The following is a 71,873-nucleotide window of genomic DNA, read 5'->3' as shown; positions in this document are numbered from 1 at the left end:
AAGTGAGAGAAAATCCCCCCAAACTGACTAAAATGAATTCTTAGGGCTCTCTCATGCTAATAGCAGCACCTACCACCCTCCAAAAAGCAATCTGGGGTGGATGGCTTCTCATACCGTGTTTCCCCGAAAATAAGCCCGGGTCTTATATTAATTTTGGTAACAAAAGACACAGTGGGGCTTATTTTTGGGGTAGGTCTTACCATGTAATGTGCTGTCTTCTCTCCCCCTCTCTCGACCTGCCTGTTAGGAATCCCCAGTGTGAACTTAGTTAAAATGCTTGTAAAATCTTGTAATCCACTCTATTACAGTATTATATAATGTACAATGTGTGTATTTCTGTAATATAATTGTGCCAAATACCTTCATTATAGCACCGCTCTGCGCTTTTGTAACCTGCTGGAGCTGTCTTCCCTGCATTTATGTTACAGAAACGCACACATTGTACATTGTGTACTACTGTAATAGAGTGGGTTATAGGATTTTAAACTAGGGCTTATTTACGGGGTAGAGCTTATATTGCAGACGTCCTGGAAAAGTACGCTAGGTCTTATTTTAGGGGTAGGTTTTATTTTCAGGGAAACAGGGTAGGTCAGTATAGGAGCAGAAGACTTTCAGGAGACAATCCCAGCTACTCCTTAAAGTGGAGTTCCACCCAAAAATGGAACTTCCGCTTTTCGGAAACCCTCCCCCCCTCCGGTGTCACATTTGGCACCTTTCAGGGTGGAGGGGGGTGGGGGGGGGTGCAGATACCTGTCTAAGGCAGGTATTTACACCCACTTCCAGGAATAGACTCCTTTGGGAGTGACGCCACTTCCTGTCCCCCCGGCTGTTTCCTGGGAAACACACTGGTCCCAGGAGAGTGCGGGGACCAGTGAGGATGGGCCGAGCCTCTCGCTCATGTGCAGTAGGGAAAAGGGCAGTGAAGCCGCAACGCTTCACTTCCTGATTCCCTCACCGAGGATGGCGGCGGGGGCAGCCGAGAGACAAGCGATTGCTCAGGTGCCGACATCGCGGGCGCGCTGGACAGGTAAGTGCCCATTTTTTAAAAGTCAGCAGCTGTAGTATTTGTAGCTGCTGGTTTTAAAAAAAAAAAAAAGATTCGAGTGGACCTCCATATTAAAGTGGAGTTCCACTTGTTTTTTTGTTTGTTAACTACTTCAGACCCAGGCGTATGTAAAAAGACGGCCTCCAGGTGGCTCTATAAATCTGGGAGGATGTTTTTTGACGTCCTTGCGTCCTCCGGCCACTGGGGGGCGTGCGCACCCGGCGCGTCCCCGAGATGCCGATGCGCGTGCCTGGCGGCCGCAATGTCCGCCAGGTAACCGCGATCGGCAATGACAGAGCAGGGACGTGGAGCTCTGTGTGTAAACACAGAGCTCGACATCCTGTCAGGGAGAGGAGACAGATGCCATGTCCCTTGTTACATAGGGACACAGCATTGGTCACCTCCCCCAGTCAGTCCCCTCCACACACAGTAAGAATCCCTCCCAGGATACACATTTAACCCCTTCCCTACCAGTCACATTTATACAGTAATCAATGCATTTTTATAGCACTGTTCGCTGTATTAATGTGAATGGTCCCAAAAATGTGTCAAAAAAAAAAATAATAAAAAAAAAATGTCAGAATTCTATCCCCTATTTTGTAGCCAAACCAATCACTATACGCTTATTGCGTTTTTTTTTTTTTTACCAAAAATATGTAGAATACGTATCGGCCTAAACTGAGAAAAAAAATTGTTAAAAAAAATAATAAAAATAAATGGGATATTTATTATAGCAAAAAGTAAAAAATATTGGGCTGGATTCAAGAAGCAATTGCGCCTGTGTAACCATAGTTACACAGGCGCAATTGCTTACTTGCCCCGGCGTAACGAATGCTCCTGATTCAGGAACCTCGTTACGCCGACTGCAGCCTAAGATATGCGCGGCATAAGGCTCTTATGCCCGCATATCTTAGGCTGCATTCTTGCGATGGCCGCTAGGTGGCGTTCCCGTTGTGCTCAGCGTATAGTATGCAAATTGCATACTAACGCCGCTTCACAACGTTGCGCGAGCCCTGCGTACGCAGTTTACGTCGTTTCCGTACGGCGTCTTTCGTGTAAGGCTGCCCCTGCTATTAGCAGGGGCAGCCAATGTTACGTATACCCGTCGTTCACGCGTCGCAAAATTTGAATTTTACGTAGTTTGCGTAAGTGATTCGTGAATGGCGCTGGACGCCATTCACGTTCACTTTGAAGCAAATGACGTCCTTGCGACGTCATTTGCCGCAATGCACGTCGGGAAAGTTTCCCGACGGAGCATGCGCTCTACGATCGCCGCGGGAACGTGCCTAATTTAAATGATTCCCGCCCCCTACGGGATCATTTAAATTGCGCGCGCTTATGACGGGCAATTTTAAAGAGCGCACACGCAATTTACGGAGCTACTGCTCGGTGAATCGCGGGTAGCGCAGTAAATTTGCGGGGGTGCAGGGCAAAAACGTTGCCCTGCGCCTCCGCAAAAAAAGCGCAAAGGTACCTGAATCCAGCCCACTGTGTTTTTTTTTCAAAATTGGAGCTATTTTTTTGTTTATAGCGAAAAAAATAAAAACAGCAGAGGTGATCAAATACCATAAAAAGAAAGCTCTATTTGTGGGGAAAAAAAAGACGTCAATTTTGTTTGGGAGGCAGGTCGCACGACCGCGCAATTTTAATTTAAAGCGACGCAGTGCTGAAAGCTGAAATTTCGCCTGGGCAGGAAGGGGGTATATGTGCCCAGTAAGCAAGTGGTTAAATGTCAGCAGCTACAAAAAGTGTATGGTCTGACATTTAATAAACAGACACTTGTATCCGTGGATACAAAACAAAGATACGCCGGAGCAAACTAGAAGTTACGCGGCGTATCAATAGATACGCCAGCGTAAACGCTTCGTGGATCTGGCCCAAGATCTGCGTGATCTCCCCTGTCAGAACGGAGATCTGCCTTGTTTACACAGGCAGATCCCCGTTCTGTCACTTCGGTTGAACGATCGCGGGTGGCCGGCGGACATCGAGTCTGACCTGCTGATTGCCTCCCCCACAAAATTTAGTTCACAAGCCGACGTACACCTACGGCAATTCGTAGGAACGAGCCAACCTGTCGCAGTATGACAGCGGCTGGTTGGCAAGCGGTTAGTAACAGTGTTGCCAACCTACCAGATTGAAATTTACTGGCACGACACCCTAAATGTACTGCCGCAGCCACGTTTTTACTGGCATTTCACAAAAGTTACTAAATTAAATTTTTAGGTGCAAATTTCAGTATTTAGGCTACAAACAAGTACGCTAGGCAAATAGCAATGTGATTTAAGGTAGATATTAAGGTAAAAAAACATATGTTTGTTATTTTCGATATAATAAGGGCAAATTATTTAGTCACATCACCCCCTGCCTCCATCCCCCTCGGCAGTGCCACGATCTCCCCCTGCCTCCAATCTCCCCCAGGCCCCCTGCCCCTAATCACCTCCATCGTCCCCTGCCTCCATCCACCTCTGCGGTGCCACCAACAACCCCTGTCTCCATCCCCACCCTCTGTGATGCCACCATCCCCCTCTGCGGTGCCACCAACACCCTCTGCCTCCAATCACCCCCTGCCACTAACACCCCCTGCCTCCAATCACCCCCTGCCACTAACACCCCCTGCCACTAACACCCCCTGCCTCCAATCACCCCCTGCCACTAACACCCCCTGCCACTAACACCCCCTGCCTCCAATCTCCATCTGCCTCCAATCACCCCCTGCCTCCAATCACCCCCTGCCTCCATCGTCCCCTGCCTCCATCCCCCTCTGCGGTGCCACCAACAACCCCTGTCTCCATCCCCCACCCTCTGCGGTGCCACCATCCCCCTCTGCGGTGCCACCAACACCCCCTGCCTCCAATCACTCCCTGCCACTAACACCCCCTGCCTCCAATCTCCCCCTGCCTCCAATCTCCCCCTGCCTCCATTGCCTCCTGCCTCCATCCCCCTCTGCGGTGCCACCACAGCCACCATCACCCCCTGCCTCCAATCTCCATGCGCAGTTTCAAGCCGGACCGATCTCGGCTATTTTTACTGGCACATTTCCGCAACCACAGATATTTTTGAACGGGGGAAAAAAGTGCCCGTTTTTACGAACTGTCCGTAAAAATATGAACGGTTGGCAACACTGGTTAGTAATAGCCGGGCATAGTTTATTATGGCTTTTTTCTGCTTAGGGATCGCTCCGTAGTTTCAGTTCACTTTCTGGGAGGACTGATTGCTAACAAGTCTGGTATCGTCATCACATGACGCTCTGATCGGGGAGTTTCAGCACACACAAAACTTCATGACATCGCTATCATGTGACATGGAAAGTCAGGCCTGGCTGGTGACTCACATAGAAAGAGGAAGTGTGATGACAACCTCATGGAGTGAGGCCCGGGGACTTGCAGGTCACATGTAGTGGTTAATGGTTAGTTAGAGTACAGAGTTTGGGCTGAATTCACGTAGATTCACATAGATCCACGCATTTTTACGGCGGCGTAGCGTATCGTATTTACGCTACGCCGTCGTAAGTCAGAGAGGCAAGTGCTGTATTCACAAAGCACTTGCCTCCTAAGTTATGGCGGCGTAGCGTAAATGGAGCCGGCGTAATCGTGCCTAATTCAAATGAGGATGAGGGGGCGTGTTTTATGTAAATTATTGGTGACCCGACGCGATTGACGTTTTTTACGAACGCCGCATGCGCCGTCCGTGTACATATCCCAGTGTGCATTGCTCCAAAGTATGCTGCAAGGACGTATTGGTTTCGACGTGAACGTAAATTACGTCCAGCCCTATTCGCGGACAACTTACGCAAACGACATAAAATTTTCAAATTTTGACGCGTGAACGACGGCCATACTTAACATTGGCTACGCCACCTAGGGGGCAGCTATATCTTTACGCGGCGTATCTCGTACGGAAACGGCGTATATTTACTGCGACAGGCAAGCGTACGTTCGTGAATCGGCGTATCTAGTCATTTACATATTCTACGCCGAAACCAACGGAAGCGCCACCTAGCGGCCAGCGGAAAAATTGCACCCGAAGATACGACGGCGCAGGCCGTCGTATCTTAGCCAGGTTTAAGTGTATCTCAGTTTGAGCATACACTTAAACTTACGACAGGCTTAGATTCCGAGCTACGTCGGCGTATCTACTGATACGCCGGCATATCTCTTTGTGAATTCGGCCCTTAAAGTAAAACTAAAGACAAAATGGGGGGAGATGGCAATGTTTTGGATGGGGGAGATGGATTAGAATACCTGTCAGTTTTTATTGCTGTCTGTGCCCCCTTTAGGGATATTGATAGATATGCGTACTGCCGAAAAATTCGTTTTATGCCGCGTACACACGATCGTTTTTCGGGTTCTAAAAAATGACGTTTTTTTAAGGGTCTAGAAAAAATGTTTTTTTCAACCCGATCATTAAAACGGCCTTGCCTACACACGACCGTGAAAAAATGCTCTAGCAAAACGCGGTGACATACTATACTATAAAAGGGAAGTTCCATGCGGATGGCGCCACCCTTGGGGCTTCTTTAGCTGATTTCCGGTTAGTAAAAGACGATTCGCGCTTTTCTGTCTGTTACAGCGTGATGAATGTGCTTACTCCATTATGAACGGTAGTTTTACCAGAACGAGCGCTCCCGTCTCATAACTTGCTTCTGAGCATGCGTGGGTTTTTCATGCAGCTGGGGCCCCTGGGAAGTGCCCAGGTGTGCCCTCTCATTAAAGACAGCCCTGCAGGAGGCATCTATATCCTTATAGATCAGCACTATGGCAGTAGTTTGGAAAGGATGAGAATGAGTTTACATCCACTTTAAGCCCTGGACCATTTGGCTGGCCAAAAACCAGGCCACTTTTTGCGATTCGGCACTGCGTCGCTATAACTTACAGTCGTGCAAAGTGGCTCCCAAACAAAATTGACGTCTTTTTTTCCCACAAAAAGAGCTTTCTTTTGGTGGTATTTGATCACCTCTGCGGTTTTATGGCATTTTTATTAATAATTTTTTTTACTAGTAATGGTGGCGATCAGCGATTTTTTTCGTGACTGCAACATTGTGGCGGACACATCGGAAACTTTTGACACCATTTTGGGACCATTGTCATTTTTACAGCGAACAGTGCTCTAAAAATGCACCGATTACTGTAAAAATGACACTAATGTAGGGGGCGCTGAAGGGATTAAGACCCCTTTCACACTGGGGCGTTTTTCGGGCATTTTTCTGGCGTTTTTCAGGTGCTTTGGTGTTAAGAAAAAGCCTGTAAAGCGCCTGAAAGAAGCCTTATCTGCAATCCCAATGTGAAAGCCCGAGTGCTTTCAGAGCCCTTTTACACTGCCAGCGCCCGAAAAACGCTGGTAAAGCGCCGCTAAGACACACTGGGGCATTTTTCAGGCGCTTTGGCATTAAAAAAAGCTCCCTCAATGGGAAGGGGGCTTTAGGAGTGGTGTATTCAACGCTCCTAAAGCACTGCAAAGAAGCTGCTGGCAGGACTTCTTTTGACACCCTGCCAGTGCAGCGCCTTAGTGTGAAAGCACTCGGGCTTTCACATTGGGATTGCAGATGCAGCTTCTTTCAGGTTTTTTTTTTAACGCTAAGACCCCTTTCACACTGGGGCATTTTTCAGGCGCTTTAGTGTGAAAGCACTCAGGCTTTCACATTGGGATTGCAGATACAGCTTCTTTCAGGTGCTTTACTGGTGCTTTTTTTAACCCTAACGCACCTGAAAAACACCCCAGTGTGAAAGGGGTCTAAGTGTGTCCTAGGGGGTGAGTCTAACTGTTAGGGGGCGTGGCTATGAGTGACACGTCACTGATCGCTGCTCCCGATGAGCATTCGATCAGTAACATGTCACTAGGAAGAACGGGGAGATGTTGTGTTTACACGGACATCTCCTCGTTCTTCAGCTCTGTGACACGATCGCGGGACACCGGCGAACATCAAGTCCGCGGGTCCCGCAGGCACGGAGCTCGCGACAGGGTCCACACCGCCGGCGGCGCACACGCGTCCACACAGCAGCAAATTAAAGGGGACGTACCTAAACGCCCATTTGCCCAGCCGTGCCATTCTGTCTACGTAAATGATTGTGTGGCGGTCCTTAAGCAGTTAAAGGAGAACTTCATTCTGAGACCCCTTTCACACTGCCAGCGACCGAAAAACGTCGGTAAAGCGCCACTAAAACTAGCGGTGCTTTACCAGCATTTTTAACCAGCGATTTTAACCCCTGCCAACTGCTGAATAAAGGGTTAAAAGTGCCCACAAAGCTCCGCTGCCGAGGCGCTTTGCAGGGGCTTCCCATTGATTTTAATGGGAAGGAGCGCTTTAGAAGCGTTGTATACACCGCTCCTAAAGTGCCTCAAAGAAGCTGCTTGCAGAACTTTTTGTTGACGTCCTGCCAGCGCCCCAGTGTGAAAGCACTCAGGCTTTCACACTGGGATTGCAGATGAGGCTTTTTTTCCAGGCGCTTTACATGCGCCATTTTAAGCGCTAAAGCACCTGAAAAACGCCTCCAGTGTGAAAGGGGTCTAAAAGGGAAGTTCCGCTTTTACACCTCCTTCCCTCTCCTCTCCCACTTTTGGAGGTTTGCCTTATGTAACGGAATGACCCGTGACACCCAGAGACTTTTGAAGGATGGGGGGTACTCCTGTGCCAGCGTCACTAATGACTCTTTAGTATAGGGTCACCCTGTGCCCATTTTGGGCATAGGGTGACTGATAAATAATAATTCATGTTTTGCAGGATATCTTGGAATATTACAAGTTGTTAAAGTCTGACTCCAAATGGAGTATTTTCATTCAATGGGGGGGACACATGCTTTTGAGGTGTTAATTGCGTCTGCTCCTAGACATTCCATTGTGTTATGCTAATACTGTTTTGTGTCCATTGTGCTAATTAGGTCTGCTCCTAAGACCTTTCATTATGTATGCTAATAACACTGGGCCGGATTCAAGAAGCAACTGCGCCTGTGTAACCATAGGTTACACAGCGCAATTGCTTACTTGCCCCGGCGTAACGAGTGCTCCTGATTCAGGAACCTCGTTACGCCGACTGCAGCCTAAGATCTGCGCGGCATAAGGCTCTTATGCCCGCATATCTTAGGCTGCATTCTTGCGGTGGACGCTAGGTGGCGTTCACGTTGTGCTCAGTGTATAGTATGCAAATTGCATACTAACATCGAGCCCTGCGTACGCAATTTATGTCGTTTACGTACGGCGGTTTTCGCGCAAGGCTGCCCCTGCTATTAGCAGGGGCAGCCCATATTACGTATACCCGTCGTTCCCGCGTCGCGAAATTTGAATTTTACGTACTTTGCGTAAGTGAATCGTGAATGGCGCTAGACGCCATTCACGTTCACTTTGAAGCAAATGACGTCCTTGCAACGTCATTTGCCGCAATGCACGTCGGGAAAGTTTCCCGACGGAGCATGCGCTCTACGATCGGCGCGGGAACGCGCCTAATTTAAATGATTCCCGCCCCCTACGGGATCATTTAAATTGCGTGCTCTAGCGCCGGGCATTTTGCCGGCGTGCCCGCGCAATTCACGGAGCTTCTGCTCCGTGAATCAAGGGCAGCGGAGCAAATTTGCGGGGGCGCAGGGCAAAAACGTTGCCCTGCGCCTCCGTAAATAATGCGCAAATCTCTTTGAATCCGGCCCACTGTTTGTGTGAAAAGTATAAGATGATCAGGTGTGAATAGCTTATTGTCGGAGACAGAACGTCTGACATAGGAATGTGTATTATGCAGGTGAATCACTTATTATCGGAGTCCGGACGTCTGGGGAATAATTAACTCAACTGAAAATGTCATTGTCTAAGAGAAGGTGTATTGAAGCCCCCCCATTGTGTGATGTGTGGGTGGAGTGTGTCTTTGTCCCTGTGATAAACTGTAACATGCTTGTACTGTATATAAGAAAGCTAAGATACCATTAAAAGTATTCATTCATACATTTTGGAACCAGTAACAGAGCTGCGGGAGTCTCGTTATTCTGGGAAATGAGATGGATCGTGTCTGATGTCTGTCGGATAAGCTGTCGTGGGGCGATGGAATGGAATATCGTAAACGGTGGTGAACGTTACACCTTATTTTTTGGGAGCAGCTACCTAGTTTGAGCAGGTAACCACCTCCGCTCCAACCACCTGGGTGAAAGTTCTGCCCCCCGCCCCCATCCAACAACCTTCACAGGAACCAGAAGGCAGCGGGTCCATTCACAAAGAGCAGCATGACTTTCCCATGCGCAGTGGGAAAGTCGGCTGTGAAGCCGCAGGGACATGTCCTATTCCAGTGATGACGAACCTTGGCACCCCAGATGATTCGGAACTACATTTCCCATGATGCTCAGTTACACGGCAGAGTTCAACTCAACTGAGCATCATGGGAAATGTAGTTTCAAAACATCTGGGGTGCCAAGGTTCGTCATCACTGTCCTATTCCATTGGAATTTTTATAAAGATGAACTCCAGGTAAATATATAATAAAAAAACACAATTTAATGAAGATGCGTCTTTTAAAAATAATAAAATTCATGTGTACATACAACCAGCATAAGTACCTGAATCTGTTTTGCTATGAGCCACTGTCATGCCCTGCACAGCAGCACTCTGGGAGAAGGAGGGGCAGCACTTGGCTCTTGCTGCATGCACATGTGCTCACAGGGAACATGTTGACAGGAGGAGAGAGCAGAGTTCATGTTCTTATTCCTACATTGTCCAATCAACAAGCTGGACATGGGGATCTGACACCAATGTAATACAGAAAGTAGTAACTTTGCTGTCTGTCAGAGGTGTATAAATCATAACCATGGCCAGGCAGAATTACATATCCTTTGGCACATAAGCAGGGGCAGACTGACAACTCGTGGGGCCGGGAATGCCTGGAGGAGCACAATCCCCGCCCCCTGCTTGTGATTGGGGAAATCATAAATCCCGCCTCTTGTGTCCAATCACTGTGCTGTAATTCGTTACATCACAAGCTGATTTTTGGGAAGGGAAGGTGTCCCTGAATTGTAGTTTGGAAATGTGGTCACCCTAATACACACACTGTATACGCACACACACATACAGTATACACAGTATACACACACACATACAGTATACATACACAGTATACACACACACATACACATACATACAGTATACATACACACATACAGTATACGCATACACACATACAGTATACATACACAGTATACACATACAGTATACATACACAGTATACACACACACATACAGTATACATACACAGTATACACACACACATACAGTATACATACACAGTATACACACACACACACACATACATACAGTATACATACACACATACAGTATACATACACAGTATACACATACAGTATACATACACAGTATACACACACACACATACAGTATACATACACAGTATACACATACAGTATACATACACAGTATACGCACACACACATACAGTATACATACACAGTATACGCACACACACACATACAATATACATACACAGTATACGCACACACACATACAATATACATACATAGTATACGCACACATACATACACAGTATACGCATACATACACATACAGTATACACATACACATACAGTATACATACACAGTATACACACACAGTATACATACACAGTATACGCACACACACACAGTATGTATACACACACATACAGTATACGCATACACATACAGTATACATACACAGTATACACACACAGTATACATACACAGTATACGCACACACACAGTATGTATACACACACATACAGTATACGCATACACATACAGTATACATACACAGTATACGCACACACACACATACAGTATACACACACAGTATACGCACACACACACAGTATACACAAACAGTATATGCACACACACACAGTATACATACACAGTATATACACACACACACACAGTATACACACACACACACAGTATACACACACACACACACATACAGTATACACATACACACCGTATACATACACACAGAATACACAGTATACACACACACATACACACCGTATACATACACACAGAATACACACACACACATACACACCGCATACATACACACAGAATACACATACACACACTGAAGAGGTACTGGAGAGGCGGGGCAGCTATAATCTTGGTATTTTTTTAAAAACACAGATTTTTACATACTGTCCCTGGTCTTACTGAGGATGGCAACCCTGATGGGGCCCCCTAGTGGCATGGGGCCTTTGGGCAGTGCCCGAGAGCCTGAATGGTCAGTCCTCCCCTGCACATAAGACAGATCACATATATTCATTTGTGTATTTAGCCATGTGCCTTAGACATCTTGTTGTGTTGTAAAATGAGTCGATAAACCTTGCTGGTTTTCATGGTATTTCTTCTATGAATCCAAACTTGATCTATAATGGAGTTTATGGGAACTCATAAGAAAAGCAAGATTTAGAAGATTTATGAGCTGTGTTGGGTAATATACTGCTATAAGAAGTCCGATGTTTCTGTTCTCTCAGCCTAGTCACTCTGGGCTCTGTATATAGATAGGCACTGCCAGCATAGAACATGAAGGGTCCGTGGCATTCTGCAGCTCCGCCAGTGTCACAGTGGTGGTGGCCGTGTTGTCAGGACCGGAGGACGCATCTAAGCTTTCACTGGCAGCTCCGGCCCCTTCAACCACAATGGAAAGTACAGCGTCAGATTGCTGAAAGCTCTCTTCTCCTGGACCGGGGTCATCCAGGCGCTGCTGCCTTGTCTTCAGTTCTGTCAGCGTTGTCTCTTCCTCCGCAGCCGTCTCATCATCTTGTTTCCCTCGCCCTCTTTTCCTCTGAGCCTTTCTGACCTAATCACATTGTGTTACAATACAAAATTGTCATCACAGTACAAAGCAACACACCACTTTACAATACACAGAGTCAGCAATAAAGCGGAACTGAACTCAAAAAAGTGAAGATTTACTACGTCATTTAGAAATGTTAATTGTGTAAATGTTAAAAAGCGGTAGCCTAAAAAATGTACCTCGATTGATTTACTAAAACTGGAGAGTGCAAAATCTGGCGCAGCTCTACATAGAAACCAATCAGCTTCCATTTTTTTTGTTAACCCACTTCCGGACCGCCGCATACCGATATACGTTGGCACTTTGAACAGGGATATCTTTGTTATGGAAAAAATAAAAAAAATACCCTTAAAAGCGCTACCACATGGCATAGATACCCACAGTGTTCTATGGTAATAAGTACAAAAAAAACTTAAGTGCAGCTGTCAACCACTTGGAAGATGGACAAGGAAACAAACAAACAAAAATTGCAGCGCACAATAAGTAAATTGATAATGTCACTTTATAGTCTAAATAAGCATAAAAGATGACGATAGGCACAGACTGATATAAAATACAATTATATGGCAATGAATGACATAAATAAAAATTCATAATAAAATTACTGTCCACATAGAGTCCACAGAGATTGTCAAAATGATGGAATGATTAAAAGAAAGTTCCTGCTGTGGAAGGATGACAGGATGTACATCCAATCAGTAAGCAAACTGAGGTGAGGGGAAAGGTACAATTCCTCAACAAATGTACTCTCCCCGATCCAAACAGGACAGCTGTTGGCGGTCTGGAGATGAAATCCGATGGCTGTGGAGAGACACTACATGGCGGGAGATGGACAACAACGCCGTGGTATTGTGAGGATAGGATGTGTGGAAGGTAAAGGGGAGTCCAGATGGCTTAGGAACGTCAGTAGGGGATGGAGGGTGGAATCCCCCTCGCAGCCGCGATGTATAGCGGCGGGGAAGCCCAGACACGGCGCCGCTGGATGATGAGGCAGTCGCGTCAGCTGGGGCGATGGAGGGCGGGACACTCACAGTGTCACTGGAGGGAAGAGAGGATACGGTGTCCGGACACCGACCTCCTCCGATCATGTGACAGCAGCAGCCAGTCAGAACAGCGGACCACAGGAACTATTGAAGTATGCACGAGCGTCTCTGTAAATGTGACAGGACGCCAGTATGCAATAAAAAGACTTTTAGGAAACCTCTGCGGGCATCAGTGGACATCAAGGATGGTGGAGAAGAGCCGCAACTCACATGTTTCGCGTCCCTGATGCTTTGTCCACTGATGCCCGCAGAGGTTTCCTATAAGGGATAGGCCGCCTAAATGTAGAGCTATGCTCTAGTGGACTAACTATTGTTAAGTATGGCCGCCGTTCCCGCCGCAAGGTTCGAATTTTTTGCGTTGTTTGCGCAAGTCGTCCGCGAATCGGGATTTACGTCGTTTTCGTACGCATCGAAATCAATAGGCCCGTACGGCCTACTTAGCCGCAATGCGCACTGAGAAATGTAGTCGCCCGGCGCATGCGCAGTGTAAAAAACATCAAAAAACGTGAGGTCAAGCCTCATTTCAATACTACACGCCCCCCTCCCAGTCATTTGAATTAGGCGCGCTTACGCCCGCTCGTTTTAGGCTGCGCCGCCGAAAAATTGAAGGTAAGTGGTTTGAGAATCACTGCTAACCTAAATAATTTAAGGCGGTGTAGCCTAAAAAGACTAGGCTAGGCCGTCCTAATTTTAGGCCAATCTCTCTGAATCTACCTATTTGTTTTAGAAAAAAATCATGTAACCTGAGGAAGCAGGTCCATTCAGATGTTATCTGTCTGCTCTGGATTATCTAAAAATAAGATAAAGATAAATGGAGTGGATTTTCTGACTTTAGCACAGCTGCATTACTTTTTGGTTCGCACTAACAGCTCGCCAATTGATTTCATTCAGAAAGGTAGATCCCCCCACCTCCTTACCTGGTCCTTTTCATTTTCTGCCAGCAGCCGGCACTTATGCTCTTTCAGATATTTCTGGCGAGTGAATCCTTTTCCACAGTTGGGGCAGCAGAAGCGATAATTCCCTGTATGGCTCCTTTGATGCTCGATCATATGCGCTCGCCGGCTGAATGACTTGGAGCAGTACTGACACTTGTGCGCTTTCATCCCTGATTGAGATGATGGGAGAACTGCTATTAAAACTAAGAGCTAGCACAGCCAAGGCAACAAGCATTGTACTAGAATCCTTCCCCACTCACCTGAATGTGACAAAACGTGCGCTTTTAGCTTATCTGGACGATTAAATTCTTTGTTGCAGCCAGTGTGAGACCTTAGGGAATGAGAAAACAGAGATTTATGTTTACACATAAAGTTGGATATGTTTTGTACACATCCACTGTATGCACGGGGCCTAAGATTGCCACCTCATCCCTTAAAACCCGAACACATATGAACTACACAGGTTCTGGGGCTGATTAACCACTTAACCACTTCCCTACCGGCCCATAGTAAAATGACGTCCACAAAGAACTTCTGCCGTTCAGAGTGGACGTCATGTGACGTCCTGGGCTTTCCGGGTGGATATCTGAATGATGCCTGCAGCTAGAGGCATCATTCAGATATCCTTCTAAACTGCCGGCGATTCTGCACAACGTAAGAACGATCATAGCGGCGGTTCCGCCGCTAGATCGTTCTTACAGGCGGCGGGAGGGGACATCCCCCCCTCCCGCCGCCATCCGGTGCTTCTCCGGGCTCTCCCGTGCCATCGGGGGCCCGGAGAACGAATCGTCCGGCGCTCGCAGGAAGCATAGAGATGACTGGTGACCAGATGGTCACCAGTCATCTCTATGACCGTCGGAGGACCCGGGCGCGATGTGATGACGTCACGCCCGGGTCCCCGTAAGTAAACAAAGCCGCGATTGCGGCTGCTAAGCAACCACAAGCATGAGATCGGTGAATTTTTTTTCACCGATTTCATGCTTTACAGCCTGGAGGAGAGATGTGGGGTCTTATTGACCCCGCATCTCTCCATAAAGAGTACCTGTCACACACATTCCTATTACAAGGGATGTTTACATTCCTTGTAATAGGAATAAAAGTGATAAAAAAAAAAAAAAAATTAAAAAAAAAAGTGTAAAAAAAGAAATAAATATATAAAAAAAAAAAAGAAATAAAAATAAAAATTTTTAACGCCCCTGTCCCCGGTAGCTTGCGCGCAGAAGCGAACGCACACGCAAGTCCCGCCGACATATGTAAACGCCGTTTAAACCACATATGTGAGGTATCGCCGCGTGCGTTAGAGTGCCAGCAACAATTCTAGCACTAGATCTCCTCTGTAAATCTAAACTGGTAACTTGTAAAAAATTTCAAATCGTTGCCTATGGAGATTTTTAAGTACCGAAGTTTGGCGCCATTCCATGAGTGTGCGCAATTTTAAAGCGTGACATGTTAGGTATCTATTTACTCGGTGTAACATCATATTTCATATTTTACAAAAAAATTGGGCTAACTTTACTGTTTTTAAATTTTTTTAATTCATGAAACAATTTTTTTCCCAAAAAAAGGCGTTTGAAAAATTATTGCGCAAATACCGTGCAAGATAAAAGGTTTCAATGACCGTCGTTTTATTCCCTAGGGTGTCTGCTAAAAAAACATATATAATGTTTGGGGGTTCTGCGTAATTTTCTAGCAAAAAAATTATGATTTGTACATGTAGGAGAGAAGTGCCAGAATAGGCCCGGTATGGATGGGTGTATAACTGCCCGGTATGGAAGAGGTTAAGGACCGGGCCTATTTTTCAAACTTGTTGTTTACAAGTTAAAATATTTTTTTTTTGCTAGAAAATTACTTAGAACCCCCAAATATGATATATCTTTTTTCTAAATCCCCCCCCCCCCACCCCCGTCCCACCGCTCTCCGGTGCCCTCCGACGCTTACCGGAGCCGTCGGTAGCGGCGGAGGCGATCTGGTCTCGCCAGAAGGATCTGTTGTTCATCCTGTCCCCCTAGGTGACCAAGTGCATGTAGCACTTTGTCCCATTTTAGTCATTGTTGAGTATGTGGAGCTAGCGTGGTCGACAGTGGGCCCCCTCTTCGCCTGGATACCGAATTAGATGTTATTGACAGCACATACAGAGGAGAGGGGGCATTGACACAGACAGCACACACAGAGGAGAGGGGGCAAGGACACAGACAGCACACACAGAGGAGAGGGGGGCAAGGACACAGACAGCACATACAGAGGAGAGGAGGCAAGGACACAGACAGCACACACAGAGGAGAGGGGGCAAGGACACAGACAGCACACACAGAGGAGAGGGGGGCAAGGACACAGACAGCACACACAGAGGAGAGGGGGGCAAGGACACAGACAGCACACACAGAGGAGAGGAGGCAAGGACACAGACAGCACACACAGAGGAGAGGGGGCAAGGACACAGACAGCACACACAGAGGAAAGGGGGCATGGACACAGCACACACAGAGGAAAGGGGCATGGACACAGCACACACAGAGGAAAGGGGGGCATGGACACAGATATCACACGCAGGGCAAGAGGGGCATGGACACAGACAGCATACACAGAGGAGAGGGGGCATTGACACAGACAGCACACACAGAGGAGAGGGATCATGGACACAGACAGCACACACAGGGGAAAAGGGGCATGGACACAGATAGCACACACAGAGGAGAGGGGGCATGGACACAGACAGCACACACAGAAGAGAGGGGGCATGGACACAGACAGCACACACAAGGGAAAAGGGGCATGGACACAGACAGCACACACAGAGGAGAGGGGGCATGGACACAGACAGCACACACAGAGGAGAAGGGGCATGGACACAGACAGCACACACAGAAGAGAAGAGGCATGGACACAGACAGCACACACAGGGGAAAAGGGACATGGACACAGACGGCACACACAGAGGAGAGGGGGCATGGACACAGACAGCACACACAGGGGAAAAGGGGCATGGACACAGACGGCACACACAGAGGAGAGGGGGCATGGACACAGACAGCACACACAGGGGAAAAGGGGCATGGACACAGACGGCACACACAGAGGAGAGGGGGCATGGACACAGACAGCACACACAGAGAAGAAGGGGCATGGACACAGACATCACACGCAGGGCAAAAGGGGCATGGACACAGACATCACACGCAGGGCAAAAGGGGCATGGACACAGACAGCATACACAGAGGAGAGGGGGCATGGACACAGACCGCACAGAGGAGAGGGGGCATGGACACAGACCGCACAGAGGAGAAGGGGCATGGACACAGACCGCACAGAGGAGAGGGGGCATGGACACAGACCGCACAGAGGAGAGGGGGCATGGACACAGACCGCACAGAGGAGAGGGGGCATGGACACAGACCGCACAGAGGAGAGGGGGCATGGACACAGACCGCACAGAGGAGAGGGGGCACGGACACAGACAGCACACACAGAGGAGAGGGCTCGGTAAATGAGAACACACACCAAAAAGGGGGAGTTAGAAACACACAGGAGTCGTAGAGGAGAAGGGCCAATGGGACAGGTACACAGAGGTGCCAGAAATATAGTTGCAAATTAATGGAGTAGACCTTGCCGAGGATGAATGCAGGGATGATCTGGTGTGAAATATAGGAGCACATTTATTCTATCTTTACAATATTTCTCACATATCTTGTACCCAGAGAAGAGGGGGTGAGGTTTGGCGCCGTGTTGTAGCTCCCCATAGGAACACCCATAAATTGGGCTTCAGCCTGGGAAAGAGCAAAGAAAAAAGTTATTTCAATTCCAAACCACAGCCAGATCTGAATGGGATCAAGTGCTACATGAACTTTGTGCTCTAGAGGATTTAACAAGGTTTTTGCAAGTTCTAGTGATACTTCTAATTTAGGTGGCAGATGTCTGACTGATAATGATGGGCATCTGCCCATCCTAAAGCTTATCGCAGGCTTCAAACTTGCTCCCACATCAGCCGTTGTATGTTTACGTCATGTTAATGGTCAAAGCTTCATGTTTTTTATACACCTGCAGTTAGAAAAGCCCACATTCACAAACCACATACGCGAAGGGGCACTTGTACTGTTTGTAGGGTTCATGGATCAACATGTGTCTTTTTAACTTGTCCTTGCGATTAAAGGCAGAATCACAGAGAGTGCATCTAAATGGCTTTTCACCTGCAAAGACAAAGAAAAGTTACAATCAATAGACAGACAAACGTGTGTAGAATAATCTGTTCCAACTTTTTCCTAAAGGGGAACCTAACCGGGAATTCAAAAACTTGTGAGTAGGAAGGATTTTTCAATTATAATTATATTGTGATCATGCCATCCCCTCTGTTAAACAACAATATGTATCCCAGTGTCTGTGCTATATAAAAAAGGCTCTGACTTCTACCTTATATCTGAGCATCTCCCGGCGCTCACATGACTCCTCAGCTCTCTCCTCTCCACGGCTGACAGCTATAGAGGGAGGGGGTGAGAACTCCCACTGACATCAGCCAGGGAGGAGAGAGAGCCGAATGGTCACGTGAGCGCCGGGTGACGCTCTGATACAAGGTAGAAGTCTGAATCTTTGTATATATAGCACAGACACTGGGATACATATTGTTATTTTACAGAGGGGATGGCATGATCATAATATAATTATAATTGCAGCAGGAGGGGAGAGCTGAGGAGTGGACAGAGCTGACAGGCAGGGAGGGGAGGGAGGAGAGAATGGGGGAGAGCAGAGAGGAGAGCTGCAGATGACAGAGGCATGTAAACTGACCACAGTGTCAGGGCTCAGCAGCCATGATAAACCGTGGTCAGTTTACAGGGGGGAGGGCATAGCCAGGCAGGATCAGCCAGGTATTTCAGGTGATACAAGGGACCAAATGACACAGCACATGCACTGTGCTGTGCTGTGTAACATGCTTTAGAGGAACAGGATCAATATTTTGGGCACTGGTCTTGAAATTATTGTAAAGTCTTGTTTTTTTTTTGTTTTTTTTAAATAACAAACATGTTATACTTACCTGATCTGGGCAGTTGGTTTTGCACAGAACAACCCAAATCTTCCTCTTCTTGGGTCCCTCTTTGGTGTTCCTGGCCCCTTCCTTCTATTGAGTGCCCCCAAAGCAAGCAGCTTGCTATGGGGGCACCCGAGTCAAGCCACAGTTTCCTGTGTCGATTCAGACACAGAACCTGACAGGCTCCGCCCCCTCTCTCTTCTCATTCGCTAACTGACTTTTTTTTTTTTTTTTTTTTTTTTTTTTTTATTTTCTTAAAGTGTATTTTGTGCGTGTACTCGAGAGAGGAGCCGGACTGCAGGAGTTGGGAGTAGGCAGGCCTCCCCCAGAGGCAATCTGCCACCTTTCTCCATGCCCCGGGTGGCAATGGCGGGTGTGTGAGGGGGTCCTCCCACACAGCCCACCCTACCTGCTCCGCTTTGAAGCCCAACGGGGCAGAGGGACTCCCTATAAGGGAGTGAGAGGATTAGCCCGCTCAACCAGCCCCATTAGTCCTTCGCCTCTCTTTAGAGACCGCGTGGTCAAAGTGCATGTCGCTAACTGACTTTGACAGCAGTGGAAGCCAATGGCGCCACACTGCTGTCTCAATGAGGAGGAGAGTCCCAGGCAGCCGAGACATTCCTACAACATCGCTGGATCTAGATGGGGCTCCGGTAAGTATTAGGGGGGCTGCTGCACACAGAAGGCTTTTTATCTTAATGCATAGAATGCATTACAATAAAAAACCTTCTGCCTTTACAACCACTTTAAAGATATAATTAGTACCTGAGTGGATGTGGCTGTGAAGTTTCAGATAGTGTTCCCGCCTGAATAACTTCTTACAAACTTGACACTTGTACCGCCCTCCTCCGCCATGAGTGGGTAGGTGGCGCCTTAAATATCTCTCACAAGGAAACACCTACAAAAGTGGACACCAAAAAATATATATATATATTATTATCTAAAGCACCCATTGTAGTCAATAAAAATCGAAATGTGTTTTTTATGAGCTGTAGTAAAGCAGTTTTACAAGTCAGGCCCCGTACACACGATAGAATCCATCCGCTGAAAAATCTCAGCGGATCGGTTTCAGCGGATAGATTCTATGGTGTGTACATTCCTGCGGATATTTATCCGCGGAAATTTCCCAATTCCAGCAGATAAAAATTTGTAGACATGTCTACAAATCTATCCGCTTGAATTGGCTCCCGCGGATCGATCCGGTGGTCTGTACAGACTCACCGGATCGATTCGTCCGAAGGGATCCCCCGCATGCGTCGTAATGATTCGACGCATGCGTGGAATTCCTTTTATGACAGCGTCGCGCACGTCATCATCGCGGCGACTGCGCGACACGTCATCGCGGATTTCGATCTGATGGTGAGTACACTCCATCGGATCAAAATCCGTGGAAATCCTCTAGAGGATTTATCAGCGGATACGGTCCGTTGGACCGTATCCGCGGATAAATCCTCTCGTGTGTACTAGGCCTCAGGGTAGTTTTGCAGCCCATAGGTACAGATAATTGAAAGTGTGTATAAAGGCACATTAAACAGGCAAAACAAAACATAGTAAGTAAGTATTAGTACCCCACTGCAATGTGTTCACATTCTCTCATGTGTAACCCATTTATACACACTGCAGGTACACAAAAATGTGCCAACAATGTAGTGTGCTCCTACCTTCTTCTCTGATATGACAACAGCTTGAATTACTAAGCATGTGTTGCCAGCTTTGCTTACATCATTTCCTATAGATTACAAAGAACACAGACCCTCGCCCCCTGTTCTCCTCCCTTCATTATCTCCATCAGTAATGCCTGTCAGTGCCTGCTTATCAGTGATGCCCATCAGTGCCATCTATCAGTGTCCATCAGTGCCGCTCATTAGTGCCCTCTTTCAGTGTCCATCAGTGCCATCTATCAGTGCTGCCTTTCAGTGCCCATCAGTTTCGCCTATAAGTGCCCATCAGTTTTGCCTACCAGTGCCGCCTATGAGTGCCCATCAGTGCTGCATATTAGTGCCACCTTATCAGTGCCAACTCATTGGTGCCACCTCAGTGCCCATTGGTGCCACCTTATCAGTGCCGGTCAATGCAGCCTCATCAGTGCCCATCAGTGAAGGAGAAAACTTACTTATTTACAAAATGTTATAACAGAAACAAAGAAAACATATCCTCACCTTCTGGCAGTGTGGGCAGGGGTAGCTGTGCGTGGCTGACTGTAAATGTTGCTCCAGTGCCTCTTGTGTGGAATATTTATTCATACACTTCAAACACCTAAAATAAGGACACAATTACCACTTTATAACTAAAGCTGAAACAACATATTTTTTTTTAGTTTCCACAATTGGATTTATCACAAATAATCTATTTATTAAAAACTTGAAACAACTAGGTGGTCGGAGTGGAAGTGGGAGCGGGTACCTGTCAAAATCGGGTACTTGTTCCCCCTCCTCCCCAAAAGCTCCATTTCACAAACAGGAGAAGGGGAGGAGGCCTCAAAAATGGAACTTCCCCTTTTGGGTGTAGCTCCGCTTCAACTGCTTGCCGACTGTATCACTTAGATATATGGTGGCAAGCAGGGGCGGCCTGACAACTCATGGGGCCCCCGGGCAATAGAAGATTATGGGGCCCCTCTGGCTTACAGATGGCCACCACGCCAGGAGGCAGTGCAGAGGCGGGGCAGCTAAAATCTTGGGATCTTCACATTAAAAGCATGTCAGTTTCGGACATATCAGGGACAGATCTAAAAAAAAATGATTTTTACATACTGTCCCTGGTTTTACTGAGCCTGGCAACCCTGATGGGGCCCCCTAGTGGCATGGGGCCCTCGGGCAGTGCTCGAGTGACTCAATGGTCAGTCCGCCCCTGGTGGCAAGGCAGCTCTACTGCGCTACCTAGTACATGATCCAGCACTTCCGGGTTGGGGATGCTGCGGCCCGCTCCCGATGTGATTGTACACAGCAGGAGCTGATTGGCGGGTACCGCAGACTTGATGTCCGCCGGCACCGGCCGATCATTTGTTATACAGACAGAATGACAGTCTGCCTATGTAAACAAGGCAGATCGCCATTCTGAAAGGATGGAAGGCATGAATCCTGTCTCTGCAAAGCAAGGACTAGAATCCATGTCTTCCCCTAGTAAAACCATCTCCCACAGTTTAGTAAAACACTGGCTAGGCACACATTTATCCATTTGATCGCCCCTGATGTTAACCCCTTCCCAGCCAGTGTCATTAGTACAGTGACAGTGCATATTTTTAGCACTTATCACTGTATTAGTGTCACTGATCCCCAACAAGTGTCAGTTATTGTCGGACTAGGCCACTGCAATATTGCAGTTCTGCTATAAGTCGCTGATTGCCGCCACTACTAGTAAAAAAATAAATATCCCATAGTTTCTAGACGCTATAACTTTTGCGCAAACCAATCAATATACGGTTATTGGGATTTTTTTTTACCAAAAATGTAGCAGAATACATATTGGCCTAAATTGAAGACATTTTTTATTATTATTTATGGGATGTGTTTCATCGCAGAAAATAAAAAACGTATTTTCTGTTTAAAGCACAAAAATTAAAAACTGCAGAGGTGATCAAATACCACCAAAAAAGGACATCATTTTTTTTTTAAGTGTCACTTTTATTTCTATTACAAGGGATGTAAACATAACAGGACTCCTTAAAGCGGGGGTTCACCCTAAAACTTCTTTCTAGTATTACAATGTCCCGACACATTACAATACAATTATGCCTATTTTTTTTTTTTATGCTGTACATACCTCGGTACAGCTAGTTCACCCGCGGCTTCCGGGTTGCGAATCCCGTGGGAGTGGGCGTTCCTAACTTGCTGGTGATTGACGTGATGACCAAAAACGAGCTCCCCCCGTCGCGTAAGCTGCGTCACGATTGCCGAAAGTAGCCGAACGGCGGTGCGCAGGCGCAGTATAGCGCTGACTCGCCGTTCGGCTTCTTTCGGCAATCGTGACGCAGCTTACGCGACGGGGGGAGCTCGTTTTTGGTCATCACGTCAATCACCAGCAAGTTAGGAATGCCCACTCCCGCAAGATTCGCAACCCGGAAGCCGCGGGTGAATTAGCTGTACCGAGGTATGTACAGCATAAAAAAAAAAAATAGGCATAATTGTATTGTAATGTGTCGGGACATTGTAATACTAGAAAGTAGTTTTAGGGTGAACCCCCGCTTTAAATATGAGATCTGGGGTCAGATAATAATATAAAATAATAAAAAAAAAAAAATTGTCTCTTATAAGAGCTTTGGGCGTAAGTGACGTTTTGACGTCGCTTCCGCCCTGCAGTAGTATGGAGATGGATAGGGGCCATCTTCCCCTCGCTCGTCTCCATGCCACAGATGTGAGAGCATCAGGTAAGCAGCGGAGAGCGGCAAGAGGGGGGGGGGCCTCTCCCGCCGCTGATAAAAGTGATCTTGCGGTGAATCCGCCGCAGAGGCCACTTTTATCTGAAACCGGACCGTCCGCTCTTGAAGAGGATACCGGGGTTATGGCAACTAGCTGCTGCCATAACCCTGGTATTCCACTTTAAAGTATAACAATGGTGGGCAGTCCGGAAGTGGTTAAAGTAATAGTATCCTGTTCAAAAAAAAAAAAAAAGTAACAATTAACCTGGAAATTTACTTTAACCACTTAAGGACCGCCTCCTGCACATGTACGTCGGCAGAATGGCATGGCTGGGCACATGTACGTACAGGTACGTCCTGTGCTAGTACCCAGCCGTGGGTCGCGCGCGCACCCGCGACCCGGTCCGAAGCTCCGGAATCGCGGGACCCGCGGACCCGATCGCCACTGGAGTCCCGCGTTCGGTTCCCGGAGCTGAAGAACGGGGACAGCTGTGTGTAAACACGGCTTCCCCGTTCTTCACTGTGGCGGCGTCATCGATCGTGTGATCCCTTTTATAGGGGGACACAATCGATCACGTCACACCTACAGCCACACCCCCCTACAGTTGTAAACACACTTCAGGGAACACATAACCCCAACAGCGCCCCCTGTGGTTAACTCCCAAACTGCAATTGTCATTTTCACAATAAACAATGCATTTTAAATGCATTTTTTGCTGTGAAAATGACAACGGTCCCAAAAATGTGTCAAAATTGTCCGAAGTGTCCGCCATAATGTCGCAGTCACGAAAAAAAAAATCGCCGCCATTAGTAGTAAAAAAATGCAATAAAACTATCCCCTATTTTGTAAACGCTATAAATTTTGTGCAAACCAACCGATAAACGCTTATTGCGATTTTGTTTTACCAAAAATATGTAGAAGAATACGTATCGGCCTAAACTAAGAAAAAATTTTTTTTTTTTATATATATATTTTTGGGGGATATTTATTATAGCAAAAAGTAAAAAATATTGAATTTTTTTCAAAATTGTCGCTCTATTTTTGTTTATAGCGCAAAAAATAAAAACCGCAGAGGTGATCAAATACCTCCAAAAGAAAGCTCTATTTGTGGGAAAAAAAGGACGCCAATTTTGTTTGGGAGCCACGTCGCACGACTGCGCAATTGTCTGTTAAAGCAACGCAGTGCCGAATCGCAAAACCTGGCCGGGTCCTTTAGCTGCCTAAAGGTCCGGGTCTTAAGTGGTTAAAGTATAACGATGGTGGGCAGTCCGGAAGTGGTTAAAGTAAGAGTATCCTGTTAAAAAAAAAAGTAACAATAAACCTGGAAATTTACTTTAAAATGCCTACATATTGAGAATACGCCATACCGTACGTTTCCTTTAAACACAGTAAAAGTAACAATGTACATCTATAGAGACAATTTACTTGTATACAGCCATCTCCTTCTTGGGGGCGATCAAGGGGAGCAAGCAATGAGAATACTGGTGGACCCCCATCTCGTAGAGGGAGGAAAAATCCTTGTTGCAGATGTGACATCGATAGGTCATCTCCTCCTGGTGGGTTTTGATGTGTTCCAAGAACTGTTCCAGCTTCTGGCAGGTGTGAGCGCAGCCTTTCACCACACACTTGTATACCTGGAGAAATGCGTCAGTTGCTGTAAAGCCCAATAAAAGTCTTACACCTTTTCATCTCCTTAGTCTTTTACATCAGCTGTGATCACCCCTGTACTCAGGGCCCACTAACAGGCCAGGTTTGCAAAATAACTGAAATACACCACAGGTGATATCATTTGCTGCTCAGTGATTGTAGTATTCTAGTGTGCATCTCCCCATGGTAATACTTAAAACCTGGCCTGTTAGTGGGTCCTGAGGACAGGGTTGATGACCACTGATATACATCATATACTATCTTTTTCCTTGACATTTTTTATTGGATATTGAAAATATGTTCCCCCCCCCCTTATTTGTTTATATCGCAAAAAATAAGAACCACAGCGGTGATCAAATACCACCAGAAGAAAGTTCTATTTGTGGGGTAAAAAAGAAAACACTTTTTTTTGGGGGGGGGGGGGGGGTACAACGTCAGTTAGTTAAAGTAATGTAAACAAGGCAGATCTCCGTTCTGACAGGGGGGAGGGATGGATTTTGTGTCCCTGCAAAGCTGGAAATAAAATCCATCTCTTCCCCTAGTAAAAGCAGCACACATGTCACAAAAACACTGGCTTGGCACACAGTTAACCCTTTGATCGTCCTAGATGTTTAATCCCTTCCCAGCCAGTGTCATTAGTACAGTGACAGTGCATACGTTTAGCACTGTATTAGTGTCACTGGTTCCCTCAAAGTGTCAAAAGTGTCAGTTAATGTCCCGACTGTCCGCCGCAATATCGCAGTCCTGTTATAAGTCAGTGATCGCTGCCATTACTAGAATAAAAAAAAATTCCATCAATATCTACCATAGTTTGAAGATGCTATAACATTTGCATAAACCAATCAATTAGCTAGATTCAGTAAGAGTTAGGTCGGCGTATCAGTAGATACGCCGACCTAACTCGGAATCTGTGCTGACCTAAGTTTAAGTGTATTCTCAAACAGAGATACACTTAAACCTATCTAAGATACGACGGCTTGCGCCGTCCTATCTTAGGGTGCAATATTTAGGCTGGCCGCTAGGTGGCGCTTCCATTGCGGTCGGCGTAGAATATGTAAATCACTAGATACGCCTATTCACGAACGTACGCCCGGCCGACGCAGTACAGATACGCCGTTTACGTAACGCATTATCAGGCCTAAAGATATTCCATCAAATAGTTGGAATAGTAATGTTAAAGTATGGCCGCCGTTCCCGCTTCGAAATGCGAAAATTTTACATCGTTTGCGTAAGTCGTCCGTGAATAGGGATTTACGTCATTTACGTACATGTCGAAATCAATAGGACCGTGCGGTGTACTTAGCAGCAATGCACACTGGGAAATGTAGCCGTTCCAAAAAAACGTCAATCACGTCAATGCGCCCACCGCATTTACGCTACGCCGCCGTAAGTTAGGAGGCAAGTACTTGCCTCTCTGAGTTAAGGCGGCGTAGCGTAAATACGATATGTTACGCCGCCTTACAGTTGCACGGGGCTACTTGAATCTAGCTAACAATGCGCTTATTGGGATTTTTTTTATTGGCCTAAATTTATGAAGAAATTAGATTTTTTTTTTTTTTATTTACTGGATATGTTTTAAAGTAAGAAATATATTTATATACACACACACAGTAAAACCTTGGTTTGCGAGCATAATTCGTTCCAGAAACATGCTTGTAATCCAAAGCAATTGTATATCAAAGCATTTTTTTTAAAGGGTATAAAAGAGAAGAGAGGCACCTCTAAGTGTAGCAAGAAGGTGCTAAATGTTGTACCTTCATTAAATGTAACCATATTGCTACACTTAGAGGCTCCCCCCCTCTCCCCCATACTCAGTTGTGACATGACGCTACTCTTATATCAAGACATTGCTTGTATATCAAGGAAAAATGTATTAAAAATGTTGGTTGTCTTGCAAAACGCTATCTAAAAAATAACATCAATTTTATTTGGGTACAGGGTTGCATTACCGCGCAATTGTCAGTTAAACTACTGCAGCGCCGAATCGCAAAAAATAAATAGCCTGGTAACGAAGGGAGGTAAATCTTTCGAAGGTCAAGTGGTTAATGTCGGATTCGTAGAAATTCATTCATCTGAACATAGTTTTGTAACAAAACGAATCGCACATGTCTATTTGCCATCACTTTCTGACCATGGTCACCAAGACAAACAGAGAAGGCGAATCTCCCTAATGGGGACAGCTAGAAAAACCTGTCCCCAGTCAATAAAAAAAGGGTTATGGCTTTACATAAACTTTGAGTAAACTCCAGGAATAGTGATGATCTTCTTTTGTGACCTACCTGCTCCTGTTTATGTTGTGTCATATGGGACTTGAGCTGGAAGTAGCTGGTAAACTTGCTGTGACAGAAGTGACAGTGATAGGAGCTGTCAATAAGGACCACCTGCTTGGCGTCTGTCCCATCACATGACCCACCTTGGACTGTGTCCAAGTCCTGCGATGGAGCATTTTCTACCGGGACCTGGTTGGAGACGGCTAAACACAAGCATCGTGTCAATAAAATTTCTCTGTGAGAAAGACATCACCATACAATGTTCTGCTATTCATTATACAGTGTGACAGATACCTACCTCCATTCTCCGCAGACTCTTCCTCTGACTGAGAGGTGTTGAGTGGTACCACCTGTAACGTCATGGATCCCTGTGAGCTGGTTGTACTTGGAACTTTTGGCCAGACTTTGTGGGTCTGCATGTGCTTCTTAACGTTGGACTTCTGTGCAAACGCTCGTCCACATACAATGCACTGAAATGGCTTCTCTCCCGTATGACTTCAAGAAAATAAGTATTTATGTGAGCAAAAAGATACTTATACCAAGTTAAAAAATGTATGTAATAAATAGTTTCTCGAACCACGAGAAAACTTCCAATTTCCTAGCTTAGCCCTGAAGAAGCCACGTGATCTGTGACGCAACACATCGTGCGGAGCCGGATGACGTCACTTCCAAAAACCAGAAGTAGGGTGAAAACAGACCCTATGTATATTTTACATGCTATGGCTGAGTATTATCAACTCTTATCTCATGTGAGTGCATTATCTGTTGTCTTTTAAAAGGAGAAGTATGGGAATCCTGTTTTTTGCAGATTCATGCTTACCTAGGTGGATGCAGCATCGGTCCGATGCTGCATCTGTCCACCGAACGAGTTCTCTCACCTCCCCAAGCGCAGAGCTGCTGACTGTCAATCAGCAGCTCTCCTGCTCTGCTCCCTCATCACTCACTGGGGGCGCTGAGCTGTGGAGGGGCGGGGATCGGCCATCTCAGCCTTTCAGAGGCGTGCTGAGAGGCTGAGACTGCTATCAGTCCAGGCACCTGGCAGGTCCAGACTTCCAGAGTCAGGATGACACCGTGCCTGGACTGAACTTGATGACGTCAAAAGAGAGCAGACATCAGCAGAAAACGAATTGCACTCTTGTGACCCATAGGAGAAGCCCAGCCAAATGAGCTCAGGCTGGACTTCTCCTTTAATTATTTTAATAAATGTACGGCACTATTAGTGATCTTTTCTTTGTTTGAGTACGGCCCCCAGCCACTGGCATCAAAACGAAATCCTTAAAGGGACCTGCACATCAGACCTCTGGGTACAATACATCCTATTTGGGTGGAAGAGATCCCAGCGTTATTGGATCAAGCACTTTAGACCTATATATTTGTATGAGTCATACCCCGAGGAGAGCGTGCAGTCTGTGTGGTGGTGGAGCACCTTGGACTGGAGTGCATCACGGGCAAGACTTTAATAACGTTGTACCTTTTCCAGCATGGGTTGAACCACGGGTGGTTCCTGAGCAAAGTTCAACGCTACAAACCATAGAGAGACCACCATACCCATAGGCTGGAGGAGTCCAAGATGGTATTGTATTTTATTTTCAGTAGAATAAAGAACACCTTTTAGGGGCCAGATCCACAAAGAACTTACGGCTGCGTATCTATTGATACGCCGCGTAAGTTCTACGATGCCCTGTCGTATCTTTGTTTTGTATCCACAAAACAAGATACGCCTGAATATGGGCTAGATCCGACTGACGTACGTCTTAGTACGCCGTCGGATCTTAGGTGCATATTTATGCTGGCCGCTAGGTGGCGCTTCCGTTGATTCCCGCGTAGAGTATGCAAATTAGCTAGATATGCCGATTCTCAAACGTACGTCCGCCCGGTGCATTTTTTAAGTCGTTTACGTAAGGCTTTTTTCGGCGTAACGTTACCCCTGCCTCTATGAGGTGTACGCAATGTTAGGTATGGACGTCGGGACAGCGTCGAATTTTCCGTCGTTTACGTAGTTTGCGTAAATAGTTTGCGAATAGGGCTTTGCGTAAGTTACGTTACGAAAGCATTGACTATTTGCGACGTGATTTCGCGCATGCGCACTGGGATACGTTCACAGACGGCGCATGCGCCGTTCGTAAAAAGCGTCAATTAAGTGGGGTCATACCAGATTACCATACAACACGCCCACTCCAAGCCTGCTTTGAATTATGCGGGCTTACGTCGGCAGATTTATGTTACGCCGGCCCGCATATGGGAGCAAGTTCTTTGTGGATACCCTTGGAGCCACTCTGATTTACGGCGGCGTAGCGCATATGAGATGCGCTACGCCCGCCTAAATATACGCCCGTTTTTGTGGATCTGGCCCTTTGACTTTATCAGGGCTTGGCCCTGAAATCACCTAAACTCAATGGAATAACAATCTGCACATTGCAAAATGCTACTTTTGGTTAAGATCTTACCACAGATATCACAATTATTATTGTAACCCAGTCGAGTCCAGCCAAATGTTAAGAGTTAGAAGATCCAGGCCCTGATAAAGGGTGAATTTTCTAACCCCCGAAATGTGTTGAATTTTTATTCTACTAAATATCTAAAAAAATTATCAAAAAAAAACAAAAAAACATCTTGGACACCATGAACTATGGGTGTCGCACTCTCACTGCTCATAATGTTGCACAATAAAAACCCAACAGGGATTCTATGCCTTCCTCACTCTATCCAAAACCAAGCATTAGGGATTGTTGGAAAAAATTTACACCAAATTCTGGGGCACAACTCAGATGTCTATATATCAAGAGATAGCCCAATATCCAAAGGCGCTGTCATTGAATTAACCTAAAGATGGTGAGTACACGGGCATATCACTATAGAAAGGAAGTCCAGGTTCAGATGGAAACACAAACGAGGACCAGCTTATAACAATGACAACAAGTAGACTTCAACAAAATGGTTGCCGTCTGCACACAGACACTGATTCCTTGTTGCAAAGATGTGAATGAAATGAGTAAAAGATGGTTTCAGCTTTTCTTCTCCACCTGTAGAGAACTCCTCGGATGCGTTTCGTCCCCAAAAGAGCAAAACACGTCTGAGGCCTTTTCTACAGGTGCAGAATAGGAGCTGAAGCCTTCTTTTACTCATTTCATTCACATCAAAGCTACCATTTTGTTAAAGTCTACAAGAGTTTGCATCAGGCTACTCACAGGCTGACCCAGGATTGGGGGGCATTCGACCCCCATTGTTTTGGGTTATAAATGACAGCAAGTACTTTGTTTTAACGTCACTTTTAAAAGTTTAATATGGTTAACAAGGAGTCTTTAAGCCAGGTCAATGGTCTGCAGTAACCCATAGCAATCAATTAGCTTTTATCTAGCTGACTACAATGGTAAACCCACTCAGTGATCGATAGCTATGCACCGTGATGTATGACTCAGGGGTCAAGTCCTGGGGAAAAAAGTGTGGGAACTCCCACCCAAGAAAAAAAAAAATGATACGCTCATATGCATAATTACTAAACCGCATGTTTTTTTTAGATCCACTGTACCTTAGTAATCCTTTATGTTACTGGCCGCTTCCTATATATGGATTCATCGGGTAGTGTGCGGGAATTCCGTCACTTCCTCGATGCCGCAATGTCTCCTGGGAGCTTTTGTCATTGTTCCCAGGAGACATTGCGGAGGTCTGCCGCGAGTTATCGCAGGATTTAGAAAGAAGCAAGTTACTAATGTTCGCCTGCCCCTGACAATGACTCGAGCTGGGCATCGTCGCTTAGTGAAGGATTGACTCGGGTGGCTCGGCTGCTTTTGTCCTGCAAAGGGAACTGAGTTCCTGCTGTGAAAAAAGTGCAGGAACTCCGTTCCCACGCGTTCCCGCAGGACTTGAGCCCTGGTATGATTGCTATCTCTGCCATCTAACCCTCAATTGGTCACCAAAGCCCATGATCGCCCTTGTGGTTTATCCATCGTCCAATAATACTGACTGATTTGAACTGAGATTAGATAATGATGATCAGAAAGCTGCTCACCTCCGAATGTGCTGCTGAAGGTCAAAGTTCTTCCCAAAGGCTTTATCGCAGAAAGTACACTTCAGCTTGGGGGTTTTCATTTTTCCTAAATAAGGGTGCAAGCCAGAATGACACATGATTCTTACACCTTAAATCCTAGATAGGGTCACCTACATAAGCTAATTCTGAAAGTAGATGTTCATTCAAATGGGCAGAATTTGAAAGACAAGGGGGTCCATTCACTAATGTTTAGCGTTATGCAGTAGATAAAGTCCAATTCACAAAAAAAAAAAACAACAATTATGCTGTATTTACCGCAAAATAAAAAGGGCTAGATTCAGGTAGCCGGGCGCATTGTTACGGCGGCGTAGCGTATCGTATTTACGCTACGCCGCCGTAAATCAGAGAGGCCAGTGCTGTATTCACAAAGCACTTGCCTCCTAAGTTACAGCGGCGTAACGTAAATGGGGCCGGCGTAAGCGCGAATAATTCAAATGAGTATGAGGGGGGCGTGTTTTATGTAAATGGGTGGTGACCCGACGTGATTGACGTTTTCCCGAACGGCGAATGCGCCGTCCGTGGAATTTCCCAGTGTGCATTGCTCCAAAGTACGCCGCAAGGACGTCATTGGTTTCGACGTGAACGTAAATTACGTCCAGCCCTATTTGCGAACGACTTACGCAAACGACGTAAAAAATTCAAAATTCGACACGGGAACGACGGCCATACTTAACATTGCATACGCCTCATAATAGCAGGAGCAACCTTACGCCAAAAAAGCCTAACGTAAACGACGTAAAAAAATAGCGCCGGGCGTACGTAAATTTGGGAATCGGCGTATCTAGGTCATTTGCATATTCTACGCCGAAAACTACGTAAGCGCCACCTAGCGGCCAGCGTAATTATGCCAGTCGGATCTTAGGCTAATGTCGGCGTATCTTGCTTTCTGAATACAGAAAGAAGATACGCCGGCGCAGCTTTGAATTTACGCGGCGTATCTATAGATCTGCCGGCGTAAATCATTGCTGAATCTGGCCCAAAATGTGTACAACTCTTGTTTGTTTCCCTCTGGTTGGTTAAATAAACCATCAAAAACATTTTGCTATGTCTGTTCGATAGGTTGACCCTGTCAGAAAATCCAGGGCTGCCCTGTGCCCTCTACAATGTTATCTCAAGTATTATCAGCCCTTCCCTAACGTTCTGAACTACAGAATTAGAACAAGTTAATGGACTTTTGGACCCCTATGTGATAAAAATAACGTAAGCTGAATCCTGCGTACACACGATCGGATTTTCCATCGGAAAAACCCTCCAAAACAATCCTTGAGCGGAATTCCGCTCAAGCTTGGTTTGCATACACACGGTCACACAAAAGTTCTCTGAACTTTCGACCGCCAAGAATGCGGGGACGTATAACGCTACGACGAGCCAAGAAAATTACGTTTCCGAGCACGCGTCAAATTGTTTCCGAGCATACGTCGGAATTGCTACAGGCGATTGAAATTTCCGATTGGAATTTTTTCTGTCTGAAAATTTGAGAAGCAGCTCTCTAATTTTTTTTGAACGGAAATTCCGACAGGAAAAGTCCGATGGAGCATACACACGGTGGGAATTTCCGACCAAAAGCTCACATTGGACTTTTCTTGTGTGTACGGGGCAGAAAAGAAAATAATAATAATGAAAGTTAGGCCTAAGCACTTAAAGCGGTAGTTCACCCACAATCCCATGATTTTACCATCGAGACAGGCATTGTAGCGCGAGCTACAGTATGCCTGTCCCGATTTTTTTAACCCCATACTCACCTTGTAGTCGTCCATCGTAGATTTCGTCTCCCGCGGGGAATGGGCGTGCCTATGGAGAGGGAGGATGATTGACGGCCGGCTCTGGCGCGTCACTCTCCCCGAAGACAGCCGGAGTAGGTCTCGGCTCTTCACGGCGCCTGCGCACAGGCTATGCGCACGCGTCGTGAAGACCAAGCCTATTTCGGCTATTTCCGGAGAAGCGTGACGCGCCAGAGCCGGCCGTCAATCATCCTCCGTCTCCAGAGGCATGCCCATTCCCCGGTATCTTCGATGGACGACTACAAGGTGAGTATGGGGGGAAAAAATTCGGGACAGGCATACTGTAGCTCGCGCTACAATGCCTGATTTTAAGGTAAAATAAAAAATAAAAAAAAATTTCCCGTCGATAGGGTGAACCCCCGCTTTAACCATCCCACCCCAGCCCTACCCCATAAAAAAAATGTTTGGCGGTTTTAACTAATCTTCAGGCCTAAAACTATTTTTTATATTTTTGCAAAAATTGTGCAAGGCTCAATATCCTTACCGTTTGGGCTGTTGTCAGACTTCGGCCGGCGAGTCTTGTTAGGGACAGTGGCCTCCACACTCCCCATGTTGCTCCCACTCAAGTCAGTACAGGGTGAGCAGCTACTTGTGGTTTTTGATTTGAGACCCTGTTTCCCGGGGCTGTATACCGGGGGAGTGTTATATACTGTGCTTTCAACGCACTGACTTGGAACCTGCCAATACAAGAAGTCATAATAATCCTTCAGTCCCTAATACCACTCCTTCTCACAAAGTCTACAATATAATTCAATTACAGATTATTGATAAGATGATTCAATTCAAATTTGCAAAGTGTCAGTGTGGTATTAAGCCTTGTTTACATTTGCGGCTGAGCTGCATTTTTACCTTCCACTAGCTGTTCCCCATTAAGATTCAAAGGCATTGGACAGGGAAGTACATATGCGCCGCAGTGTGTCAAAATGTATCCCCACTGTCTGCCTGCCGAACGCAAGCCAATCAACAGGTTTTTGAGAGTTAAAACAGGCAGTAAGGGACTGGGGGGAGGCCCTCACCAACTGCAAAACTGTTTCCCCCAAACTCTCTGACCGCATCACCCACCTACTTATTCTCCATAGGTCATATCTGACGCCCTACCACATCTCCATATTTAGACGGGACCACGACCCCAACTGCCCTGGCTGTGGCCACTCCGACGCCTCCTTCTTCCACTTGCTCTGGACTTGCCCGCCCATACAGGGGTTCTGGACCCAGGTGGTCCGGTTCCTCCATGACCGCATGGGCTCCCCTGTGTCCCTCTGCCCTGTCAATGTGTGCTGGGGCTCCTCTCGCTCCCCGAAGGCGAAAAATACCTAAACATATTTTTACAAGAAACTTTATTCCTTGCTAGGATGCAGGTCGCCAGAAGGTGGATGAGGGGGACTCCACCCACTCTACAGCACTGGATCAGGGCTGTCAACATCACTCTCCCCTATAAAAAAGTAATGTATACCCGCAGTGGATGCCCGAAGAAATACAATAAGATCTGGGACAGGTGGCTGGAGGACCCCTCCACTTACATCGCAGCGGACTAGACGTGGCCTCCGCCCGTCGTACGCCTGCTCCTTCTGTAGACTCTCCCCCCTTCTCCCTTGCTGCTCGGTGCCCTACGGCCCATGCCACGTCAACATTCTCTCTCCTCGCTTCTTCCCACCATCTTTTTACATGTCCTTATGTATGTCAAATGGATTTATTTGTACTTGTAGTGCATGTTGCACTTATCACCCGTCTGTTCATTTGTTTTTTTATGATCAATAAAAGTCGTTTTGATAAAAAAAAAACACGCAGTGAGGAGGCATCACTTTTCACTGCCTGTCAAACACCTTCTAAAGAGTGATTTTACAAGCTAGGCTTCCCTAGTTCATATGCTAATCAACTTGTTTGACTGGTTCATGAAGCTCATGCAACAGGAAGTGATGTTGGCAGGAAGTAAGGGAAGGGAACACAGGACTTGAGCTCAGCCAGGTGCTGAAGAAAAAGAACTAGTTTTGGAGGAAGCGGTTTTGGAAAAGATCCTGGGTAGAAGGAAGAAAAATCTACATCACTAGGAAGAACCCAAGTCAAATAATTGTTTGGTACACCCCTGTTCCTATTGCATACATTGTTCCATGCTCATTTGCTAGTGAGGGTAGATAGCTTGTGCATGTGTATATTGTATGCACATTTTGTAATACTTTGTTTATCTTATATTGTTTTCCCTACAATTGTATATTCAGCATTTTGTTTAGTAAAGCATAAATAGCATCTCTTGTATCATGTCATCAGTCTCTGATTATCTCTTGTATCATGTCTGCAATCTCTTACTTTAATACTTGATTAAAGCTCACAGCGAGAGATTGCTGCTCTGCATGACACACACAAGGAGGGAGGGTGGATGACACCCCCACAATGTGTGGCACCCTGAGCAGACCACCCTCTTTTCGCCGCCCAAATTTTGGTGCATCCCTATTATTAATAGTTTATAAAATAGAAGTCAATTTTAAAAAAAATCTGCAGGAAAATAATTAAATGGAGAAGAGGAATAAGGAGTTAATAAGGCTGATTAGAGCTAATAAGCATAAACAGATCAATTATTTAATAAAAAAAAAACAAAAAAAAGGTTTTACTTGACAAGGTTGCTTTAAACTGACTAAATTTGCAGACCGAAGTTCATTCCTTTGCTCTGTAAATGAATAAACAGAAAGATACAATGTTTCTTTTTATCTGTCTCTTTCAGAGTTGAGCAATGTTGTTGATAACCATTTCCAGCAGTTTTTTGTTTGTTTTTTGACTGCTCTGAGCAGGTGAACTGCTCTGCACTTTGTACATGAATCGTAGAAATGCTGGATTAAGATCGTGTGGGTGGGGGAGTTGAATCGAGGTTGCGATCTTTTAACGATAATTAATTAATTAATCGTGCAGCTCTAATTTCCAGACTTATGCCTTGCCTTAGAAAGCCATCAAACGACAATATGAGTATATTAGGAGAGACATGAACATTTACCTCTATCTGGGTGTAGGGTGCCATGCCGAGCCCATGGATCTCCATCCCGGTGTTCCCTGGCATGCTGATAGGTGAGCTGTAGACCTGAACTACGGTGCTGCAGCTGCCGCTGTTAGCTTGGACGGGAACCCCCATGAGGCTCTGCCCTGGTGCAGACAGTGGTGGGTGGGGAGGCCGTGGATGCAAAGACGGGGTGTGAAGATAGGTGCCCCCACAGTGCATACTCAGATGGCTCTGTAAGTTTAACAAGGCGAAATAAGGTCCTTATTGGCCAAAATAACATTTAAATATAATATCACACACGGAACAAAATAAATGTATTCATGACAAAAGGTTAAAGATGAACTCTGGCCAGAAACGACACTAAAGACACCCGCTCCCAAACTATATGGGTATTAGTGGCTTTTTAATCTCATCTACCTTTACAAAAATGATCCCATCATCATTGGTGGTCACTGACATTTTAGGATCCCCCACCTTTAAACTGCTAATCCTCCTTCCCGTTGTACTTGCAAACATTCAGCCCATTCACAATGAAGTAAGGGGGACTTCCTCCACTGTGAATGAGCTGGATATTTGTAAACACCATTAGTGTTTGTTCTTTTGGTGACTGTGATTGGTTCACAGTGATCACAAGGTACAGAGACACGCAGCTTGGCTACGTACATTGTAACTGTGATCTGAGCTGTACAATGATAGTTATAATCACAGTCATTCATGGCTGCCTCTGTTTTCTCTAAAGCGCCACTGAAAGCTGCCAAATGTGGCAGGGGAGGAAGCAGATGAACGGAGCTTCCATTTTTGAGTGGATCTCCGCTTTAAAGAGGGATAACCTTTGTGATAAACCTTGTGAATTGACAATTTCATTCATTTTTATGGTGTGCTAAAATATCTCATGATCTTATAATAACCTGGAAGACATTTCAGGTGCCTGAAACGTGTTTTATAAATTAACCAATGTGATATTTTTTCTTAACAAAGTAAGTCACATAACATTTTATAAAGCCTTCATGAATTGACCAATATGGGTCTGTTCTCAAAGAAAGTGAGAGAGTCCAGCCCACAGCAGGCAGATCCTTGCTTTGACCCTCTAATATACACTACAAAAATGACAGCTGGAGTCCGATTGGTTGTTTTAGGCAACACAGACACTCTAGTGGTCAGGAATGATGCACATGCTGTTACCTGTACAGGAGCGGGGGCAGGAGGCATCGGCTGGTCCAGAGAGGTAAGGGCGGACATTGCGGACAGCAGAACCTCATCATTCACCAAGACATTACCCTGTACCAGAGTCTGGATGAGCGGTGAGGGGGGAACGGCAATGTACGTGGAGATCTGTAGGGAAAGAAATAAAGTCCAACCTTAGAACCGCTGTGTTTTCTACTTATTGACACACATTTGGCAAGTGTTTTTTTAGTGATCGCACATTTTTAGTTATTGTTACAATATTTACCTATAAGCTTAACTACAAATACGTTCCCCATTGACAACGTCACGTATGACGAAACTCGTCTGGAGGAGGATATGTGTTGACGTCACCACACCAGGAGCACGGCTGCCTGTTGTGAGTCGGTCAGCTCTGTTTTAAGCCATGCAAAGTTTTTATCTACCAATGTAAGTGCATTACTTTTTTGTACAATAAACAAGTAAAGCAATATTACACTATGGCCAGTCTTTCTTTTTTGGTTCTTTTCTGAATGAGACGATCACAGATTCTACAGTGCAGCGAGTGTGAGAGACATTATAGATGATTGACATCCTTCCGACCGGCGCATACAGCGTGTCACAAATTGCCAAAAGAAGACAAACGTCGGATGCGCAGGCGCCGTATAGAGCCGACTCGCAGTCCGGCTTCTTTCGGCAACTCGTGACGCGCTGTATGCGCCGGTCGGAAGGATGTCAATCAAATAGGAAAGCCCAGTCCCGAAGACCATACCCGGAAGCGGCGGAGAAGAACGCTCTCTTAAACGGTAAGTACTGCTTCGATTTTAAAAAAATTACCCGATTCCCCTTGACAAAATAACCGACGTTCGGCTACTTTCGGAAAATCGTGACACGATGTATGCGACCGTCGGAAGCCTGTCAATCAAATAGGAACGCCCAGTCCCGCAGCCCATACCCGGAAGCGGCGGAGAAGATCTCTCTCTAAAACGGTAAGTACTGCTTCGATTTAAAAAAAACTACCCGATTCCCCTTCACAAAATGAGCCTCAATCTAATGTTAAAAATTAACTTTTCGGGTGAACCTCCACTTTAAAGGAAATGTAAAAAAAAAAAAAGGATAAAAAATTAAATATAAAAAGTGATATACTGAAGCCAAGGTTTTTGAAAACATTTCAATCACTACATTCGGAACAAAACCCCCCCAAACAATTGCTAGAGGCCCACATCGCGGTAATACCCAAAGAAGGAAAAGACGTGACACAGGTCAGCAATTACAGACCAATTTCACTCATAAATGTTGATGTAAAGATATATGCCAAAATATTGGCAAATAGGGTCCTCCCCCTGCTAACCTCTCTTGTAGCCCTAGACCAAGTGGGATTTATCCCGGGAAGGGAGGGTCGGGATAACACAATAAAGGCCCTCAACATAAATCACTGGCTAATGTCGAATCAGAAACAGGGCTTTTTCTTATCCCTAGACGCCGAGAAGGCGTTCGACAGAGTGGCCTGGGACTTCATGGACGCAGTGTTAACACACATTGGCTTTTTACCTCAAATGAGAGCTTACATTAAAGTCCTGTATTCTAATCCTACCGCCAGAGTCCGGGTCAATGGCCATCTGTCGGGCGCCTTCAATCTGCGCAACGGAACCAGACAGGGATGCCCTCTTTCCCCCCTATTATTTGTTCTAACACTCGAACCCCTATTAAATAAAATCAGATCAAACGAAGATATCAAAGGAATTAAGATCCAGAATACTACATACAAATTGGCAGCCTTTGCAGACGACCTGCTCCTCTTCCTTTCAGAACCTCACATAACCTTGCCTAACCTTCTTAAAGACCTGGAACATTTTCATTTATTATCTAATCTAAAAATAAACCATTCCAAATCTAATGCCCTCAACATCTCAATACCTTCCAGTGTAATAGACCTATGTAAAAAAAACTTTTCATTTAACTGGGCAAAACGAAGCATCAAGTATTTGGGAATTGAAATCTCTTCTGATCTGAAAGACCTCTTCCATCTCAATTACATCCCAGCAATGAAGGAAACACAAGAGGATCTGAAGAGATGGAATTCACTTAATATTTCTTGGTTCGGACGAGCTTCATTAATCAAAATGACTATCCTACCGCGGTTCCTCTACATCATGCAAACATTGCCTATCAAAATTCCCCTTTCATTTTTCAATACCTTCCGTAAAGCTTGTTCCTCCTTTATCTGGAGAGGCAGGCCCCCAAGAATTAGATTTTCCAGATTGAATCTGCCCAGAAATGGGGGAGGCATAGCTCTACCTGATCTAAGAAAATACCATCAGGCTGCCCTACTTACAAGAATCGTGGACTGGAACCTACATCATAGGGTGAAAGATTGGGTGAACCTTGAGCATTCCCAATCCCCTCACGATTTAAAATATCTACCGTGGATTAATCCCAAGTATCACTCAAAGTCTATCAAAACACATCCCATTACAGGCCCCACCCTAGAGATCTTTCGCTACACCTTCAAGAGCATAAATCCTTCCCCTTGGCTAGGCCCTCTAACACCACTTTTAAGCAACCCAGACTTTCCTCCTGGTTTGGAAAAATCGTTCCCGACGCATAAGTGGCCTCACAGCAATGTCCTATCAAAACACTTCTTTAAAAATGACAAGTTCCTATCTAGAGAGGACCTACTCAAGAACATCAAGCCATGTATCTTATCACACTGGAACTACATCCAAATCAAGCACTTTTTTACCAAGAGAGATAATATTCACCATTGGACAAGACCCTTGACAATGTTAGAGAAACTATGCACCAAAAATACTCCTCAAAGACACATTATCTCATCCCTTTACAATTCACTATTTGAGGACTCCAACAACTTCTCCAGTTCATCATGTAAGGCTTGGGAGAGAGATTTAGACACCACTTTGTCCACCAAAGACTGGGAAAAAATATATCTGTACGCCCAAAAAGGATCACTCAATGTGGCCACACAAGAAAGTTGTTTTAAGATCATAACCAGATGGTACAGAACCCCTTCTACCCTACACAAAATTTCACCTCAGGTATCTGATAGATGCTGGAGATGTAAACGCGAGGAAGGCTCGATGCTACATATTTGGTGGTCATGCCCTTTAATTCAATCTTTCTGGATATCGGTACACGAAACTGTTAAACAGGTTACCTCAGAGAACCTGAGCTTTACGCCGCTTCAATACCTACTGCACTACAACTCTATCCCTAAGAAACAATACCTGAAATCCCTCTCCATGATCATGATCAATGCGGCGCGACAGTGCATTCCATGTCACTGGCGTTCCCCCCATGTACCAACGAAAGTGGAATGGTTTAGGAGAATTAATAACATAGAAAGAGTTGAAGAAATTATCAGCATCTCCCAAGAGAGAATTGTCAAATTCTCAGCGATTTGGTCCAACTGGACTACATTTAAGGTATCCCAAAACTATCAGCAGGTTACTACATGAAAGTGGTCTAAAGACAGGAAAACACCTTAGATTTCAGTATATATATAATCTTTCCTTTATCTACTTATGTCACTATGGTTAAAATGTCTTGGAGAATTTTTTTTTTTTTTTTTCCCTTTCCCCTCCCTCCTACCCCTTCCCATACATCGGAAGAATATGCACTTACATGCGCATACATATATTTCTTCTTTTTTTTTGCTTCAGTTAGAAAAAAGTAGAAAATGAGAAAACACAACTTAAGGTGACAGATCTGCTATTTATGCTTGATTTCCAAAGATAATCCTTGTAATAACTGAATGGTTGTATTCTATCTATGCCAAAAATTACCTTATTGTCAAATTGCCTACTTATTGTATTATGTACTATGTATGGTACACTGTTATTCACCCAATAAAGAATTTATGAAATAAAAAAAAATAAAAAAAGTGAGTGTCACATGAAAAATAATTTTAAGCCAGCTGCTGAAATGATGATACAAAATACACTCACCTGTCTGTTAACTGGCTGGTGTTGCACGGAGCTGACAGGCGGTGTATAAACACTGTGGTTGCCCAGGGAGACAGATGCCAGCGACGGTGCATTGCCATGGCACTGCTCCCGTTTGTGGATCATAAAAGCTGGCAAGGAGTTGAACTGTTTTTTACACTTCCCGCACAGAAAGACATCTTCATCATCTATAAGGAAAATCAAAAATAAACATATACCTCTGCTGTTAATAAACATTTAATTAAAAAAAAATAGAGTGGTTCGGGATAATACCACATTATGACCACTAGTAATTAGTATTTGTTTCCTATGACTTTCAGCGTCATCTAGTGGGCATCATTTTCATGCATCACTCTAACTTGTAGAGGAAATAGGAGAACATTCAACTTTTTCACATTCACACGTATTTGTGTGGACAAATTACTATGATTTTAGAATTACATATATTATATACACACACACACACACATATATATATATATATACAGTGAGGAAAATAAGTATTTGAACACCCTGCTATTTTGCAAGTTCTCCCACTTGGAAATCATGGAGGGGTCTGAAATTGTCATCATAGGTGCATGTCCACTGTGAGAGACATAATCAAAAAAAAAAAAATCCAGAAATCACAATGTATGATTTTTTTAACTATTTATTTGTATGATACAGCTGCAAATAAGTATTTGAACACCTGAGAAAATCAATGTTAATATTTGGTACAGTAGCCTTTGTTTGCAATTACAGAGGTCAAACGTTTCTTGTAGTTTTTCGCCAGGTTTGCACACACTGGAGGAGGGATTTTGGCCCACTCCTCCACACAGATCTTCTCTAGATCAGTCAGGTTTCTGGGCTGTCGCTGAGAAACACGGAGTTTGAGCTCCCTCCAAAGATTCTCTATTGGGTTTAGGTCTGGAGACTGGCTAGGCCACGCCAGAACCTTGATATGCTTCTTACAGAGCCACTCCTTGGTTATCCTGGCTGTGTGCTTCGGGTCATTGTCATGTTGGAAGACCCAGCCTCGACCCATCTTCAAAGCTCTAACTGAGGGAAGGAGGTTGTTGCCCAAAATCTCGCAATACATGGCCCCGGTCATCCTCTCCTTAATACAGTGCAGTCGCCCTGTCCCATGTGCAGAAAAACACCTCCAAAGCATGATGCTACCACCCCCATGCTTCACAGTAGGGATGGTGTTCTTGGGATGGTACTCATCATTCTTCTTCCTCCAAACACGGTTAGTGGAATTATGACCAGAAAGTTATATTTTGGTCTCGTCTGACCACATGACTTTCTCCCATGACTCCTCTGGATCATCCAAATGGTCATTGGCAAACTTAAGACGGGCCTTGACATGTGCTGGTTTAAGCAGGGGAACCTTCCGTGCCATGCATGATTTCAAACCATGACGTCTTAGTGTATTACCAACAGTAACCTTGGAAACGGTGGTCCCAGCTCTTTTCAGGTCATTGACCAGCTCCTCCCGTGTAGTCCTGGGCTGATTTCTCACCTTTCTTAGGATCATTGAGACCCCACAGGTGAGATTTTGCATGGAGTCCCAGTCCGAGGGAGATTGACAGTCATGTTTAGCTTCTTCCATTTTCTAATGATTGCTCCAACAGTGGACCTTTTTTCACCAAGCTGCTTGGCAATTTCCCCGTAGCCCTTTCCAGCCTTGTGGAGGTGTACAATTTTGTCTCTAGTGTCTTTGGACAGCTCTTTGGTCTTGGCCATGTTAGTAGTTGGATTCTTACTGATTGTATGGGGTGGACAGGTGTCTTTATGCAGCTAATGACCTCAAGCAGGTGCATCTAATTTAGGATAATAAATGGAGTGGAGGTGGACATTTTAAAGGCAGACTAACAGGTCTTTGAGGGTCAGAATTCTAGCTGATAGACAGGTGTTCAAATACTTATTTGCAGCTGTATCATACAAATAAATAGTTAAAAAATCATAAATTGTGATTTCTGGAATTTTTTTTTTTGATTATGTCTCTCACAGTGGACATGCACCTACGATGACAATTTCAGACCCCTCCATGATTTCCAAGTGGGAGAACTTGCAAAATAGCAGGGTGTTCAAATACTTATTTTCCTCACTGTATATATATATATACACACCCACACAGTATATAATGTATGTATTTATAAATAAATAAAAATCATAGTAATTTATATACATATATATATATATATATATATATATATATATATATAAAAATATATATATATATATATATAAATATCTATCTATCTATCTATATATATATTATTAGCTAGATTCAGAAAGAGTTAAGCCGGCGTATCAGTATATACGCCGTCGTAACTCTGAATCTAAGCCATTGTATCTTTAAGTGTATTCTCAAAATGAAATACACTTAAATCTAGCTAAGATACGACGGCCTGCGCCGTCGTATCTTAGCTTTCTATTTAGGCCGGCCCGCTAGGGGCGTGAACGCTGATTTACGCCTAGAATTAAGGCGTTCCATTCGTTCTGTGATAGTCAGTGTACCTGTCGGGTTCGTGGGCGTCCATTTTTCAAAAGTCGCTGCTTCCTCCTGGTCCGTGATAGCCGTTTGACACTGTGTTCGGCTACCACCTATCACGGAGGTCCTCTCATCCTCGGACTCAGTTTCCCAGCAGACACTGTGTTCAGTGTTCCGCCAATCACGGACCTTCTTTCATGCTCGGACAAGAGGACGTCCATGATAGGCGGAACACTGAACACAGTGTCTGCTGGGAAAGTTTGAGGATGAGAAGACCTCCGTGATAGGCGGTAGCGGTACACAGTGTCAAACGCCTATCACGGACCACGGGTCACGGGCGTCCATTTTTCAAGTCACGGTTTCCTCCTGGTCCATGATAGCCATTTGACACTGTGTACCGCTACCGCCTATCATGGACCAGGAGGAAGCCGCGAAAAATGGACCTCTGTGACCCGACAGGTACACCGACTCGAGTATAAGCCGAGGGGGCTATTTTCAACCCTAAAAAAAGGGCTGAAAAACTTGGCTTATACTCGAGTATATACGGTACTTTATGTCTGGTGACCTTTTAAGAAGCAACATGGCTATATTTAAAAAAAGACCCCAAATATCTTCTGGTCTTCAAATGAAGAGAAATGCTTTAATTTTCCCTTGGGATTAATAATTTCCCTTTGGATTTATAAAGTATTCTTAATCTGAATATCATACCGAGTCCTTGGATCTGTCCAGTGCTGTTGACATTTTGAGCGTTTGGGTCAGATACTCCACCTTGGCCATCAAGTAAGGACTGCACTGCTAACACTGTCTGGTTGTCCATGCCTGGAGAAAAAGAAGGATGGTTGTCAGACTCCACCATAGGTGTCAGGGTAGATACATTATGGAAGCACCAGTAATATAGCTGTGTGATATGTCTGGCTCTGTGAACAGTAAATATCCCATTATTAGTTGGCTTTGCAGACATAATACACCTGTACACAAGAACCTGTTCGAAATTGACATTCTTCTGTATGAAAGATTTACAATACGTTATCAACTATCACTTATCAACAAGGCCAAGGAAACCTGAAATGATGAAATATAAAGACTGCCAATGCAGATCTCTCCTTTTAACCACTTGCCAACCAGGCCAATTCTGACATTTCTCTCCTACATGTAAAAATCTTAATTTTTTTGCAAAGAATCCCCAAACATTATATATGTTTTTTTTTAGCAGAGACCCCTAGAGAATACAATGGCGGTCTTTGCAATTTTTTAAATGCGTTTCATGCTTAAAAAAAAAAAGTAAAGTTAGCCCAATTGTTTTTGCATAATGTGAAAGATTAAGTTACGCCAAGTAAATAGACACCTAATGTGTCACGCTTCAAAATTGCAAACGCTCGTGGAATGGCGCCAAACTGCAGTACTTAAAAATTCCCGTAGGCAACGCTTTAATTGTTTTTACTGGTTACATGTTTTGAGTTACAGAGGAGGTCTAGGGCTAAAATTATTGCTCTCGCTCGAACGTTCGCAGTGACATCTCACATGTGTCGCTTGAACACTGTTTACATATGTGGGCTGGACTTACTTATGCGTTCGCTTCTGCGTGCGAGCGCAGGGGACAGGGGCACTTTAAAAAAAAAAATATGTATTGTTAATTGTACTTTCCATTTTTTAGTTTGACACTTTAAAAAAAAAATTATTTGGATCACTTTTATTCCTACTACAGGCAGTCCCCGAGTTACGAACACCCAAGTTACGAACGGCCTCAAATGCCGGCCACTTGTGCTCCACGCTGGTCCTGGATGCCGTTCGAGCACCTCCGGACACATCCCACACTGCCGTACTACATCCCAGATAACATAACAAGCGCCCGGAGCATCCCACATCCATGCACAGGCGGCAGTTACACTTACGAATGCAGTGTTCCGACCGGAAGTTACACTTACAAATGCAGTATTGCGACTTAAGAACAACTTTGACTTACGAACAAACCTACAGTCCTTATTGTGTTTGTAACTCGGGGACTGCCTGTACAAGTTATGTAAACATCCCTTGTAATAGGAATATGGCATGACAGGCCCTCTTTACAGTGAGATCTGGGGTCGATTAGACCCCACATCTCCCCTCTAGGCTGGGAAGCCAGAAAAAATAATAATTAAAAAAAAAAAACGATCACGACTTTCCAGCCGAGGCGGCACCGTTTTTTTGAATGCAGAGGCCTGGCATGACATCATAACATCGTGCCTGGCCTCCGACGATCACATAGACTCTGGCGACCATCTGGTCCGACGGAAATCTCTATGGTGAGCATCCAGGGCCGCCAGATCCGTTCTCCGACTCACCGACCACAGGGGTGAGTCGGTAGAAGCACCGGAGGGTGGCGGGACGACCAGCCGCTATGATCGTTCTTATGGTGTAGGGCACAGGTGTCAAACACAAGGGCCACGGGCCGAATCTGGTCCTTCAGCCCATTTCATGTGGCCCTCGTACCTCTCCTGCAGCTTAAATGTAGATCTGAGGGTTGAAACAAGGTAAGGGTGAAAAAAAAAAAAAAAAAAGGAGGAAAAATTTGAAAATCTTCTTTAATAAAAAAAGGTGTGTTTCCTGCTGTCAGAAGACCTTGTTACAGCTCCATAGAGTAGTTCTACAAGACCTGGTCCTCACCAAAACTGTTGCCTGAGATCATCATAAATTTCATTAGATGTTGATCTGTGGGTTTGATCAAACTAAGGGTAGAAAAAAAAAGGATGAAAAGTTTGAAAATCTTCTTCTACATAAAAGGTATTCTTCATGCTGTTGGAAGACCTTGTTACAGCCCCAAGGATAGTTTTATAAGGCCTGCTCCTTGCCGACCTGTTGCCTGAAGTCATTACAAATTTCATTAAGTGGAGATCTGTGGGTTCGATCGAGGTATGGGTAAGAAAAGGACGAGAAGTTTGAAGATCTTCTTGTACAAACAAGGTGTGCTTCCTGCTGTCAGAAGACCTTGTTACAGCTCCCTAAGGTAGTTCTACAGGGTTTGTCCCCACCAAACATCTCTGATGTCCATGGAGCAACGTCTAACATCCGTAGAGTCACCTTTGATATCAGGGAAACCACATCTGACGTCCAGGGAGACACCTCTGATCTCCATACTATCTCTGATGTCTATGGAAGCACCTCTTATGTCCATGGAGCAATGTCTGATATCCACAGAGCCACCACCGATGTCCATGGAGCCACCTCTGATGTCCAGACTCTCTCTAATGTCTATGGAAGCACCTCTGATGTCCATGCACCATCACTGATGTCTATGGAAGCACCTCTGATGTCCATGCACCATCACTGATGTCTATGGAAGCAACTCTGATGTCCATGGATCTACGTCTGACATCCATGGACCATTTCTGATGTTTATGGAGCCACCTCTGATGTCCAGACTCCCTCTGAGGTCTATGGAAGCACCTCTGATGTCCATGCACCATCACTGATGTCTATGGAACTACCTCTGATGTCCATCCACCATCACTGATGTCTATGGAACCACCTCTGATGTCCATGCACCATCACTGATGTCTATGGAACCACCTCTGATGTCCATGCACCATCACTGATGCCTATGGAACCACCTCTGATGTCAATGCACCCTCACTGATGTCTATGGAAGCACCTCTGATGTCCATGGAGCCACGTCTGATGTCCAGACTCTCTCTAATGTCTATGGAACCACCTCTGATGTCCAGACTCTCTCTAATGTCTATGGAACCACCTCTGATGTCCAGACTCTCTCTAATGTCTATGGAACCACCTCTGATGTCCAGACTCTCTCTGATGTCTATGGAGCCACGTCTGACATCTATGGACCATCTCTGATGTTCATGGAGCTACCTCTGATGTCCAGACTCTCTCTGATGTCTATGGAACCACCTCTGATGTCCATGGAGCTACGTCTGACATCCATGGACCATCTCTAAAGTCTATGGAAGCAACTCTGATGTCCATGGAGCTACATCTGATATCCATGGACCATCTCTGATGTTTATGGAGCCACCTCTGATGTCCATGCACCATCACTAATGTCTATGGAAGCACCTCTGATGTCCATGGAGCCATGTCTGACATCCATGGACCATCTCTGATGTCCACGGAGCCACCTCTGATGTCCAGACTCTCTCTAATGTCTATGGAACCACCTCTGATGTCCAGACTCTCTCTGATGTCTATGGAACCACCTCTGATGTCCATGGAGCTACGTCTGACATCCATGGACCATCTCTGATGTCTATAGAACCACCTCTGATGTCCATGGAGCTACGTCTGATATCCATGGACCATCTCTGATGTTTATGGAGTCACCTCTGATGTCCATGCACCATCACTAATGTCTATGGAAGCACCTCTGATGTCCATGGAGCCACGTCTGACATCCATGGACCATCTCCGATGTCCACGGAGCCACCTCTGATGTCCAGACTCTCTTTAATGTCTATGGAACCACCTCTGATGTCCAGACTCTCTCTGATGTCTATGGAACCACCTCTGATGTCTATGGAACCACATCTGATGTCTATGGAACCACATCTGATGTCCATGGAGCTACGTCTGACATCCATGGACCATCTCTGATGTCCATGGAGCCACCTCTGATGTCCAGACTCTCTCTAATGCCTATGGAACCACCTCTGATGTCCATGCACCATCACTGATGTCTATGGAACCACCTCTGATGTCCATGGAACCACCTCTGATGTCCATGGAACCACTTCTGATGTTTATGGAACCACTTCTTATGTCTATGGGGCCACATCTGACGTCCATGGATGTCCATGGTATTCCCTTCGATGTTCCATGTTTTTTGGAACCACTTCTGATGTCCATGGGGCCATGTCTGATGCCCCTTTGATGTCGTTAGAGCCTTCTCTGATGTCCATGGACAGCTATTTTATAATCAGAATGTGATCCAAGCTATATCTATAAGTTTGTGTTTGGGGGGGAGGGGGGATACAATGTTTGGGGGGGATACAATATTCACACACTGTACAGATGAAGAGATTGCACACATTGTGAGGTGAGGATGTACATGGCAGCGAGGAGTGATTGCAGTCCTGGTCTGATCTCCTCTGGTCACATCTAATGTACAGGACAAAGGTGATAATCATCACATGGACCAGGTTGCTGTTCCACTTCTCCACTGTGCCCCCCTCCGCCCCAACAATGGCGGCTCTTCCCGGATCCTGCCCCCCTCTGCTACACCTAACAACCCCCCTGAGCTCTTCCCGCACACTCCCTCCTCCGGCTCTTCTCCCCCCCGGGCTCCCCTCCCGCCGCGGAATCCGGACCTACATCAACTGCCCTCTTCCCGTCCACATATCGCCAGCATGGATTATACTCCGCATTTTACCTTCAAAAGCCTCAAATATCGCTTGCGCCATCTTGCAGGCTGCAGATGTCCTAAGAGCAGCATTATGGGAAATGTCCCATTCGTGTAATTACAAGAGTGACCGGCAGAGGGCGGCAGAGCTCTCACTCCTAACCAACATATCTATATGGACCTATTTATATAATAATTATTATTATTATATTCATCATATATTACTTATATTTATATATCATTATATTTACTTTTTTTCACATATATATATAATTTTATGTTTAACTATCTTATTTATTTATTTTTTTGTTTAGGGTTGGGGTTATTCCTAACCAAAAATGATGTAGAATTTGGCTCCTTATTCGGCCAGCTTCTTATTCAGGTTGGATCTCCATTCACAAATGTGATTATTTACTAAACAATCATCTGCAAAATGTATAATAAAATCGTGAACTTTAACAACAATTCTGTCTTCTTAAGGCTGCATTCACACCTCCGCGACAAGATACGCCGCGTACGCAGCGTATTTTGCCGCGAGTGTGTAACTTTTTTTTTTTTTAAACAAAGCCTTCCCATTGCTTTGTATGGCCGAACGCCAATGCCGCCTGAAAAAAAGGGTCCGGGACTTTTTTTCAGGCGACAGCGTCTATGAGATGTGAACCATCTCCATAGACAGCAATGGGAATTCTCCCCTCCAGCGGCACGAGCGTCCGGCGTTTTGTCGCGGAGGTGTGAATGGGCTCTAAAGCGGAGCTCCACCCTGTATTTAAAGTGGAGTTCCACCCAAAAATGGAACTTCCACTTCTTGGAACCCTCCCCCCTCCGTTGTCACATTTGGCACCTTAAGGGGGAGGAGGGTGCAGATACCTGTCTAATGCAGGTATTTGCTCCCACTTCCTGGCATAAATCACCACGATGACCTACACCACTTCCGGCGACTACACTGTCCTCCCACGCTGTCTTCTGGGAGACACACAGGTTCCCTGAAGACAGCAGGGACCAGTGAGGACGCACAGTGCGACCTGCGCATGCGCAGTAGGGAACCCGGAAGTGAAGCCGCACGGCTTCACTTCCTGATTCCCTTACCGAGGATGGCGACGGCAGCAGCTAAGAACTGACACACAGATTGGCTTCGGCTGCCGACATCGCGGGCACGCTGGACAGATAAGTGCCCATATATTAAAAGTCAGCAGCTGCAGTATTTGTAGCTGCTGACTTTTAATATTTTTTTTTTTCCCGGCGGATCTCCGCTTTAACCACTTAAGCCCCGGACCATTTTGTAGCTAAAGAGCCTGGCCCCTTTTTGCGATTTGGCACTGCGTCGATTTAACTGACAATTGCACGGTCGTGCGACGTGGCTCCCAAACAAAATTAGCGTCCTTTTTTTCCCACAAATAGAGCTTTCTTTTGGTGGTATTTGATCAGACTGTGTGGCCAGAAGTGGGTGCAAATACCTGTCTTAGGTGTTTGCACCCCCCCCCCCCCCACTCCCCTAAAAGGTGTCACCTCCCTCCCCCACTTTAGGGTGGAGCTCCGCTTTAAGAAGACAGAATTGTTGTAAAAGTTCACGATTTTATTATAAACTTTTCAAATTATTGTTTAGTAATAAATCACATTTGTGAATAAAGATCCAACCTTAATAAGAAGCTGGCCTTATAAGGAGCCAAATTCTGCATTCGAATAAGAAGCTGACCGAATAAGGAGCCAACTTTGGCATCATTAACCAACATAGGTATATGGATTCTTTATATTTTATAATTTATATATACATTTTTACATTTATAATATAAATATATTTACATGCACAGAACATCAAGAATTTAGCTTGTGCAAACACAGGAGTATCCAGCAGAGGGAAGCAGAGCTTATTCCTAACTATCAGCTCTATTCGTATTATTATACGGGATTTATATAGCACCAATAGTTTGCGCAGCGCTTTACAACGTGAGGGCAGACAGTATAGTTACAATACAATTTATTACAGGAAGAATCAGAGGGCCCTGCTCTTTAGAGCTATATAGAATATATATATGTTAGGGATGAGCTTTATGTTCGCCCGTTCACAAACATTGGCTGTTCGCCTATTCACAATTTGGGGTGTTCGCGGGAAATTCAAAAAGCCGCAGAACACCCATTAAAAGTCTATGGGAAAAATCAAAAGTGATAATCTTAAAGGCTTATATGCAAGTTATTGCCATAAAAAGTGTTTGGGGATCCGGGGTCCTGCCCCAGGGGACATGTATCAATGCAAAAATTTCGGGAGCAGTGATTTTTATAATGCTTAAAGTGAAACAATAAAAGTGAAATATTCCTTTAAATTTTGTACCTAGGGGGGGGGGGTGTGTGTGTGTGTGTGTGTCTATAGTATGCCTGTAAAGTAGCGCATGTTTCCCGTGCTTAGAAATGTCCCTGCACAAAATGACAAAGGAAAAAAGTCAGTTAAAACTACTCGCGGGTATAATGAATTGTCGGGTCCCGTTGTCCTGCCGAGAATTTTTCCCCGGCGTATAATGCCCGCTCTGTACTGCGCAGGTGCTGCACGTGTCCATTACCAAGCCCTTTGGGTCTGGTATGAATATTAAGGGGAACCGCGAACCAAAATTTAAAAAATTGCGTGGGGAAATGCGTGGGGGGTTCACCCCAAATTCCATATAAGGCCCGTCAGGTCTGTAGGGTACCAGGCTACATGCCCTCAACATGGGGAGGATGTCCCCATGTTGATGGTGACAAGGGCCTCATCCCCACCACTCTTGCCCGGTGGTTGTGGGGGTCTGCGGGCGTGGGGCTTATCGGAATCTGGAAGACCCCTTTAACAAAGGGGAACTCCAGATCCCACCCCCCTCATGTGAATTGGTAATGGGGTACATCGTACGGTTCGTACCCCTACCATTTCACAAAAAAAAAAAAAAAATGAGTGTGTGTGTGTGTGTGGAAAGGACAGGTCTGAATGGTCCGAAAATGTTATTGTTCCTAAACACACCCAGGGTCCTTATAAGTTCAGGGTTTAGCTCTACTTTCTATTATAGTTTATTGTACTGTTATTGGGATTCACACAAAGTTCCAAATCGTGCAACCCAGGTAAGAGTCCCAGGAGAGGAACTGAGTGCGCCGAGCTCTGTTGCTACCCGGAAACTTTTAAAGAATGGACGTGACCTTTGGAACGCCGGTGGAACGCACGTGTGTTAAGAACCCGGAAGTGTCAGAGCTCTTTGGCTGTCAGAATGGCGGGGGCTGTGTTACCGATGTCTGTGATCCGAGCTGTCAACCAACTTCTGAAGAGGAAGAAATACCAAGCCGCCCTGGCCGTGATCAAAGGGTTCCGGAATGGAGCAGTGTGAGGACATGGGGGCACTTCTATTGGGGGGAGGAGGAAGGACAGGGGGCACATCCATTGCGGAGGGAGGACAGGAGGCACTTCTATTGGGGGGAGGAGGGAGGACAGGAGGCACTTCTATTGGGGGGGGAGGGAGGACAGGGGGGTACTTACATGGGGGAAGGGAGGACAGGGGGCACTTCCTTGGGGGGAGGGAGGGAGGACAGGGGGTACTTCCATTGGGGGGAGGGAGGGAGGACAGGGGGCACTTCTATTGAGGGGAGGAGGAAGGACAGGGGGCACTTCTATTGGGGGGAGGGAGGACAGGGGGTACTTCCATTGGGAGGGAGGACAGGGGGTACTTCCATTGGGGGGGGGGGGGAGGGAGGACAGGGGGCACTTCCATTGGGGGGGGAGGGAGGACAGGGGGCACTTCCATTGGGGGGGAGGGAGGACAGGGGGCACTTCTATTGAGGGGAGGAGGAAGGACAGGGGGCACTTCTATTGGGGGGAGGGAGGACAGGGGGTACTTCCATTGGGAGGGAGGACAGGGGGTACTTCCATTGGGGGGGGGGGAGGGAGGACAGGGGGCACTTCCATTGGGGGGAGGGAGGACAGGGGGCACTTCCATTGGGGGGGAGGGAGGACAGGGGGCACTTCTATTGGGGGGGGGAGGAGGGAGGACAGGGGGCACTTCTATTGGGGGGGGGGGAGGAGGAAGGACAGGGGGCACTTCTATTGGGGGGAGGAGGAAGGACAGGGGGCACTTCTATTGGGGGGAGGAGGAAGGACAGGGGGCACTTCTATTGGGGGGAGGAGGAAGGACAGGGGGCACTTCCATTGGGTGGGAGGGAGGACAGGGGGTACTTCCATTGGGAGGGAGGACAGGGGGTACTTCCATTGGGAGGGAGGACAGGGGGTACTTCCATTGGGGGGAGGGAGGGAGGGAGGGAGGACAGGGGGCACTTCTATTGGGGGGAGGAGGAAGGACAGGGGGCACTTCTATTGGAGGGAGGACAGGGGGTACTTCCATTGGGGGGGGGGGAGGGAGGGAGGACAGGGGGCACTTCCATTGGGGGGGAGGGAGGACAGGGGGCACTTCTATTGGGGGGAGGAGGAAGGACAGGGGGCACTTCTATTGGGGGGAGGAGGAAGGACAGGGGGCACTTGCATTGGGTGGGAGGGAGGACAGGGGGTACTTCCATTGGGGGGAGGGAGGACAGGGGGCACTTCCATTGGGGGGGGGAGGACAGGGGGCACTTCCATTGGGGGGGGAGGAGGGAGGAAAGGGGGCACTTCCATTGGGGGGGAAGGGAGGACAGGGGGCACTTCTATTGGGGGGGACAGGGGCACTTCTATTTGGGGGGAACCCACAGGGGGCACTTCCATTGGGGGGGAGGGAGGATAGGGGGCACTTCCATTGGGGGGAGGGAGGATAGGGGGCACTTCCATTGGGGGGGAGGGAGGACAGGGGGCACTTCCATTGGGGGGGGGGGACAGGGGCACTTCTATTGGGGGGGACGCACAGGGGGCACTTCCATTGGGGGGAGGGAGGACAGGGGGCACTTCTATTGGGGGGGGGGGGACAGGGGCACTTCTATTGGGGGGGACGCACAGGGGGCACTTCCATTGGGGGGGAGGGAGGACAGGGGGCACTTCCATTGGGGGGGGGAGGGAGGACAGGGGGCACTTCCATTTGGCGATAAGGAAAATTGTGCCGAAAATGGCGCCATCAATGCATGCGATTTTGCGATTGTGCTTATGGTGTGTTTTTCATAGGTCATGTGACTCTAAAACTGCATAAAAAATGTAAAACGGGTGCATTAGTGATGCGTTCTTGCTGCGTTTTTAGTGCATTTCAATGGGGAGGTGCGCGTTACATAGACTGTGTATTTAGATCTTTGCCATCCATTCTATTTCTTCAATATTCAGCTTGGAGTCGGTCTCCTGAACCATACAGATGTGATGTGAGGACGACTAGAGATGGAAACATTGAAATCATGATTGTCCTTTATTTTTTTCCTTAGGTATGGAGCTAAAATCCGGGCGCCGCATGCACTGGTGATGACGTTCCTGTTTAAGTCTGGAAGGTAATTTATTCTACTGCCATCTATACAGAAAGTCATGGGATCCTCTATCTGTATATGGCAATTGGCTTCTGCATTGAACGTGTGCAACTGTTACTGTAGGTGGGCTTCATCTATCAAAGTGTCTGAAATAAGAACGATCTCTCCCAAAGTCTTATCTTATAACCTGTTCTTCAGAAGTTAAGTTGGCAATAAACTTTAGCCGGCCATAGATGGATCGAATCTCGGACATTCTTCATGGACCGGCTGAGATTCAATCTGTTTATGGGCATCCTGGTTGTAATAAAGTCAATTCCTCCATCGATCGACTTCAGTACAACTAGCCTGTTGTTTTTTTTTTTTTGCATGCAATTACTAATGGTGGTTATAGCCACCGGTACTAATCGTGTTCTGCTGGCAGGGAAATTACACGCTGCAGAGCTCAGTGAGCACTGAATGGAGGGAAGGTACACACCCCCTTCGCACAGCACAAATGAACAGAGCTGAGGCTGTCAATCTGCTGGCGATCGCTCCGTCACCATTTTTCTCTTGGTGTCAGGAAAACTTGTCAGAAGGGATTCATTCTTATAGCAGAGGAATGAAGTAGCAGTGCACTTATTTTTTTTGCAAGTAAAAAAAAATGCTTTTATTATTTTTATTTTCTGTTCGGAGCTTGTAATGCATTGTACCCACGATCAGCAGATCATGGGTGTAATGCCACGGTCCTGCAAACTGTCTGTGTATCCAGGGCCGGTGCAGCCGCCTAGGGCACACTGCTGGGCGCGGGTGAGGCTGCACTGGGTGGGCGCGGGTGAGGCGGCACTGGGTGGGCGCGGGTGAGGCTGCACTGGGTGGGCGCGGGTGAGGCTGCACTGGGTGGGCGCGGGTGAGGCTGCACTGGGTGGGCGCTGGTGAGGCTGCACTGGGTGGGCGCTGGTGAGGCTGCACTGGGTGGGCGCTGGTGAGGCTGCACTGGATGGGCGCTGGTGAGGCTGCACTGGATGGACGCGGGTGAGGCTGCACTGGATGGGCGCGGGTGAGGCTGCACTGGATGCGCCTTGAGGCGATTTAGTTCGCATTTGTAGCGCTATACAAGTTACTCACTCACTTGCTTCATTAAAAAGGTGGGGGTATACATGAGCAGGGCAAAGGGGGAGGAGTCAGGGATGGAGCCAGGGGGCAAAATGAGGTTTCCCCTAAGGCAGTGATGGCAAACCTTGGCACCCCAGATGTTTTGGAACTACATTTCCCATAATGCTCTTGCACGCTGCAGTGTAGTTGAGCATCATGGAAATGTAGTTCCAAAATCTCTGGAGTGCCAAGGTTCGCCATCACTGCCCTAGGGTGTTAAAAATCCTTGCACCAGCCCCGTGTGTATCTGTGTGCCCATACCCCTCTGATACAGGCAGGCAGTTACACGCTGACAGGAAGACTCCTCCATGAACTACCTAGAGCAATCAACAGCGCCCTGCTAGTTCATTGAGACCTACAAGCCAACAGCCACAAAGACTGCTGGTACTTGTAGTTTTTCCATTCACAGAAGACTGTAATTGAATGGTGCAGCTGGGTGGGCGGAGCCCCACACAGCCACATTCTTTTTAGATTGTGACAGCGAGTGGGGGGGAGAAGATCTCAAACTCGCTGTCAAAACAGGGGGTTGTGGGGGTATTTGTAGCACGTTGGATACTGAATATGGGTGTAACATGTTACAAAAGATGGACTTCTCCTTTAAGTACACATTATGGAGGGATATACTTTGTTAATATTTCATGTGAGGTTTACAACCACTTTTATAGGTTGAACTAGATGGACTTTGTCTTTTGTTTTTCCAACCAGACTAACTATGTAACACACCTTCCAAATGTAAATGAGTCCTTAACTTTTTTTTTTTTCCAATTTCTTAACCTTGTGATTTCCTAGCTTAAAAGACAAGCTGAAAGCCATTTTCCAGGCGACATTAACTCATTCGAGGAATCTTGCTTATTTCGTCTTCACATATAAGAGCCTCTTGACGGTTCAGGAGAAAATACATGGAAGCAAATGGCAGTTTCATTCCTTCCTGGCAGCTTGTGTGGGCGGATGGGTGGTATTCGGAGCGAATAATCACATCAATAGCCAGGTAAGGCTCACCCAACGGATGGGCAGTTCCAGTCAAGTATAAAACATATCCAATAAATAAAAAAATCCATCAATTTAGAATTTGTATTTTGCTACATATTTTTGGTAAAAAAAAAAAAAATCCCAATACGTGTATATTGATTGGTTTGCGCAAAAGTTATATTAATAATAATAATTAGGGTTGTCCCGATACCATTTTTTTAGGACCGAGTACAAGTACCGATACTTTTTTCATGTACTCACCGATACGTTTAAATGTGTCCCCAAATGCAGCCATGTCCCCCCCATATATGCAGCCATGTCCCCCCCCATATATGCAGCCATGTCCCCCCCCATATATGCAGCCATGTCCCCCCCCACATATATGCAGCCATGTCCCCCCCCCCACATATATCCAGCCATGTCCCCCCCACATATATGCAGCCATGTCCCCCCCCCCCCACATATATGCAGCCATGTCCCCCCCACATATATGCAGCCATGTCCCCCCCCCCCCACATATATGCAGCCATGTCCCCCCCCCCACATATATGCAGCCATGTCCCCCCCCCCCATATATCCAGCCATGTCCCCCCCCCCCCATATATCCAGCCATGTCCCCCATGTGTGCAGCCATGTCCCCCATACCTAGATGATGCCGCTGCCGCGTTAATCTGCGTGCGGGGAACATTACAGCTTTCGTTTGAATAGCTGTGTTCCGCGCCGTTTATAGACACTCCCCCTTGCTTGGGATTGGACAGATCACCCATCCAATCCCGAGCAAGGGGGAGTGTCTATACGCGGCGCGGAACACAGCTATTCAAACGAAAGCTGTAATGTTCCCCGCACGCAGATTAACGCGGTGGCGGCTTTGCGGTATGCGGCGGCGCTTTGCGGGGGGGGGGGGGGGTTGGGGGCCAAGTATTCGGCCAGGCATCGGGGGCATTTGCGGGAGTACAAGTACTCCCGCAAATACTCTATCGGTCCCGATACTGGTATCGGTTTCGGGACAACCCTATTATTAATAATAATAATATTAAAAAAATGATTAATAAAATAAAAAATTTGAAATAATAAAAAATTAAGAAAAATAATATTTATCATTTTTTATTATTATTATTTATAATAATAATTAATAATATACAGATTCAGTGAAAAGGTAATAAACAAGAAAAAAAAATGATATTTTTTTTTTTTTTGGAATTGTAGACAAAAACAAATGCTTTTTTTCCCTAGGACACTGAATGGCATTAAATCGAAGTACCCCTCACCCCTTTTCTGTGTCTTGCAGATAAACATGTATTTATTGTCTCGGATCCTCTTCGGATTGTCCCGGGTGGCAGTAGAGAAAGGAATCATCCCGGAGCCCAAGTTTGATGTCTTCCCGATTTTCTCAGCCCTGGTGTGGGGATTTGTGCTCTGGCTGTTTGAATACCAGCGCCATACTCTCCAGCCCTCCCTGCAGTCCTCCATGACGTATCTGTATGATGACAGCAACATCTGGCACGACATCTCGGACTTCTTGATCTACAACAAGCCTAAGCAGGCTAAATAAATCCTGTATGTCCCGGCAGGATGCACTGAAATGGCCCCTTTAATTGTGGGGATTGTATTGGTAAACCTCCTTTTATACTTGAATGACTAGAATATTGGAGTGATCATGATGATTGGTACTGTACCTTGATTGGCCCGGATTTCAGAGTCCACCTATAGCCCAAACCACCCATTTGTTAGAATTTTTATCAGGTTTTACTTCTGGTTTTGTCCCTGCTGAGGAGATTTTGCCTTGCTTCCTGTCCTGGTAACCACACAGGAAAAGAGGGGATAACCCCAACAGTGAACATTGCAGTTTTGTTCTAAACCAGTGCTGTCATTGCTTACTGTCTCCCCATTGGAGAGATTTCTCTAACTTCCTGTCTCAGTGACCACACAGGAAATTGGGGAAAAATCTCCCCAATGGGGCACTGCAATACAAGCTTGCTGAGGTTTTAACAGAGATCTGAGGTTGAGAGCCGGCAACTCGTCCTTCTGAAGAAGTCACTTTATTAAATCAAGTGGGGTGTAGAAAATGCAGGGCTTGCGCGTTTCGGCAATAAGTCCTAATCGTAGCCATAAAAAAAACATGTCAGGACACAGGTCAGGGATAATCTTTGATTTTTGTACAGCTAATCATCTGATTTGCCTTATTCATTTCATGAGCTTTTGACAGGAGGGAGGGGAGGGTTTTTCTTTTACATTATTGTATGTAAATGCTGTGTCCTGACATGTTATGTTTTTTATAGCTATGATTAAAGTGGTTGTAAAGTCCAGGTTTTTTATCTTGGCTAAAAAACCTTCAGTGCAGCAGCCCCCCTAATACTGACCTGAGCCCCATCTCGGTCCAGCGAATCGCCTCAGCCATCCGGGGCTCTCCCTCCTAATTGGATAAGACACAGCAGAGGCGCCATTGGCTCCTGCTGCTGTCAATCAAAGTCAGTTAGCCAATCAGGAGAGAGAGGGGGCAGGGCCGATTTCAGCTCAGTGTCTGAATGGGCACACACCGCTGCAGCTCGGCTCCGGTGCCCCCATAGCAAGCCGCTTGCTGTGGGGGCAATCAACAGGAGGGAGGGGCCAGGAGCGACTTTATTATCACTTGAAGGCTGCATTCACCCCTGAGCTCTTAAAACGCCTGAAAAACGCCCAACAAGCAAAATCCTATTTTATTTCAATGGCACCTGTTCACATCTGGGCGTTTTCTCACCTGAAGCAAAATGCCTGAAAAACGGCTGAAGCTCAAAGAACAACACAAGCTTGTTTGGGACAGATTACAGGCGCTTTTTCTGCCTTTTAACATTGGTGACCTGAACAAAATCGCAGTAAAAATCGTCTAAAAAATGCACGACTTTGAAACACTCAGGTGTGAATGCAGCCTAAGGCTTTTTGCTGAAACGCGTAAGCCACTGCATTTTGTACACTAGAGATGCACTGAAATTTCCGCGGCTGAAACTTATTGGCCAAAAATGGTGTTATCACATTTTGTCGACAAGAGAAAGAGGTGGCGATAACTGTGCCGATAACGTGATTTCTTAGATGAGGTAAGTGAAGGAGGACTACACTAAGGTAAAGGAAGCTATTTAGGGGGAAAAAATTACCTTTACAACCCCTTTAAAGCGGAAGTAAACCCATCCATAAAACGGTTTCATTTCCGGCACGTGCTAGAAATGTAACACTCCCATTGGTTGTGCTCTCAACCAAACTGTCCAACCATCCAATGGCTGATGTCATAACTGATCACATGTGCAGCATCATGGCAGTTGTTGATTAAACCAAGGCAAAGATGGCAGCTTCCTTGGCTGAAAACGATAGGGGGGTTTACTTACACTTTAACCACTGTATAAACCAAACAAAATGTTGTAACAAACATTTTCATGCTCCTTTCGAAGCTTCTTTGAGCTCTTTGGGGCACTAGCTCCTCTCAAAACAGTGAGTTGGGGGGGGGGGGGGGGGGGTCTGCTTATAGGAGCATATGCCTAAAAGCCCTAGTGTGGATGGACACATTGGCTAACGTGGAGGGGAGTTTCCAGGCAGAAAAAAAAAATAAGAGCTCAAAAGCCTATAAAGTATATAGCAGTCTTTTGACTTCTATCAGTGTCTGGTTAAAGCTTGTAGGAGGAGTTTTTATACTGCATTGAGATGTCCTATCAGGATGCAGGACCCCTGACCCACTGTCTGGACAGTGCTGATTGGCCCTGTGCTGATTACATGCACTCTCCCAAGGAAAAAAATCCTCTCTAGCAATACACATCAAACTGAGCATGTGCAGCCTGACTCCAGTAACTGTCTTATCCAGACATGTTTTGGAGACAATGCAAGAAGGGGAGGATCTGAAAAGACAGGATCAAACGGCCTTTTTACACAATGCAAAGGATTAAGCCCTTAGGTTGTAAGGTAACAAGGATGCTTTACTGTATATACAGACTGATTTTACTGTTGGGGGGCTTAGTAACACTTTAATGCATTTCATTAACAAATTTACTGTGTTATTTAAATGACAATGAATAACCGAGTTTGCATTGAGTTCCTAAAAGCCACATGCACAGCAGGACTTTGGCTGGGAGATGGGAAAATTATCACTATGAGCCAGGCTTTGGTTTATTGCACAGCAATGTCAGGCGAATAATGGGAGCCTGCTGGTGGGAGGAGAGAGCGGAGTAATGACTTCAGCGCTGGAAGGATTGGGTTATTATTGCTGTCTGGAGGCCAAGTGATGTCACTGGATCAAAAAAAGTAATAAAAGGGAAAGGTTTTGTTATATTTTATAATGATTTGTTGATGAGAGGAGAAAGGAGGAGCCAGGAAAGGTAAAATATGATAACGTTTTTAAACTTCTGCTTTGGGCTGCCGTTACGCATGATCGTGGGCGCAATTGGTGCGATTCCGCCCTGTTCTTTCAAATGGCTGCAAAATGCAGAACACGTTTGCGATGCCATTACTTGCAATGGCACCCCAATAATGCCGCGATTGTCGCGGTCCACCGATGATGGCAAATCGCAGCCGCTGTAGGTGCTCCCAGGGCTGGAGGAGATGTAGAGGAGGTCTGCCACCAAAGTAGAGCTGGGTGATTTTCTCCAAAAAAAAAAAACTTGATTCAAGATTCGAATCGAGTTGTGTTTTTTTGTTTTTGATGGACACCGCGCCGGTGATCTGCCGTGCTGGTTCCAGGTGTCCTGGAAGTTCCAGCGCATGCGCGAACTGATGCGGGAAAGTTCCTTCAAGCACTGCGCAGGTGCAAACTTGCTGACGGAAATCCCCGAACGGTGGCCGGCATCCAGGGCGACGTGGATTTTGAGGTAAGTGGCCAGTCGGCCTCATGTCTTCGCTGCGCTCGGACGGCTCGCTTCGCTCGCTCGGCCTCCTGGCTCTTTTTTTTAACATCCTCCAATCCACGGGGATGTTAAAGAATGAGCCTGGATGCCGGGCGAGGTTCGGGAATTTCCGTCGGGAAGTTTGCGCCTGCGCAGTCAGTGAAGGAACTTTCCCCACAGTGGAACATTGAGGACAAGTCACCGTTCCTAAGGAGCTGCGGGCAGGAGATTTTAGGCGAGGCCGCGGCTTCGGCCTAGTCCACGGCTTCCGGCCTCGCCTAAAAACTCCTGCCCGCAGCTCCTGAGGACTGGCGCGGTGTCAGCGCCGGTCCTGGTGATTTGACCTTGCAACTCGATTCACAATTCAAATCTATTTTTTTATTTTTCCAGCCCATCACTTCCTCCCCTATACCCATGGGGTCCTGGAACTTCTCCTCCAGCCCTCTAAGCACCTCCAGAGGCCCTGATTTGCTGTCCTCTGCGGACCGGGACACCTATGTAGATTATTTTGCATGTGGCCAGATATATACTGTGAGCTCTAACATTTTTTAAACTGCCCACTAAATCCCTTTTTTCCTTTTTCATCACACCCACACACTGGGGGAAATCGCATGCGATTCAGACAGGAATTGCACCGCATTCCTGTTCAAATAGCATTTTTTTTTTGTGTTGATGCAAATGGCACAGCAAAGTATGGGTACTCTGTATAGGTGAGTACTTGACCGAAAGTATCAGTACAGTATCGGTGCAACCCCATTAGGCGCCATTAGCAACAGCGGTTTTCCACACTGCAAATCCCAGCTGCAAGAATCTACCGTATTTATTTGAGTATAACGCGCAAAATTTTATACCCAAAAAAAAAATCAAAGTTTGGGTGCGCGTTATACACGAGGACTGGGGTGGGGTGGCAGTGGCGTTCCACTTTAAACCTAGCCTTTTGTATCACCTTGCCCCAACCCCCCACCGCCCCCCCGCCACCAACGCCACTACAACGTTAATCACTGCGGCGCGGGGAACATTACAGATCGCTTTTGTTTGAATAGCTGTTTTCCCCTGCCGCGCGTAGACACTCCCCCTTGGACGGATCTGTCCAATCGCGAGCAAGGGGGAGTGTCTATGCATGGCAGGGAAAACAGATGTTCAAACGAACGCTGTCTGTAATGTTCCCGGGCCGTGGTGATTAACAGTAGGTACGGGGGACATGGCTGGACATACGGGGGACATGGCTGGACATACGGGGGACATGGCTGGACATACAGGGGACATGGCTGGACATACGGGGGACATGGCTGGACATACAGGGGTCAATACATTGTCAATAAATGATTTTTGGCAATTACAATGATTTTATACCGATTTTTAATCGAAAATTAGGGGTGCGCGTTATACACGTGTGCGCGTTATACTCGAATAAATACGGTACTTATTTCTACTCCATAACTGTGTACCAGGACTTAAAACATGTTGCCGCATGTTGAAACATTTTAGACCACGTCAAGTTTTCTTTTTAATATTTCACATAATTTTTATGATACATTTCTAGTGGGAAAGAAAATGGCTTTTTTTTTTTTTAAATGAGTGAAAATTTGTATATATTAAGCATTAAATAATTTTTAATACATTTTAAATATTGCAAAAAAAAAAAAAGTCTTTGGGTGTTTTTGAATTCCTTATTTCTTTTATTTTTTTTTCAGAGTTGACAAATGGTTATGGGGGCAAAATCCATGATGACAAAGTAGATCCCCTTTGGGAGACACCAACTTATTCAGCAGTAATGCTGAAAAGTATATGGATTACAAGCAGAACACAATCCGGGGGAAAATATAACGTACGGGCTGCTTTCACACTGAGGCACTATTGCGCTAAAAATAGCGCCTGCAAAGCACCCTGAAAGAGCCGTTCCTTTATATCCAGTGTGAAAGCCTGAGGGCTTTTTTTTTGCATTGCGCTGGCAGGACGGTAAAATCTTTGAGGTGCTGTAGGAGTGGGGAATAAACCGCACCTGCCCATTGAAACAAAATGGGACAGCACCTCCAAAGCGCCGCAAATTGGCGTTTTTGCGGGAGGGTTTGACCCCTTTTTTGTCTGCTAGCGGGGGATAAAACTGCCCCACTAGCGGCCGAAAATCGTCGCTAAAAAGACGGTAAAGCGCCGCTAAAAATAGCGCCACTTTAGCGCCGACGCACCCAGTGTTTCAGTGTGAAGTTACCCTTGGAGGGCTCGTTAAAAGATAAAAACAATGGCCTGGATTCAAGAAGCAATTGCGCCTGTGTAACCATAAGTTACACAGCGCAATTGCTTACCTGCCCCGGCGTAACGAATGCTCCTGATTCAGGAACCTCGTTACGCCGACTGCAGCCTAAGATATGCGCGGCATAAGGCTCTTATGCCCGCATATCTTAGGCTGCATTCTTGCGATGGCCGCTAGGTGGCGTTCCCGTTGTGCTCAGCGTATAGTATGCAAATTGCATACGAACGCCGATTCACAATGTTGCGCGAGCCCTGCGTACGCAATTTACGTTGTTTCCGTGCGGCGGTTTTAGCGTATTAGCAGGGGCAGCCAATGTTACGTATACCCGTCGTTCCCGCGTTGCGAAATTTGAAAGTTACGTAGTTTGCGTAAGTGAATCGTGAATGGCACTGGACGCCATTCACGTTCACTTTGAAGCAAATGACGTCCTTGCGACGTCATTTGCCGCAATGCACGTCGGGAAAGTTTCCCGACGGAGCATGCGCTCTACGCGGGAACGCGCCTAATTTAAATGATTCCCGCCCCCTACGGGATCATTTAAATGGCGCACGCTTACGCTGGGCATTTGCAATGCTGCGTGAATCAAGGGCAGCGCAGTAAATTTGCGGGGGCGCAGGGCAAAAACGTTGCCCTGCGCCTCTGTAAAAAATGCGCAAATCTACTTGAATCCGGGCCAATGAAATAGAAAAATGGAACATAGAAGTGTAGTTTGCTAAAGAGACCAATTAAATTCCTTCTTATTATTCCTTGCTAATATGTGATCGTAAAGGGTTATGACCTAACACATACAGTGCCTTGAAAAAGTATTCATACCCCTTGAAATTTTCTACATTTTGTCATGTTACAACCAAAAACATAAATGTATTTTATGTGATAGACCAACACAAAGTGGCACAGAATTGTGAAGTGGAAGGAAAATTATGTGGCGTGCATTTGTATTCAGCCCCCTTTACTCTGACACCCTTAACTAAAATCTAGTGGAACCAATTGCCTTCAGAAGTCACCTAATTAGTAAATGAAGTTCACCTGTGTGTCCTTTAATCTCAGTATCAATACAGCTGTTCTGTGAAGCCCTCGGAGGTTTGTTGGAAAACGTTAATGAACATACAGCATCGTGAAGGTCAAGGAACACACCAGACAGGTCAGGGATAAAGTTGTGGAGAAGTTTTGTTTTTAAATCAAATAGACGTTTATTAAAAGAACAACAGACATACAAAAAACAATTTGTACAGTACATACATTTGTTTGCACACAGTAAAAGTACACCTTCTAGGCAAAGACACTTGACCATGTACGTTTACACCGGAAATGTAGTTCTGGCGATACATTAAAAAGGCTCCATGCACACAGAAGCTAAAAAAAAAGCTATAAAAAAACGCCAGTAGCTATGCAGGGAGCCTTTCAATGGGGTAGATTCAGTAAGATTTGCGCAGTTTTTACGTAGGCGCAGGGCACCGTTTTTGCACTGCGCCCCCGCAAATTATCTGCGCTACCCTCGATTCACGGAGCAGTAGCTCCGTAAATTGCGTGGGCGCTCCGGCAAAATGCCCGGCGTAAGCGCGCGCAATTTAAATGATCCCGTAGGGGGCGTGGATTATTTAAATTAGGCGCGTTCCCGTGCATGCTCCGTCGGGAAACTTTCCCGACGTGCATTGCGGTAAATGACGTCGCAAGGACGTCATTTGCTTCAAAGTGAACGTGAATGGCGTCCAGCGCCATTCACGATTCACTTACGCAAACGACGTAAAATGTAAACTTAAACGACGGGTATACGTAACATTGGCTGCCCCTGCTATTAGCTGGAGCAGCCTTACGCGAAACCCGACGTACGCAAACTACGTAAACTGCGTACGCAGGGCTCGCGTAGGGTTGTGAATCGGCGTTAGTATGCAATTTGCATACTATACGCTGACCACAACGGGAACGCCACCTAGCGGCCAACGTAAGAATGCAGCCTACGATATGAGGGCATAAGGAGCCTTATGCCAGTCAGTTCTTAGGCTGCAGTCGGCGTAACGAGGTTCCTGAATCGGGAGCATTCGTAACGCCGGCGCAGGTAAGCAATTGCGATGCGTAACTATGGTTACGCAGACGCAATTGCTCTTTGAATCTACCCCAGTGTTTTTTAGCTTTTTTTTCAATGGATTAAAAAACGCTGGGGCCAGCGGTTTTGAGCGTTTCACGTTTTTTTCCCGCGGAAAAAATGCACTTTGAATGCAAATTTCGGGCGTTCAGAAAAAAGCCAATAAACTCCAAAGCTCATTAACACTAAAAAAACGCCCATGTGTGCACGGGCACATAGGCTAACATAGAGTTCAGGAACGCCAATAAACTGCAGTTTATCAGCGTCTGTGTGCATGGAGCCTAAGGCCCCATTCACACCTAGGCGTTTTTACGCCTGAAGCGCTACGCTCACAAACGCCAGAGGGATGAATTAACATTATTTGCTATGGTGACTGTTCACACCTGAACGCCGAACGCCCAAACGCCTGTCGCGCAAAGCTCAAACAAGTCCAGGACCTTTTTTTGTCGCGCGTATCGTGCGGTTTGGGCGTATTTGAGCGTTTCCATTTCCCATAGAAAGTAATGGAAACGCTCGATTCAAGCGACTTGCGCGACAACGGGCGTTTGCTACGGCCGTTTCGTCACTTTAATCAATAGAACTTGTCGCCCATGCAGAAGATTAAAAAAATCTACCAACATAGCAACAAGTGATGAAAAGATGATAATTGTTCCTATTGGCTAAAATAAAAAACGTCGAAGTACAAAAACGTCGGACAACGCTGTATGCAAACGCGCAAATAAGCATGAATACGCGCCCAAAGTATACTACCCAATACTTTAGAAAACAGGAGTCCCGCCACAGGACAAAAGATCACCATGGGGTGAGGGATCATCCCGGGTGCCATATTCCCTCCCCTACCTACGACCAGGCTCTTACACAAGCAAACGATCCATAATCGGATCAACCGGGACCAGACCCGGAACCCCCAACCATCTTGCCCAAATCTTTGCACACTCCCTCTATGTTGATATATGTATTTCTCCAATCTAATAGTGTCCCCCATGTTATTCCGCCATTCCCTCACCGTGGGGGGGTTGTTGTGGAGAAGTTTAAAGCAGGGTTAGGTTATATAAAAAAAAAAAAAAATATTGCAAGCTTTGAACATCTCATGGAGCACTGTTCAATACATTATCCGAAAATGGGAAGGGTATGGCGCAACTGCAAACCTACCAAGAGATGGCCATCCCCCTCTGAGAAGCAGCCAAGAGGCCCATGGGAACTCTGGAGGAGCTGCAGAGATCCACAGTTCAGGTGGGAGAATCTGTCCACAGGACAACTATTAGAGCCCATTCACACCTAGGCGTTTTGTCGCCTGTAGCGCGACGCTCACAAACGCCAGAGGGACCAAAATACATGAAAGTCTATGGGGATGGTTCACATCTGAACGCTGATGCGCCTGACGCCCATCGCCTGTAGCCAAAAAAAAGTTCCGGACCCTTTTTTGTTGCGCGTATCGGGCGGTTTGGGCGTATTTGAGCGTTTCCATTTCCCATAGAAAGTAATGAAAACGCTCGATTCAAGCGACTTGCGTGACAACGGGCGTTTGCTCCGGGCGTTTCGTCGCTTTAATCAATAGAACTTGTCGCCCAGGCAGAAGATTAAAAAAAATCTACCAACATAGCAAGAAGTGATGAAAAGATGATAGTTTTTCCTATTGGCTAAAATAAAAAACGTCAAAGTACAAAAACGTCGGACAACGCTGTATGCAAACGCGCAAATAAACATGAATACGCGCGACAAAACGCCGGAAAAAAACACCGAAAAAAAACGCCGAACGACCGACGCTCAGGTGTGAATGCAGCCTTAGTCGTGCCAAAAATCTGCCCTTTATGGAAGAGTGAAAAGAAGAAAGCCCTAAGAAGTCCCATTTGCAGTTTGCGAGAAGCCATGTGGGGGACACAGCAAACATGTGGAAGAAGGTGCTCTGGTCAGATGAGACCAAAATGTAACTTTTTGGCTTAAAGCGGAGTTCCGGCCACAATTTCACTTTTTAAATATAAATACCCCTGTAATACACAAGCTTAATGTATTCTAGTAAAGTTAGTCTGTAAACTAAGGTCCGTTTTGTTAGGTTGTTACAGCATTTAGACACTTTATAAAATAGAAATTGACTGGGGCCATCTTAAGTGTGGGCATCATGAAGCCAGACTGTATGACTTCCTGGATTTCAGCCTTGCAGACCTCGCACATGCTCAGTGCTGCACAAGCAGTGTCAGATCAGGTTTCAGCACCTGTGCTGTCCAAGTCACATGATTCTTTGAGACTGGGGAGTGCACAGACTCCTGGAAAGTTACACCCACTACATTCCCAGGAGTCTGTGCGGTGTAGGTTAGGAAGCATTAAGCACCTAGGTGCAGGAAGTGGGAAGATTAACTATTCTGCCTAGCAACAACACTTTGAAGGCATCTAAAAAAAAAAAAAAAAATTCGTAAAGGACTAATGACATTTTTTTTAAAACTTCTGATGTAATGTTATATTTATGAGTGGAACTCCACTTTAACAGCAAAGTGCTATGTGTGGCAGAAAACTAAACCTGGACATCACCCTGAACACGCCATCCCCACCGTGAAACATGGTGGTGGCAGCACCATGTTGTGGTGATGCTTTTCTTCAGCAGGGACAGGGAAGCTGGTCAGAGTTGATGGGAAGATGGATGGAGTGAAATACAGGGTGGAACTCTGCTTTAAGATAAAAAAAACCTTCTGCCTCTACAACCACTTTAATATTGACAAGTAACCACAGTGCATTTTTAATGTGGTTTAGGAAACGCATATAAAACGTGGGTTTCCCACACCGCCTTTTTTTTTAAAAAGTTTGTTTATTGATTTTCTGCATTTACAATTATCTATAAGGCACACAAACTGTTACATCACATGTATAAATCAGTGCAGAAGAATATTATTGGACCCACACCGCGTTTTAATATGAACAGGTAATATGAAGTAATATTAACCAATTTATGACCGCTTAAAAGTGGGGGTTGTTCTACTACAGGATGTGCATGTTTGTTGCTGGACGGCCGATGTTTCTGTGCTAAAAGCGTGCTCGTTGTGCGCTCCTAGCACAAAGACCAAATTGTGAAAGACCGTTCTCTGCTAACGATTGGAAGCCGATGAGACCAACTTCTGATAGGGTTGCCACCTGTCCAGGATTCACCTGGACAGTCTGGGTTTTGAATCATGTGTCCAGGTTTCAGTCTGTCTGAAAACCAGACACATTATTCAGACTGGGTGTGGCTCCCCAAGTAACTGAGATAGTTGCACAAAACTTTGGCCCAGATTCTCATACAATTACGTTGCTCCTGGGCAGCGTAACGTATGTGATTTACATTACACCGCCGCAGGTTTACAGCGTTAGTGCCTGATTCTCAGAACACTTACCAGTAAACTTGCGGCGGTGTATCGTAAAAGCGCTCGGCGCAAGCCCGCCCAATTCAAATGGGGCGGGCACCATTTAAATTAGGCGCACTCCCGCGCCGAGCGTACTGCGCATGCTCCGTCGGGTAAATTACCCGACGTGCATTGCGCTAAATGACGTCGCCCCGACGTCATTTGCTTAGACGTTAACGTAAATGGCGTCCAGCGCCATTCACGGACGTCTTACGGAAACGACGTAATTTTTTTAAATTTTGACGCGGGAACGACGGCCATACTTAACATTGGTTGCCCCTTATAATAGCAGGGGCAACTTTACGCGTCGCTTAAGCTATGGAAACGTCGTAATGTTCGGGAAACTCGCGTAATTACCTAATTTACATAAGCGACGGGGAAAACGACGATGCGACACCTAGCGGCGGGAAAAAAAATTGCATTTAAGATCTGACAGCGTAAGAGCCTTACGCCTGTCAGATCTAATGGGTATCTATGCGTAACTGATTCTAAGAATCAGTCGCATAGATACCCGGGGCCAGATTAGGACTTACGACGGCGCAAATGGTGTTGCACCGTCGTAACGCCATTGAGAATCTGGGCCTTTGTTCCCATCTGGGAGCTGCAGGCCGCTGTCTGGGGGGCAAGTCCAGCATTTCTGGGGTGGAGGAGGGGAGGTGGTGATGATGTCAGCCAGAGCAGTTTGGCTACACCCACTGTTCCAGGTCTTTTATAATTCTATAGTGCAGCGGCGGTACGTCCATAGTGGGTGCAGGAGCGCCGCCCCTTCTCTCCCCTGCGCCGTCACTCAAGTCTTCAATACATAGAGATTCATACATTGCATGATTCTCTATGTATTGTCGCCGGCGCTGCTGCTGCCCACTATTCAGATGGCTGCCCCCCTGGTGAGCGCCGGCCATCTGAATAACATTAGTTTGTTGGTTTTTGAAAGTGGCTCTAATCGGCTTCCAAATAGTTAACCAGGGAACGCAGGGGGTGTGCGTTCCCTGGTTAACACTGACACTCATCTCAGCCAATCAGGTTCACTGGGTCTGTTTACTGGTAACCTGATTGGCTGAAGTGACATCGAGGGCGGGACTCAGAAGAAGACATCGAGGGAGCGCGGAGGGAGGATGACTGACCCGAGAAAGGTAAGTGCCAGGGGGGCAATCTGGCGGTTTTTGAGGGGGCAAACTGGCGACTATTGATGGGCACAGTGGTGACAATTGATGGCACAGTGGCTGCGTTTGATGGCATGGCACAGTGGCTGCGTTTGATGGCACAGTGGTGACAATTGATGGCACAGTGGCTGCGTTTGATAGCATGGCACAGTGGCTGCGTTTGATGGTATGGCACAGTGGCTGCGTTTGATGGCACAGTGGCGACAATTGATGGCATGGCACAGTGGCGACAATTGCTGGCACAGTGGTGACAATTTCTGGGCACAGTGGCTGCGTTTCATGGGCACAGTGGCGACAATTGATGGGCACAGTGAGGCTGCAATTGATGTTTTTTTTTATTTTTCGTTTGTTTGCGCCCCCCAAAAAATTTGGTGCACCAGCCACCACTGCTATAGTGTATACTACGGGGGGGAAAAAGTGCCCTGTGCCGCAAAAGTGTTCGGGTTTGGCTTGAAGAAAAGGTTTCAACCCTAACTTCTGACCATGTGACCATCGTGGCAGCCAATCACGCGGCTGATCTTTCCCACCCCCGGCCATTTTAAGGGACACCAGGGGTAGGAGGGAAAGGGATAAAGCCAAGGCATTTGCATAACAGTCAGGCAACTAACATTTTCAGAAGAAGGTCCTCCATGGTAGCCTTCATGTTTCTCTAATAACAAGACTCCTTTATGCTGCCCATGTGAGCCGTGGTAAAACAGAGCTGCGTGTGGCTTCACTTTCAGGTCACAATACCCGCGTTCCATGACCTTGCTCTATATAGACAATATAAAGTATATATGTATTCTGTAAATAGTGATGTGTCATCCATCTCTTATCAGTTGCTTGCAATGCTCAGCCTGACGTAGAACGAGCGAGTGAGTGAGCCGTCCTGTGCTGCCTGTTGCTGGGACCTTCCTGCAGTACTTCCAGAAATACTGTAAACTGCTTTTAAAAATAGAAATGTTTAACATATTAAAAACGACAAAATATGCCAGGACTTTGGCAAAAACAGGAACTCGGTGGACAGAGCTGGCTGAGGGTGCATGCATGTCCTTGACCGCACTGTATGGCTACCAGCAGTTGGGGGATGGTAAAACCCTGAGATTGAGCTGAGGTTTTACGCCTCCCCCCCAGCCGATCCCTCTTGAGCTACAGAGGCACATGCTGCGGCAGGTACTATACCACCTGGCACCCACCAATCGTAAACTGTTCAAGCAAATGGTGCTGCTTTGCACCCACCATGCAACCGCATAAAAAGCAAGTGATTGTGGCACGCTACTGTTGGATGCAAGGGGTTAAAGTGGTTGTAAAGGCACAAGGTTTTTTTACCCTGCATGAAAAACCTTTTGTGTGCTGCCCCCCCGACGGCATCTGTGTTAGATCCGACAGGCGTACGTCTTTGTACGTGGTCGGATCTTAGATGCAATTTTTTGGCGTCCGCTGGGTGGCGTTCACGTCGTAATCCGCGTCGAGTATGCAAATTAGCTATTTCCGACGATCCACGAAACGTACGAGCGGCCGTCGCATTTTTTTACGTCGTTTCCGTTCGGCTTTTTCCGGCGTATAGTTAAAGCTGCTATCTGGTGGCGTACTCAATGTTAAGTATGGCCGTCGTTCCCGCGTCTAATTTTGAAAATTTTACGTCGTTTGCGTAAATCGTCCGTGAATGGGGCTGGACGCCATTTATGTTCACGTTGAAAACAATGACGTCCTTGCGACGTCATTTAGCGCAATGCACGGCGGGAAATTTTAGGGACGGCGCATGCGCTGTTTGGCGCGGGGACGCACTTCATTTAAATGAAACACGCCCCCCTACCCGCCTAATTTTAAATCCGCCACGAGAGATA

General features: G+C 46.1%; 2 protein-coding genes across 2 annotated transcripts; one reads left to right on the top strand and one right to left on the bottom strand.

Moving 5' to 3' along the window:
* Positions 1–11,213: 11,213 nt before the first annotated feature.
* ZNF341 (zinc finger protein 341) lies at positions 11,214–48,971 on the bottom strand. Its single transcript, XM_040330346.1, has 16 exons — positions 48,893–48,971; positions 44,242–44,352; positions 41,061–41,245; positions 37,117–37,266; positions 35,932–36,165; positions 33,433–33,625; positions 31,129–31,213; positions 27,418–27,614; positions 27,129–27,322; positions 24,628–24,836; positions 21,007–21,103; positions 19,613–19,745; positions 17,903–18,014; positions 14,091–14,161; positions 13,813–14,000; positions 11,214–11,855 (listed from the first exon to the last, which is right to left on the bottom strand). The coding sequence occupies exons 1-16, from the start codon at positions 48,921–48,923 to the stop codon at positions 11,535–11,537; spliced, it is 2,511 nt and encodes an 836-aa protein (XP_040186280.1). The 5' UTR covers positions 48,924–48,971; the 3' UTR covers positions 11,214–11,534.
* Positions 48,972–52,024: 3,053 nt separating this feature from the next.
* PXMP4 (peroxisomal membrane protein 4) lies at positions 52,025–58,645 on the top strand. The gene is made up of 4 exons (XM_040330347.1): positions 52,025–52,196; positions 54,203–54,265; positions 56,162–56,360; positions 57,630–58,645. Exons 1-4 carry the CDS (start codon positions 52,084–52,086, stop codon positions 57,891–57,893), a joined length of 639 nt encoding a protein of 212 aa, XP_040186281.1. The 5' UTR covers positions 52,025–52,083; the 3' UTR covers positions 57,894–58,645.
* Positions 58,646–71,873: the final 13,228 nt, after the last annotated feature.

This window comes from Rana temporaria, chromosome 12 (assembly GCF_905171775.1).
Source record: "Rana temporaria chromosome 12, aRanTem1.1, whole genome shotgun sequence".
NCBI classification, from domain to species: Eukaryota; Metazoa; Chordata; class Amphibia; order Anura; family Ranidae; genus Rana; species Rana temporaria.
This window is presented reverse-complemented; position numbering and strand designations above follow the sequence as displayed.

Excerpts from the sequence above, each read along its gene's own strand:
- ZNF341 (XM_040330346.1), bottom strand. The coding sequence starts at position 48,923 with ATGGCGCAAGCGATATTTGAGGCTTTTGAAG. Across the intron at positions 27,323-27,417 it reads AGAGTCTGCGGAGAATGGAG|CCGTCTCCAACCAGGTCCCG; the intron begins GTAGGTATCTGT and ends GCTTGTGTTTAG. Across the intron at positions 11,856-13,812 it reads CAGAAAATGAAAAGGACCAG|GTCAGAAAGGCTCAGAGGAA; the intron begins GTAAGGAGGTGG and ends CAATGTGATTAG.
- PXMP4 (XM_040330347.1), top strand. The coding sequence starts at position 52,084 with ATGGCGGGGGCTGTGTTACCGATGTCTGTGATCCGAGCTGTCAACCAA. Across the intron at positions 52,197-54,202 it reads GGGTTCCGGAATGGAGCAGT|GTATGGAGCTAAAATCCGGG; the intron begins GTGAGGACATGG and ends TTTTTTCCTTAG. Across the intron at positions 54,266-56,161 it reads TTCCTGTTTAAGTCTGGAAG|CTTAAAAGACAAGCTGAAAG; the intron begins GTAATTTATTCT and ends GTGATTTCCTAG.